The sequence below is a fragment of the Gymnoscopelus braueri genome (genome assembly GCF_963280865.1).
Source record: "Gymnoscopelus braueri genome assembly, chromosome: 13".
In the NCBI taxonomy this organism is placed as follows: Eukaryota; Metazoa; Chordata; class Actinopteri; order Myctophiformes; family Myctophidae; genus Gymnoscopelus; species Gymnoscopelus braueri.
The window spans coordinates 7,099,341-7,171,429 of record NC_137615.1 but is presented as its reverse complement, the minus strand read 5'-3'; the positions used below and the strand labels follow the sequence as shown (position 1 = coordinate 7,171,429).

At 42.6% G+C, this 72,089-nt stretch overlaps 1 protein-coding gene across 1 annotated transcript; it reads right to left on the bottom strand.

Annotated features, from left to right (window-relative positions):
- Positions 1–11,473: 11,473 nt before the first annotated feature.
- On the bottom strand, positions 11,474–71,153 carry nptx2a (neuronal pentraxin 2a; the record flags this gene model as incomplete). Its single annotated transcript, XM_080448117.1, has 5 exons — positions 11,474–11,701; positions 20,787–20,966; positions 45,899–46,143; positions 52,871–53,195; positions 70,623–71,153. The coding sequence occupies 5 exons, from the start codon at positions 71,151–71,153 to the stop codon at positions 11,474–11,476; spliced, it is 1,509 nt and encodes a 502-aa protein (XP_080304243.1).
- Positions 71,154–72,089: the final 936 nt, after the last annotated feature.

Here is a 72,089-nt window from a genome sequence, read left to right as displayed (position 1 = left end):
CAAGCTCATAGGATCCATAGGCTCGTGGATCGGCCACAGACTGCTTGGCTGATCGGTTACCGATTTTCCATTCCATTCCAGACCTATATTAGCTCCGCTGTCACACCACAGTGTGTCTACGTATGTGCAGTGGTGGAAAGTAACTAAGTACATGTACTCAAGTACTGTACTTAAGTAACATTTTGAGGTATTTGTACTTTACTTGAGTATTTCCAATTTTCTGTACTTTTACTTCTACTCCACTACATCTCAGAGGCAAATATTGTACTTTTACTCCACTACAATTATTTGAAAACTTTAGTTACTAGTTACTTTGCAGATATAAATTATTATATTATAAAACATACATTAACCACTTTAGCCCTATTTTATACACAGGCTATTTGAAAATAGCAGATCTAGAAGCTCACAACGCGTCGCATCGCGACGCGTTGTGAGCTTGTAGATCGGCTATTTTCAAATATTTAGTACTTTTACTTTTGGTACTTTAAGTACATTCTGATACCAATACTTTAGTACTTTTACTCAAGTACATTTTGAATTCCGTACTATTACTTGTAACGGAGTACTTCTACATTGCAGTATTGATACTTTTACTTAAGTAAAGAATTTGAGTACTTTTTCCACCACTGCGTATGTGGTGCACCTCCTTCCCCTCCTAGCTGTGGCTGTGGCTATATATGGTAGTGCACGGCGGATTTGTGGTGGGTGGGACGCCTCGCCCCGAAGGTCCCCTTTTGGGCGGGCGCCCGCACGGGGACTTCTTTCTTCTACATCAGAAGAGTTAGGACATCACATTCTAAAACAGTCCGAATACCCACTCTCAGCACCGGCCACATGGTGGCGCACCTCGCTAATCATTAAACTCCCAATCCACTACCACTGGGAGTCTAGGTTCCACTCCCGCTTGGGACGATACTTATTCAAACAACCGCAGACTACTTTTTTTCGCTGATAAAGTATAGTTTTGGACCAGACTGCGACGGAGGGGCGCAGTCTCAAGCGAACTTGAGCCACGAGAGGCACGCTAAAAGCACGAAGTTCGCTTTGAGCCTACTCAGCCCCGTCCGAGTTATGTACCGATAGGCACAGAATAGTAAATGACGTTGTGGGGACTGCGTTTGCCCCAACTGACACTCAAAGTGTCAGTTGGGGGCCAATCACACCGTGTCTTTCCCGGGATTTACACAACTCTCAACTTCCGCTACAAAATCCGCAGTGCATTCCCAAAGCTCGCGTGGCTGTGCCTTGGGTTTGCTCCCACAGTGTCAGTTTGCTCGCCATCAGTTCTGTGTTTTCACAGATTGTGATTCAATTTATTCAGAGGGACTGGTTAGGTATATACTGTACAGCTCAGAAGCTCCACTACAACAAAAACACTCAAAGTCTGTGCCACGGAGGCACTGAAAGCTTCGTCCTTAGAGTCACGTAGATGTACTGTAAATTGAATTTCTTGAAGCATATTTAGCTTGCCTTGCTGCTTAGTAACATTTGAAAAATATCTTATATTAAAATTGACTAATGGGAGGACGTCACTCTGACATAAACAAACCCGATACGCCCATATATAGGCAGGACCACAACCACGGCCACGTTACTCTGACTCAGACATAACCATGAACAAACCTGCATGTCATTATGACTCAGACATAACCATAAACAAACCCAATACGCCCATACTATATTGGCATGTCACTATGACTAAGACATGACCATAAACAAACCCGATTTGCCTGTAGGCATGTATAGGAGATCCGGTTGTCCAGAGCCACAGATCTGACAGCTCTATACGACAAAGTATGAAATAGGGCATTCGTTTATGAAACAAAACAAAAATAAATATGAAGATACAAGGTTTCTATCTGCCAGCGATGATATAACCCAAGGCAGCAGATTGCAGTAGAGTTGCATTACACACACATCCTTCCAGCATCTCACTGACAACGCTCGTGTGCGCGCACACACACACACACACACACACACACACACACACACACACACACACACACACACACACACACACACACACACACATGCTGTCTTTGGACTGTGCGCTGTGACTGTCTTTTAAACTCACCTGTACAACACTGTTGTGACACTTTAGGTCGGATGACACATTTATGAATGACATTCGGACAATTATTTTGTAAACCCTAAAGCTGACAAATAACAGATCTACAAGCTCACAACGTGTCACTGAGCTTGTACATTGGCTATTTTTCAGTTGCATGACAATGGCACGCAACTACATATAAATCACATTTTAACTCTAATTCCAACCCCTAAACAAAACTTCTAAATGTCTAATCCTTCCTGATCATAACCCCAACCTGAATATTTTACTAATTGTAAACGTATTCCTAAATGTTTTTTTTTAAACCATGGAACAACCATTATCCGTTTAAAACAGTGGTTTTCAACCTTTTTTGCGTCAAGGACCCCCAAATTGACAGACATTAGCCCAGGGACCCCCATTTGAAAAGATATGCCCGGGACCCCCAATAAGAGACGATTTTTACGGCTCTAGCAGTGATTCTCAACCATTTTAATTTCAAGGACCCCCAGTTTGACATGCATTTAAGCTACAGACCCCATTTAATGGCATTTCTATCTCTGGGACCCCAATTTATATTATAAAATCAATGTTAATGGTTCCATTTGTACACTCTCAGAGTTACAGTCCCATAAGGGTCCATTTGGTTCCTATCCATCATTTAGCTGGGGACCCCCTGGAACTCCCTCAAGGACCACTGGTGGTCCCCGGACCACTGGTTGAAAACCACTGGTTTATAACATTTATTTATTATTATTCTACTATACTTTGATCCTCACAAGTATACAAAATCTCTCTCTCGCTCGCTCGCTCTCACTCACACACACAGTTTGTGACCCAGCCCCAGCAGCACACACACAGAGAGCTTATACCGCAGCGCTGTGGCCTACATTAACGCAAGGCCCCTGTAATCCACAGCCAGGGCAACATTCTTTCATTTTCACCTGGAAGGGTGCCAGTGCACCGGATCTCTCTCTCTCTCTCTCTCTCTCTCTCTCTCTCTCTCTCTCTCTCTCTCTCTCTCTCTCTCTCTCTCTCTCTCTCTCTCTCTCTCTCTCTCTCTCTCTCTCTCTCTCTCTCTCTCTCTCTCTCTCTCTCTCTCTCTCTCTCTCTCTCTCTCTCTCTCTCTCTCTCTCTCTCTCTCTCTCTCTCTCTCTCTCTCTGCCCTGTGTGCTGACATTAACATGACATTACATTGCCTGGATTACGTTGGAGACAGCTCACATGGGAGGAAAACGTGGATATACTCTACGGAGAGCCTATCCCGTCCAGTGGGTCACTGACCCAAGGTCACAGAGAGAGATAAGAGGATGTGCAGAGAATGTTACATGGGCCAAGAAGGGGCTAAAAGGGCACTTTATGGCTGGAATTTTGCACGCTTGACATTTCCAACCCGAAAATAGCTGATCTATAAGCTCACAAGGCGTCGCAGCGTGACGCCTTGTGAGCTTATAGATCGGCTATTTTCCGTGCTCGTCACTAATAAGAATATAAGAATAAGCAAGCTATCACTGGAGATGCGGCGTATTGCATGGATTTATACACAGAGGGCAATTCTTTCAACATAAATGGTGCTTCTAAATGATGTGACGCTGATCACACACCCACTAGAGCAATTTTATTTGTTAAATAGCTCTATAATTGTGTTGAACCTTACTATAAAAGTGCTAAATGTTTTGACCAGTTCTTTGAGTGTTGAATGTTTAATGCAACACAATGGAAACAAGCCACTGGCTTTTTTTTGACGGCGTGTTTTTAACTTGTTTTACTGCTTGTATACCCTAAAAAGTATTCAATTTAAAAAAAGAACGCGATGCACCAGTGTTGATTTTGACAGCAAATTTTGATTTGGTTTTAGTCATAGTCTTTTGAATAAGCGCGACACATTTTGAGCTTGTAGATCGGCTATTTTCACCCGAGCGCAACCAAACATCAAATTCATTGTCTTTTAGTTCTACTGGATCTCTTCTCCACTATAGTCCCTCACTAACATTTTAGTCTAGTTTTTATTTGTTGATGAAATTGTTAATATATTTAGTCTTAGTTTTAGTCATTAGAGCTTTGTTTTTATTCATTTTTCGTCAGTGAAAAAAGGTCATAGCTTTAGTCGACAAACTCAACACTGCTATGCGTATTCACAGGAGGAATGCAGAGTGACCCTGCAGATCCAAGAAGGTACAGCTGGTGCAGAGTCACTCTCTGAGAAGATACAATACAATATTTATTATGTGTATTAATGTTTTATTGTGTACATAGCGTACTGTTTGGGGTTGGTCCTTATTTTCCTGCGGTTACTCTTTACTTAATTTCAGATGATATTTGTATACATTGTTGTGGACAGGTATTGCTATTTTGTATGGGGCATGGACACCTGATGTCTGTGTACAGTATTCTTCTCCTGACTTCTAGTTGCTGGATCGGGAACATTTGTGGCTTGCGCTGTATAATTGTTTCCCACTCTGACACCCAAAAAAAAGACATTAGATGTTTGCCCAGGACCCAAACAACTGAAAAAAAGCAGATCTACAAGCTCACACCGCTTTGCGCCGCGTTGTGAGGTTGTTGATCTGCTTTCACTACTTCTTGGACGTTTTTATATTTGTTTTATTCATGGAAATGATTCAATTGTTTTTCTCTTTATTCATGAAAAATGTTTGAATTGTTTTTCTTAATTGATGAAAAGTTGTGATTATTTTGTACGTAGGAAACAAAATAGAAAGGGATATCTACTCACAACCCATAATTTTTTTTCCGCGACCCAGACATGGTTCACGACTGGGAAACAGTGGTCTATCCAGAGGGATTCTTCCGGCACCACGAAAAACCAGGAAGTGGGCGGGAACTGCGATGCTCTATAGAATAACTACAGTCTTTCTCTTCTTGGAAAGTGAGCAGCATGCTGAAATGTAGAAGCCATTGTTCTTGCATTATTAACTCTTTCACTGCCAGAGTATATACATTAATAAACTCACCCACTGCCAGAGATTTTCGTGTTTTATAACCTTTCCAACTGGTCACAGAAAATGTAGATCCATAACGATCCATCGATTCACTGTGTGTCGGCTATTTTTTGCTATTTGATGCACGAGGAAGAAGTATACAGGGTTGAAACAGCTGCTCATTCTAATCCATTACTCACAATTAAGGAATTGGAATAGACTTTTAATTTGTACACTAATTTTAATGTGCCTTCTATTTGGTCTTTTATTGGGTGCAAAAGAACATTCGACAACATGGCATTTAAAGGTGCAAAACATAACAACAGGTGCATGAAGGTTCCTTTAAAACAGTGGTTCTCAACCAGTGGTCCGGGGACCACCAGTGGTCCTTGGCTGGGTACCAGGGGGTCCCCGGGGAAATGAGTTAACATGGTGTCACAATCGTTTTAACCACTTAGCTTTGGCTATTCAAAAATAGCAGATCTACAAGCTCATAGCGCGGCACCGAGTGCCGCGCTATGAGCTTGTAGCTCTGCTATTTTTGAAATATCTTGAAAATATGTGCATGTCTTTGAATATACATTTTTAAAGCGAACATTTTTAACTAAAATCTTTGCTTCTGGGGGTCCCTGGCACAAAACATTTTCAGATGGGGGTCCGCGGCCAAATTTATATCAATTTAGGGGTCCCTGGCATGAAAAAGGTTGAAACCCACTGCTTTAAAACACTGGTTCTCAACCCTTTTCTGGACCAAGGTGCGCTTGAAAATCACAAAAGCGTTCACAGCCAGTGGTGGAAAGCAACTAATTACATTTACTCAATTACTGTACTTAAAGGAGAGTTCCAGTCAGTTGACTTTTTTCATAGAAGCCCCTGTTGTCCATTGTGGAGACCCCTTCCACTGGCATAATGGAGAAATGTCATGGAGCTGGTTGCTTGTTTCTCTCACAGAATCTGGCAACACCGAGGACTAGCTTCACGTTGTTCTGCATGAACGGCAGCTCATAAGGGACATTCAGTGCATGTTTGAGTGTCAGTACACTGCATAATGAGTATTAGTGGGAAAAAAACGAACTTTGGAGCTGCTAAAATAGGCGATTTTTGTTTATCCGCATTACTCCATTATGCCAGTGGAAGGGGTCTCCACAATGGACAACAGGGGCTTCTATGAAAAAAGTCAACTGCCCCTGGTATGTTCGTGAGTGATTAGCGACACATCAAAGCAAATACCTAAAATGACTGTAACTCTCCTTTAAGTACAATTTGTACAGGTACATGTAAAAAAAAAAAACAGACGATCCGGGCACTAAAAAGGAGGAGGAACAGCCTCTATTTATGAAAAGGCAACTGTACTTTTTTCCACCACTGTATACTTGTCAGTTCTTGTTAGTTATACTTATACGTTTCTATTGATCAGAATAAACTCCACTAAGGTTTTAAAGAACAAATAGCATTACATCTTTTTATATTAATTCAAATCTTAAAGCTGCACTACGTAACTTTCCTCTTATACTCCGGATTTGAACCCGGTTTCCTTGCTTTAGTGCTGCAATTTTGACCCTTTGAGCCTAATAGAGCCTGCCTGCTTGCTCAGGGGATACAATGAATCTTGACCATCAGATCCTGTGTCTATAGGTGAGACACAATGACACAATCTAAATGTCTGAATAGAAAAGCAGGGAGACAACATACAACCACCCCAATTGTATAAGTTATATTCTATTAAAGGTTCTATGACATTAATTTTCACTTTTTTTTTATTTTTTATGTTTTTGGGGGGGTTTTATGACCTCAATTACATCCAAAAAACCTGAACTTTGAACATTCAGTGGATTTTCTGTGGTCTGGGGTTTTCTGAATAATTAGGCTGAAAAGTAATCTGAGATTGGCCCTTGGATAGTGAAGTCAGAGGCCATTAATCCCGCCCACTCTCCTCCTCGCCCCTCCCCTCCCCTATCCTTTCCTTACGGGGGGGCGGAGCAGAGGTGATGATTGACAGGCAAAATCCCTCAACAGCGACACCCGCAGGCAAAGATTTCTTTTTTCATTGCAGTTGAAAATACTTTAGAAATGTGAGAGAAAAACACCTGCAATGGCTCACTAGAGTGGAATTTTCAGTTATAACTTTGTATACACGTTTGAAGGACCATGAGAAAGACTTTTAATGTGTTGTAAAACTGAATGTCATGAAACCTTTAACATAGACCTCTACCATACAGATTGGAGAAAATTAAATTGTATTAATTTAAAAAAAAAGTTACATAGTGAGGCTTTAAGTGTTTGGGGGGCCCACCTGCAATACCCTTGCAGCCCACCAGCGGTCCCGCGGCCACATAGGGGTTGAGAACCAGCCGCTTTAAAAGCAAACGATAATAAACACATTATGCTCTTTTTGTATCTTCTTTCCTTCATGGTCTCTCTGTCTCATCTCTGTGGAGCAAACAGAATGATTTGATTCATCCATTAAAAACCTAAAAGCACATACTGTAATAATCTGGTGCTCATACAAGATTAAAAAAAAAAGGCCATTCACCATGATGATTAAAGCATTGCCTCTGGTTACATCCTTTCTCTTTATGCATTTCACTGCTAATTAGCAACAAAAAAAAAGAAAAGAAAGAAAGAAAGTAATCAAGAGAAAATACATTTTTTCCCCCCCTTCTCTTCTACAGGAAACAAAAGCGCTGGTTATGCGTTTCAAACGTTAACAAGGACACGCGGTTAAATGGAGCCTCCCTCCAATACCACATTTATTTTATACATTCTCTATTGGTCCAGTGACCAAGCTAGTGTATTATCCCACTAGAGCCCGACCCATGCAAGGGGTTTTTGGGTCCGATTTTGATGTGTCCCAGTCTGGGGATCGGGACCCCAAATTATGTTGGAGACTTGCACAATAAGCTATGATTAGCTTAATGTGCAACGTTGTTTTCTCGCTCAACAGTAAACAAACCAACATACAGTGTAAGTGTATTCAGGGTATCTGCACATTTCTAAATTGACAATGTAATGACTTTTAAGACCTTTCCAAATTGTCAAATATTACGTAAGAAAGAGGGCAATATTGTGAAAATGATCTACAAGCTCACAACGCCTCACACCGCGAGGTGTTGTGAGCTCGGCTATTTTCACAATGTTTATCTGTGGAACTGAGTCAAACTAAATGTAATGCCTACAATTCTGCTTGTCAGGGTGGGGGGGGGTTCAAATAAAATGCCAATGCACACCTAAAAGCTAGATGTGCTATGTGTACATGTATGCCCAAAAGAGAGACGCCGGGTTGAAAGTGCTTAACACATTGGGAAAAATGTCAAATAAAAAGTCAAAATAACATTGGTCACACCTATTTTCAATACATTTTTTTCTCTTCACCTTCATGGCTTTTGTACTGGTGTCTAAAACAGTGGTTCTCAAACATTTTCATGTCCGTTTCGTGCGGAGTCCCAGAAGAGAAGATAAAAAAAAAAAAAGAAAAAACGCTTGTATCTGCTATTTTTGATTAGCCAACCAAATATGGAGAAAGTGGTTAAAATGATTGTGATGCTACAGTATATGAACAAACTTCGCATGGGGGACCCCCTGGAACCCCCTCAGGGACCCCTGGTAGGTATGACACCTCTTTTCAATACGGACGCAAAACACATTGACGTCCAAACCAGGAGAATAAAAGTCACTTGGTGGAGTTGGCGTCCTAGATACGTCCTCAGCAGTGTTTTTTTTAATAAATCCAAACAGAGATTGAGAGGAAAACGGTTGCAGAACTGGATGCTAATTTAGTGTCAGTCCAAAGAGAATGCCGTCAAAGCATAACGTTCCGGAGAAGAGACACCAAACCTACAACATGACATTTTGTGAGGGGGGGGATTTTTAGGCAAAACTAAGTTCTTGGTGAAGTCTTTTTTTATTCCCTTTGATTGTTTTCTTTTTCTTCCCTTCTGACAGATCCGGTCCTAGATCAGTACTTCTCTTGTCAAAGTCACTCTCCGTCAGCAAACATTCATGATGTCCGGGAAAAACCTCACATTGATTCCAATGTTTCTCACAAGGTTGTGTCAATTATATTATGGTCGCTGTCGGGCAGAAACCTCTTATCTCCGAACTTTTTGTGTTTTTTTTTTGTAACTTGATTCGCATCTTGCAGCGTCACACAAAAGTATCAAACGTAGCAGATCTGCGAGCTCGAAACGCGACGCGAAGCGACGTGTTTTGAGCTTGTAAATCCTGAATCCTGAATCCTGAAAAGTAACTGTTTTGGACTGTTTCCACCCGACAGAGACGATAATATTTTCGCTGTCGGGTGGAAACCATACATTTTACGGAAATGTTCTAATGTAGTTATCATTTATTCACAAGCTATTGTTAATACAGTACTTTTCAATGGCTCAATATTAAAAAAAATAGCAGAAATAGACGTTCTACAAGCCCTACAACGCGTTGTGTCGCGGCGCGTTGTGAGCTTGTAGATCGACAATTCTCTTTTGCTACTTTTGCGTCACACATCACACGAAGTATAGGGCGTTCATTTGCGAACGTAAAAAAAAGTGTGAACTACAGAGATAGAAGGCTTTCTGCCCCTCGACAGCAACGATATATAAACACCAGGAAACATCACATATAGTCTCGAAGCCAATAAGAAGCCAATAAGGAGCGCCCGGGCCTTGCCCTCAGCTCACTCACATAAAACAGCAGATAATTAAACTCAGATGAAGGATTAGGGGATGTTGGTTGAAGGTCGGGCCCAGTCCCTCCCTCCCCACGTAGGGCACTGAGGCTGGGCAGACGCCCCATCAAGCGTCTTGTTTCGCTGCCAGGCTTCCAAAGCAGCTGGTCTGACTTTAACACATTAAGACTGGGACTTTTTGATTTTTTTGGCTATTCAAAAATAGCAGATACACGAGGGCCGTGCTACGAGCTTGTAGATCTGCTTTTTTTCCCGTAATAATTTGGGCAAATCTTTGAATTTATATATTTTTTTAAAGCAAACATTTTTCAACATTTCAAATCTTTGCTTCCTGGGGGTCCCTGGAACAACATATTTTGAGATGGGGGTCCGCAGCCAAATACATATAATTTTGGGGGTCCTTGGCAGTTTGAGAACCACTGATTATACTATAGCAACATACCTTTTTTTCAAAAAACTGTTTTAGAAAAACTGATTTAGAAGAGATTTGTGTAATCCCCAGAAGCAAAGATTTGTGTGACAAATGTTTGCTTTCAAAGATTTGCAAAAGAAATCATGATTTTTCACACAAAAAAAATACAGATCTACAAGCTCATAGTGCGGCACTCGGTGCCGCACTATGAGCTTGTATATCTGCTATTTTTGAATAGCCAAATAAATCTAAAAATGACACGGATGCGTTCCCGGTCTCGATGGGTTAACCTGAGCGGCGAGGAAAGCTGCTTGGGACGCACAGCAGCAGCAGAGCTCTGCTCCAAGGGAGAGATAGGTATTAAACCCAGACTTATAAGAAACAACAATTATCCTCCTCCTCCCTCGCGGGGTAGTCTGTGGAGGCGTTTCACACGAAGGAAAAAGAGTGCACACACAAACACAGACACACACACACACACACACACACACACACACACACCCACCCTTACATAACGTCATGTGCACGCGCAAACGCTCAAGTTTAAACACACACTGGTGCATGTGAATCTGACAAGACAGCATGCGCCGGCACTTTTTTTTTTTTTTTTAGGAATCGTCTCCTCTTGCAACTGGCGCTTGCAACATGCAGAGAAAAAGTTCTGATCCCTTCCGATTGATCGACTGACGAGTCTCTTTGTGCTCCAGCTACGGCGCTAATCAGCCGAGAAACCCTAAATATCCACCCTGTGCCTCGGATTTCAGCCTCTCCGTTGCGCTCTTCAAACGGAACATAAGCTCGCAGCGTGTAGCAAGCGCTCCGCCATGCAACTCAGGAACGGTGTTCTTTAGCACATCAAAAGCCTTTTTCTTTTTGAGCTGACATCCACTACAAATAGAAGTGCAGCATTGTGAGAACCCAACGGGCAGGGGGCGGGCTAGGGAGGGAGGAGGGGGGGATGCAACCGAAAAACCAGGATTCCAAAAGCGAGGAGGGGATTCCACGGAAACCAACAGCTATAGCGTATAACGGAACTAGCACAGAATGTCAGCGGAGCAGAAAGATTACAGTGGATTGGTGCAGTAGAGTTCACGAGATACAGGCCTCGCCTGAAGCCGAAAAGGCGAAATCTCTTGATCTGGTTTCTGTCTCAATGGAATGGACGTGAACTCTCGAACCTTTAGAGTGTGAGTCGTCTATTAAACATCAGGTGATGACCGTGATATGACCAACACCTCAATGTATCCTTAAGTCTGTAAACAAAGTTGATTCCCCCTGTGTGCACACAAAAAACCCTCCTTTCACGTGCACGGAGACACCAAAAAACGACTCCACTTTTAGACGCTGCTATATTATCCCAGAATCTGTCGGGAGTAAAAAAAATCCTTTTAGGAATCGAAGGCGCGGTCTTCGCAGATCTCCAGCGCAGATTTGGTGGCGCCGCCCAGCACCTCCACGTTGGCGTCCACCCAGGGGATGACGTTGCCCGGCATGTAGGCGGAGCAGTTGGCCATGCCGATGATGTCGGCGGGCCGCAGCACGCGGTCCCACATGTTGAACTGACTCATCTCGCCCACGAAGGCCTGGGTGGCGTCGAAGCGACCACCCACGATGTCCTGCACAGAGGAGAGAGAGAGAGAGGCGAGGTGTGAGGTCACAAGTCTGAGGTTTGCGTTTTAAGCATGTTGTAAATGCAATTAACCTGAATCCTATAGTGTTCCTACTCTGGGGAGAACTTTCGCATTATGAGTACCCCGATCAACTAAGTACAGGGCCATGGGAAGAGGACTTAATTTAGGGGTGCTGTAGTAGGAGGTACATCTTTCCTTTTTTGGGGGGAAGGGGCACTGCACTCCATAAATATATTACTGCACTCAGGCACCATTATCATCCCATAGTTATGGTCCAGTAGGTCCCTACTGGCCTACCAGGAGGCTCTGGTAGGCCGTTATCAGCCACTCCTTTGGGTGATTCAATGTTAACCAAGTTCCAGAGCCTACCAGAGCCTCCTGCTAGGCCAGGAGGGACCTACTAGGACCATAGCTATCGGATGATAAGGGTGATAACAGCCCCATTCAATGGGATGACTTCTAGGTATCGGGTGCAAAATCTATCAAAAGCACCAGAGACCACTGCTGCTGTCTGAGCTTCTTTAAAACTTTTACTCTTCATGTTGGCATGAAGCCAAGAGTGTTATGATAATAAAATAACACCACAACAAAGCCAAAGGATTTAGGCTACAATTTAATTTTTAAAATTATGCATAGCCTATAATATAGGCTATGCATATGATTTGTTATATGCATATGATATAGCATATATGATATGCTATATCATCTGACGTGTCACGTTTACTCATGGAGCATACCTCTGATGCAAAGTCAGGCTGCATAAACACATACGATTCACCCCACAGGTACCATAACTGATCCACAAAACAAAACACTGCAATTACTTTCACAAACGATCAAAACATGCAATTGCGCACAATGCAAAAGAATGCCATAACAAGGTTTAATCAAATCACATTTCAAGTTCTGGCTATTGCAACAAACAGCTCCATTGCGCACAATGATCCAAACAGACATGACCCATCATCTGAGCGGAGTTTTTCTGACTCGCGTCGCCTGAAAACCACTTCACTGACTCACGGTCAGCTGTCTCTGATGCACGTCCACTCCACAGTGACATGCTGAACTCATAGGACATACGTGACAATGAGCACTTTCATCCCCAGAGAGCAAGGCCATGCTTGGTTTATCATGATCAGTGGTGGAAAGTAACTAAGTACATGTACTCTAGTACTGTAGCCTACTTAAGTACACTTTTGAGGTATCTTTACTTTACTGGAGTATTTCCAATTTTCAGTACTTTTACTTCTACTCCACTACATCTCAGAGGCAAATATTGTACTTCTACTCCACTACAATTATTTGAAAACTTTAGTTACTAGTTACTTTTCAGATTATTACATTATAAAACACACATTAACCACTTTAGCCCTATTTTATACATAGGCTATTTGAAAATAGCGGATCTACAAGCTCACAACGCGTCGCGATGCGACGCGTTGTGAGCTTGTAGATCCGCTATTTTCAAAATGTACTTTTGGTACTTTAAGTACATGTTGATACCAATACTTTTGTACTTTTACTCAAGTAAATTTAGAATTCCGGACTTATACTTGTAACAGAGTACTTCTATATTACAGTATTGATACTTTTACTTAAGTAAAACATTTGAGTACTTTTTCCACCACTGATCATGATTGAACAACTCGCCGCGCAGCAGCTCAAGGTACAGTAAAGGTTAATGATGCTACCGCAGAGCAGATTAATATTCAGTCGTCTTAATCACACAGATTTTTTTTTACTGCATGTGACTTGTTACGTGTAGCTTCTACAGGAGTGCATGGTGTCGGTTTGCAACCAGGAGCCTTTGTGATAAGAGTCTGAGATTTGATTGTTATGAATCCAATCCATAATGGAATGGGATTTTTTCTTTTTTACTTCAGCCCAGCAGTGTTGAGTTCTAGGGCAAAAATACAACACAGGAGACTTGTGTGAGTGGTTCTGTTTAATATCCAGGTTGGGTTCACTGTTCTGCAGTTTATTGAAGCTTGTCTGCACAAAACTCCCACTGTCTTCCCTCTCATGTAGCCTCAGAGCCCATCAGACCTTATAAGATGGATCAACGGATCGGTGAAGGTTATGATTCATATCGTTGCTGTCGAGGGAGAAACCTCTTATCTCCATGTTCTAACCTTTTGTGTTTTTTTCGTAAATGAACGCCCTAATTGATCATACTACAGCGTCACACAAAAGCATCAAAAGATCTTGTAGATCTGCTACTTTTGCTGCTTTTGAATTTGAATCCTGAAAAGTAAGTGTTTTGGACATAATTATGAGGTTTCCACCCGACAGAGAGACGATATGCTACGCCGTCACGCTGCATTTACAGACGTGTTCATCATCGTCAGGTGTTTTCTACGGAGCCGTCCGGTACGGTAAGGACCGTCGCCCCCTGGAGGAGGGGAGGTGTCGGTTGTGTTTAGAAGCAGATTGATGAGCTAACAGGTTAAAGGGAAAGCATGGCGTGAGAAGACTGTCTGCCTGCTCTCCCCTGGTGCCTGCTGTAAACCACACACACACACACACACACACGCACACGCACACGCACACGCACACTCATCTCCAGTGATACACACACACACAAACCCCTCTCTCTCTCTCTCACACACACGTCTCTAGTGATACACACACACAAAAATCCCTCTCTCTCTCTTTCTCTCTCTCGCGCGCACACACACACACACACACACACACACACACACACACACACACACACACACACACACACACACACACACACACACACACACACACACACACACACACACACACACACACACACACACACACACACACACACACACACACCTCTCTCTCTCACTCTAGCACGAAGTTATTCATCAAATGCATATTAATGGTAATCTAGGATCATAGGTAAACCAAGAACCTCTCATCAGTCTAAACATTATAATATCAAAAACATAATAATCATCTCTCTCTCTAACTCACTCTGTCTCACACACACACACACAGGGTATAACATGTGTCAACAGCAAGATGATATCTGTGATAATTCAACCCTCTGTCTGTCTGTCTGTCTGTCTGCAGGACACATGTGTCTGTCTGTCTGTCTGTCTGTCTGTCTGTCTGTCTCCCTGCAGGACACATGTGTCTGTCTGTCTGTCTCTCTGTCTGTCTGTCTGTCTGTCTCTCTGCAGGACACATGTGTCTGTCTGTCTGTCTGTCTGTCTGTCTCTCTGTCTGTCTGTCAGTCAGAAACTTACTGAATGAATCACATGTCTGCAGGCATGTGATTCATTCAAGTTTCTGGATTTGACAGGGGTCAGGGGTCACTTCATCCAGGGACTGATGTCACATGGAAGCTGGCTCCGCCCACACGTCAACACTGGGCAGTAGATTGATATATAGTTTCCGTTCCGTACTTTCTTAGGTACAGTACTGGAGTATTTCCAATTTTCAGCACTTATACTTCTACTCCACTACATCTCAGAGGCAAATATTGTACCTTTTTCTCCACTACGATTATTTGAAAACTTTATTTACTAGTTACTTTGTAGATTTTAATTATTATTACAAAACATACATTAATCACTTCAGCCCTATTTCAACTTTGCGGATCTACAAGCTTGCAGATCTGCTATTTTCAAAAGATTTTAATAGTTTATGTTTATACATAATGATACCTTGTGAAACGTGACATTCTGCATAATGGGTACTTTTACTTTTGTTACTTTAAGTATATTTCGATGTCAATACTTTTGTACTTTACTCAAGTAAACTTCGATTACCAGACTTTTACTTTTAACAGGGTATTTCTACATTGTGGTATTGACACTTTTACTCAAGTAAAATGTTACACCATTGTGTAATGCCCTACTTCATCATACAAGAGTGTCAAGCTGTAGTAGTGAAAATAGCTGAGGAGACGCATTGTGAGCTTGTAGATCTGCTATATTTATACCTATATTACGAAAACGCCAGGTCGGCTGCCACGCCTATTTGTAGAATCACTTCCACGAATCAAAACAGAATAAAAACATACATGCATGCATGTACTGCTCCAAATAATTAAGGGAACACTTTGATCCCTTAGTTCTTTTGAGCAGTTTGTGTTAGCATTATGTACACAGTTCATGAAAACTCAAAATATAAGGAATCAAAGTGTTCCCTACACTTCTTTGAGCAGTATACATGTTACAGGGAAATTGGAAAACCAGGGAAATTGAAAAAAGGAGCGCTCGTTCCCCCCCCCCCCCCCCTCTGAGGCAATTCTATAGAACCAACACTAGAGGGCAATGCAAGCCACACTAGACTAGAGCCCCCCACCACACGCACGCACGCACGCACGCACGCACGCACGCACGCACGCACGCACGCACGCACGCACGCACGCACGCACGCACACACACACACACACACACACACACACACACACACACACACACACACACACACACACACACACACACACACACACACACACACACACACACACACACACACACACACACACACACACACACACACTTTCCCTGTGACATATATACAGTATAACACCCAGACCTACCCACCTGCCTACCTGTACACATAGAGTAGACCTTTTAATCTACTACCCTTAACCTCTGACATAGCAGCAGCCTCCAACAAACAAACAAACAAACTAACAAACAAACAAAAACAGCCAGATAGACATACAGCTAGATAGACCATGAATGAATGAACGAATGAATGACTGAATTGTTTTATCAAACAAATACAAAACACTAAATCAAACAAGTAAAAAAAAAAAAAAAAAAAACCAACATGTTTCTCCTGTTCCATTATCTGGTAATTGTTCGCCACCATTGTCGTCTGTTGGTTGCCATGGTTGCCAGTTCCCACTTGATGTTGTGTGGGAGTTCAGACTGCTTCACACCGTACTGAATAACTGCTAGCTTACATAACATCTTCAGAGTAGGACTCAAGTCTAAGACATAAAGGTCATCGTTGATATGTGTGATTTTGAATATTCCAACTTTCCATCTTTGGTGTCCTCCAAAGAAGACGACACGATCTCCCAGTACGCAACTGTACCTCCAAAACTTTAGACACGGTCCTTTCCCCTTGGGCGCAAGCTTCGTCCAGGAGAAGGTCTCTGGATTGTATTTACACAGATAATGCAAGGTCCGGTTACTGATGCTGCCAGCACGTACGTATAGCTCTCCATTGTAGGCAAAGGCTGAATGATCACAGCATTCTTCTGTAAGAAGCAGTGCTGCAGAGGGTGTGTTCAGCCAGCAGTTGGTCTCTGTGTCAAACACTCTAATGAAGCTATAGTAGTCCAAAACCCCATAGCCCCCAAATACAAACATATTTTTCCCGATGATGGTGGCAGAGTGATAATATGAACCAAGCGGTAGAGTTCCTCTGGGGTTAATTAAAGACCAGACCATTGTGCTGGTGTCCAACTTGTAGATATCATTAGTCAATCTAGTCCATCCAGTCAGCTGGGTCGACTGGCATCCTCCATGGATAAACATGACCTTCTCCAACACACAGGCTGAGGGGTAGTAGTACCTCCCCTCTGGAAGGGTCCCAGAAACCCTGGGTTTCAACCATCTGTGGGTGTCGACATCAAATGCATAAAGCACATTGCACTGCTCCTCTCCCCGGTTTCCTCCCCAGATGTAGACTGTATCTTCTACCAGCACAGCTGTGTATCCCTCGCGCATGGAAGGAGCTTCAAGGTGACGTTCTCCTCTTCCAGGTGTCGCTGACGTCAACTTACTCCAGCGTAAAGACACTGTGTTGAAGACATGCACATCAATCTGGACTATGTCCTTCTTGCTGTCCCCAAAAAAGGAGTACAGCTTATTTCCACTCACTACTACAGCAGCGTGTATACCTTTCTTTGGAGCTCCTTTCAGGTGCAGTGTCCACCGTAACATTTCAACAGTAAGACAGTGGATGTAAGAGTATTGGCTTCAGCACTGCTCTGTACAAGAATACAAAACTATTGGTGCGCGCTGTCACTTATAGTGTTACAGCGGCACAAATGTGGTGCAAAGCTTGGCCAATCCATGAGGCTTGCATGCTGTTTGGGTTGGCCAATCAGGTTAGCCGATGCCGCTCTCCTAATATGACGTCATGATCCCTATAGTGTGGAGGTTTATTTTTGGGGCGGGAATAAAACTTGAATGGGATCATTTTTGGAAAAATACTGTTTAAGGGTTCTTCTTTGGAAGAACTGTGTAGTTATAAACATTGACAAATGGGGGCGGAGGTGAGTAACTCCAATGAAGGACGAGGACACTCACCCGAGTCCAGTGACGCCACTCACAAGCGGCCGGGACAAGCAGGTCAAAAGTTGTGGACAAAAATAGAAACATGGTTTCTATTTTTTTTTCTAATATTCACCAATCAGAAACATACATTAAATCAACATCCTCATATTACTTTCTTTATTTTGTACATGTGATGCCCACTAAAGTGTCATCACATTAGTGTGATTGTTTTGTGTCACAGTGTTTTGAGAAGTGTTTGTATTTTTATTTTACCTTTCAAACCCAGGTTGTCATTATAATGTTTTCACCCAAAAACAACAATAACTTTGGTCAATAGGTGGCAGTGTAACACCATGGTATCAACCTGCTTTGCCACTGAGATTGTCATTGAGGTAGTCTAGTGCGCATGCGCTGCTGGCTCTTCTCATAACTGAGAGAAGACTTGGTGGAAACAAGACCATGTTTCACTGTCTCTAATTCTTCCAAACCATTTTAACCTGTTTTCCAGGTGGGTAATACTTCACAAAGCACACAGAAATGATTGTTGTTGTTTATGTAACGTCTGTAGTTTACTGTGTTTACTTTTGGGTCGAATTTAAGTGTAAAACGAGTGATTGGAAAGTGTCTCATTGTTTGAAATGTTTGTAATGGCGTCCACCACGTTGCTCCGTCGTGTGCCACGTTAATTGTGTGTGTCTGGGTATCACATCTCCATTCATTTTATTAGGTTTGTGATTTGATTTGTATACTGGCCGGCTCCATTTATTATTTAATGTGTATGTATATTTACAGTGTTTTGAACAAGTGATTCAATGGTTGGGAAATGGTTTCAAACTATGTAACTGTAACTGCAAAACATTCAGATGTAAATAGGTTCATTTGGTATTATTACTGTTACTGATTATGCAAGTCCTAATGGTGCTTAAAGCATCTTATAGTAAAAATGCACTTTAGATGCAAGTTAATTGACCAAACGATTTTGGGAAGTGTTAATGCAGATAAGAGAGACAGAGGTTACAGGATGTGTTGATTTGGAATGTATATTGAATTGAAAAGAATGTTTATTGTATTTTGTTGTATTTTGGATTTAATTCTGAAGGTACTATGAACAACAATGTGAATGTCTAGATAGACAGTAAAAAGTTCTGTATTGCTATGCTGAGTAAAAGGATACAGTATTAAATACTGGGTAAATATAAGTAAAAGGACAAATGCAAGCAGTAGACAGTTAGGGTTTATTTTGTGAATTGTGTTGATGTGAAATAAATCATAACTGAGAGAAGACTAGGTGGAAACAAGACCATGTTTCACTGTCTCTAATTCTTCCAAACCATTTAAACCTGTTTTCCAGGTATTATATATCTGCTACTAGGTGCCAGATCCTGGTACCTGTAACATACACATATGCACACGCACGCACGCACGCACGCACGCACGCACGCACGCACGCACGCACGCACGCACGCACGCACGCACGCACGCACGCACGCACGCACGCACGCACGCACGCACGCACGCACGCACGCACGCACGCACGCACGCACGCGCACACGCACACGCACACAACCTATTCAAACAAAACCTGACCTCATATATTTAGGGAAACATCAGCTATTTGAACAGTGAATCTACAAGCTCAAGTTGTCGGCTTGTAGATCTGCTGTTAAAAAAAAAGAAAAGGGAATCATTTTGAAGCATTTCAACAACACTAATCTCTTATGGGGGTCTCTGGTAAAAAAAAAAATTAAACTAGAAAAAGTGCTCCTCGGAGCACAGCTGTCTACGCCAGGTCAGGTATAGGTTATTGTGGCCTCCTGGTGGCGCTATAATAGGCCAATGTGAGTAGGGTGCCATCTCTTCTTAGGCCTTTCAATCGGACACTGCATTCATGATTTGAAGCATTTTGTTTGAAAAATGTGTTTAGCTAATTTAGACCTATTGGTGGCGCTATAACAGGCCAATGTGAAAAGGGTGGCATTTCTTCCTCTGCCTAGTGGGAATGTGTGCGGAAAATTTCACGGAAATCGCATGCTGCATTGATGATTTGAGGCATTTTGTTCAAAACAAACCAATCTTGCAAACTTTGGAAGCCAATCTTAGCCAATCAGGATGGAATATGGAAAATCGGACAGGTCCCTGTTGATCACATGACTATAGAGATACTGTGTACATATTTGCGTGAGGTTTGGACAAAATCTGTAGGAGTGATATCCAAAAATGTGTTTTGCACAAATCGGCCTCCTGGTGGCGCTATAACAGTTCAATCTGAAACATTTGGGGCAGGGGTTCGGCTTTGGCATTGAGGGAGTGTGTGTGCACAGTTTCGCAGCGGCCAGGCCAATAGACCATATTCACATGGCGGCCATGTTTCTATGAAGTCAATGAAAGTAGCCACCCCGGGTGGCGGCACTTTCAATGTTAAATTCCAATATGGCCGCCGTGTGAATATGGTCTATGGTGCCGGAGATTAGCTGTTCACAGACACACACACACACACACGGACGGACAGGGTGCAAAAAATACTCTCTCGCCATGCCTTTCGGCCTGGCGGAGACAATAAATAAAAATAAACAAATAAAAGTGCTGAATAACTGCTAGCTTACATAACATCTAAAGAGTAGGACTTAAGTCTAAAGATGAACAGGTCATCAGTGTGTCTATGTCCTTTGTATCCTGTAAGATAAGAAAAATGATATGATCTCCCACCATGCAACACACACACACACACACACACACACACACACGCGCACACGCACACGCACACGCACACACACACACACACACACACACACACACACACACACACACACACACACACACACACACACACACACACACACGCACACCTGCTCCTGTCCCAGGATGATGACTCCTCCAGGTTTGATGGGGTGCCAGGGTGCCAGGTTGTCTCCGGTGCCCAGCCTCTCCCCGTCCTGGTAGGCCTCCCAGAAGCCATCCCTGGTGGTCCAGGTAATGCAGATGTGGTGCCACCGCCCGTCACTCACCGACAGAGGCAGCTGGGCCACCTGGGGGGACAACAACAGAGTGACAGGATCAGGTGTGTGTATGTGTGTGTGTGTGTTTCAGGCCACGACCCTCAAAATAATCATATTTGAACTGTGGACCCCCCACCCTGACAAGCACTTGGAATTGTAGTCATTACATACTGTATAGTTTGACTCGGCTCCGCAGATAAACATTAAATAGAGGGAATAGAGGCCTAAGTAATTGATGTAGAGTGGACCAAGTACAGCTGCAACTCATGTCTGTTTTGCTAAGAATAAGACTAAGAATGAGTGCTTAATTGTCTCCGCCGAAGGTGGAGAATATGTTTTCGCTTTGTGTGAGCAAACATTGTTAGCCAAGCTAACATTGGGCAAGCTCCACGTGACACGTGTCAATTTGTTGACACCAATGCCTCTGATTGGCTAGAGGGACGCGTGACGAAATAAAATTCTATAAATAGGTGTGTCACTTCAAAAAGCCTCTACTTTTTGAAGTGAGGTAAAACAGGATCAATCAGACTTGATTGGAACAGTACCTTCAGTAAGTCCAAGTCACCCGTCTGTGCGTGTGTGTTTCCCTCTGAGAACACCTAACATTGGTCAAGCAAAGGCGCAGAAGGCCAAAGCTAAGAAAGCATACTCATCTACAATTGTAACGTAGAAGAGGACTAGAGTTGAAATGATCCCACAACAAAGCCGAACTCTTAATACGTGTCAATATGTTGACATCAATGCCTTTGATTGGCTAGAGGAATGCATGACGAAATACAATTCTATAAATAGGTGTGTCACTTCAAAAAACCGTTTACGTTTTTGAAGCGAGGTAAGACAGGATCAATCAGTCTTGATTGGAACAGTATCTTCTAGTCCAAATCACCCGTCCGTGCGTGTGTGTGTCCCTTTGAGAACACCTGACATTGGTCAAGCAAAGGCGCAGAAGGCCAAAGCTAAGAAAGCATACTCATCTACAACAGTAACACAGAAGAGGACTAGAGTTGAATTGATCCCACAACAAGACCGAAATCTTAATACGTATTAATATGTTGACACCAATGCCTTTGATTGGCTAGAGGAATGCATGACGAAATACAATTCTATAAATAGGTGTGTCACTTCAAAAAACCGTTTACGTTTTTGAAGCGAGGTAAGACAGGATCAATCAGTCTTGATTGGAACAGTATCTTCTAGTCCAAATCACCCGTCCGTGCGTGTGTGTGTCCTTCTGAGAACACCTAACATTGGTCAAACAAAGGCGCAGAAGGCCAAAGCTGATCAAACACACCAATCAACTGCTGAAACTGTTCAAGACAATGAAGACTAGAGGGACGCATGACGAAATACAATCCTATAATAAAAAGGTGTGTCACTTCAAAAAGCCGTTTACGTTTTTGAAGCGAGGTAAGACAGGATCAATCAGTCTTGATTGGAACAGTATCTTCTAGTCCAAATCACCCGTCCGTGCGTGTGTGTGTCCCTTTGAGAACACCTGACATTGGTCAAGCAAAGGCGCAGAAGGCCAAAGCTAAGAAAGCATACTCATCTACAACATGTATTACTCCTTCAGATTTTATCCAAACATCACGCAAATCGGTACACATGATCTCTATAGTCAACTGATCAAGACGGATCCGTCCGATCCGCCTGATTTTTCACATTCCAGCCTGATTGGCGAATTCCCAACATTGCTGCCCCACACTATCCTACCTGACCTGGCGGAGACCTGTGCTCCGAGGAGCACTTTTTCTAGTTAATAATGAATTAATATAATAATTAATTAATTACAGTCATTAACACATAGACTGCCGTGGACGTAATATTACATCATCTCAAATCCAACGCTTGACTGCCGATGACGTAATAATACGTCATTGTCATCTGGTGTTTTTAGTGAATACACTAGAGGGCGCTCTTCGCCACCTATGAATGCTGCTTTGACCTCCAGAAAAGGATAGACCCGGAAATGAGGTCATTTTTTTATTTTTAATCCTCCGGTCCACTGCAGATTTATATAAATAAGTTTATCTCGGATTTCTTTTCCTAGATTGCATTTTTGGTGAAAACAACCTATATTCAACTGGCGATAACTAAGGAACGGACGGTCGTGGTTACAATGTTGTTGTTTTTTGCGGTGGAAAGGAGATATGCTCGATTTTCCACCGAGACATTGTTTGTTTACATCCGCGTTGAAAAATATAATTATGTGGATCGTCAAAAAGACTCAAATTAAGGTAAAACCGCTGGCAGTGGTGGATGAATGAATGAATTAATGAATACCTGGCAGAATGTGTTAACAGTGGTGGAAAGTAAGTGCGTGCATTTATACAAGTATTGTAATTAACTACAATTTTAATCATTGCTTCGTACTGGCGGAGTGGAAGAGTACTTAATCCAGTACTTCCATCACTGGTGGTTGGTTAGACACATAACGAACTGAGGTGACGATTAGACAGGCTCCACAGGGACCGGCGCTCTGCAGAGGTTTTCACCGGAAGAAGCGGTTGGTGACACATTAGATTACCCAGGTGACATGGTGACATCAATGCATGGAACAGCCTTCAAAGCCCCGCGGGGAGCAACAGTTCACCGCTCTCTCTCTCTCTCTCTCTCTCTCTCTCTCTCTCACACGCTCCTGTGCTTTGTTCCGCAGATCAAAAGGAAAAACAGCTGCGTATACTCCAGTCCCACCGATGACATCAGCATCCACAGAGGACGCAGTGCATGCATGCATGCAGCACAATAGGGAACGCGTGTGTAGGACTCGTTTTTATTTTTAATCTACACCAGGGGTCTTCAACGTTTTTCAGGCCAAGGACCCCTTATAATAATAATAATACACTTTATCTATATAGCACCTTTCATGACATGCAGGTCAAAGTGCTTTACAGGGTGAAAGACATCAAATAATATAAAGCGAAAGTGCTTTACAGAAAAAGCAACACAACAAAAAAGATTTGAGTTAAAAATGTTCGCTTTAAAAATATATATATTCAAAGATTTGCACACATTTTCACGATTTTTCAAAAATAGCAGATCTACAAGCTCTTAGCGCGGCACTCGGTGCCGCGCTATGAGCTTGTATATCTGCTATTTTTGAATAGCCAAACTGTAAAATAATGCTTTTTAGCTCAAATCTAAAAATGACACAGTTCCAGGTCTTAATGGGTTAAAGCTATCTAAAGAGGGGGCCTGTCTTAGGTATACTGGGAGTTTATTCCAAGCAGTCGGCCTATAGAAGCAGAATGCTGCTGCTTCACCGTGTTTTTTATACGACATTTCAGGCACTGAAGCAGGGACCCCCCCCCCCCCCCCCACTATATATTACATAGAATTGTGTTGCAGATTAAGGTCCCGGACCCCCCTGTTGAAGGGGTTGATTTACACCGTTACATCGTCGCTGTCGGGCAGAAACCTTGTACGTATGACCATATTTTAACTTCTTTATGTGAATTAATGCCCTACTTTCTTATTAGCAGAAATAGCTGATATACAAGCCAGTTTTAGACACACAAGGTTTTCACCCGACAGCAACAATATTATAGCATATCGTTACCGTCGGGCAGAAACCTCTTATCTCCATATTCAGACTTTTTGTATTTTCTTTTCGTAAGTTGACGCCCTATTTGATCAACTACTACAGCGTCACACAAAAGCATCAAAAGTAGCAGATCTGCTACTTGGATTTGAATCGTGACAAGTAACAGTTTTGGACATAATGAGGTTTTCCACCCAACAGAGACAATATTTGAATCTACATCATTATTACTACATGCTGTCCTTTGCTATAGAGCTGAAGAAAACGCGATCCGGTGAAAGGAGTCGGGGGGGGAAGCATCATACGAGATGAAAGGGAAAAGCTCAAGACAAACACGGGAGTTATTATCCCATTCAATCCAGGAAAGCATAGTCATTTTAAGATTTCTCTGGTTATTCAAAAATAGCAGATCTACAAGCTCATAGCACGGCACCGAGTGCCGCGCTATGAGCTTGTAGATCTGCTATTTTTGAAAGATCTTGAAAATTCGTGCAAATCAATGAAGATATATATTTTTAAAGCGAACATTTTGTAACTCAAATCTTTGCTTCCGCAAGGGGGTCCCCGGAACAAAACATTTTGAGATGGGGACCGCGGCCAAATACATAATCTGAAAATGTTTTCTAAATCCTAACAGTATGTTGCTATATGCAATGGTGCTCCAACTTCTTCATGTCAAGGACCCCAAAAACTATAATGTATTTGGCCGCGGACCCCCCATCTCAGAATATGTTGTTCCAGGGACCCCCCCAGAAGCACAGATCGGAGTAATTTTTTTTTGCTTTAAATATATATATTAAAAGATTTGCACACATTTTCCCCCCCAAAAAAAATCAAAAACATAGCAGATCTACAAGCTCTGAGCTTGCAGATCTGCTATTTTCGAATAGCCAAAGGAATCTTCAAATGACACAGATGCGTTCCCGGTCTTAATGGATTAAGAGCCTCCTATAACCAGGGCCTGCTGGTGGCATCTGGAAGATGCTGAGTCTGGATGAACCAAGGAGGCCCCTGTATACTCTCCTGTCTGTATGATGCCTCACAGCGCTGAACCACCATCAGTGACTAACGGCTGCTGCGGCAGAGACTTCAAAAGAAAGTCTCTGTTCCGTTTTTTTTTTTGTCCCCTCCAGCTTGCCGAAAGAAACCGAATAAGTTCTCTAGCACTAGCAGACGGAATGGTTTGATCCTGGATGCGGAGCCTCGTCTTACCTCACTCATACATGATACACTGTTTGTCTATGAGACTACAGAAGTAATTTCTTCGTCTGTACTCGACACGTATGTCTGCGCTTTAAACGGCACTACTATGGATGAGGAGAACGACATATACAGACGTACACGTATCCCAGTGGTGTAAAGTAACTAAGTACTTTTACCCAAGTACTGTACTCAAGTACAGTTTTGAGGTATTTTTACTTTACTAGAGCATTTCCAATTCTCTGTACTTTTACTTCTACTCTACTACATCTCAGAGGTAAATATAGCACTTTTTTACTACACTATAATTATTTGAAAACTTTAGTTTCTATAGTTACTTTGTAGATTTTGACTATTATTACACAACATACAGTTTAACCACTTCAGTCCTACATACATTTCGGGCTTTTGAAAATAGCCGATCTACATGCTCACAATGCGTCGCATCGCGACACATTGTGAGCTTGTAGATCTGCTATTTTCAAAATATTTGTTTGAAAACCTGGAAAACCTTGGGTCAATATGCATAACGAGTACTTTTACTTTTGGTACTTTAAGTACATTTTGATACCAATACTTTTGTACTTTGATTCAAGTAAAGTTTGAATTCCGGAATTTAGCTTGTAACAGAGTATTTCTACATTGCAGTATTGATACTTTTTACTTTTAAAACATGTGGGTACTTTTTCCACCACTGCAAGTATCCCCCTTTTCTATATGACATGGAATGCATACTAATGGTTCATGCTCAACTTGTCTCTGCAGAGAGAAGAGACTATAGAGTTAGTATAGCCTGAATACAACAGCCCTGCAGCATGTGTGAGTGCACACAAGTGCATAGCTCCCTGTTCCATTTGGGTTCCGACTTCAAATTATAATTAATTTCACCGGTGCCTGATCAATGAACTACTAAAAAGACATATACCTGAACATGGAGCATATACCCAGATCAGCCCTCCATTTGGACATTCACAAAGGAATTAAACGATCACTAGCCTGGATACAGTGTCCTAATAAAGTGACACATGTCTACAAATCATTCAATCAATGCCGCAAGTTCATATTAAGCATGAATAGATCAAATATAGGTCAGTCTACAGCTGTAGCTATGGCTATAAATCAACAAATATGCCCGCAAAGTCAGTCAAACTTAATCAATGGACACTTCAAATGTGTTCACGTATCAATGTGTTCACACTTTGTAGACCTAACAGTGTGACAACAAAGCCCTGATACGTGATTGGCATAATCCTGCACCACAATACAATGAAAACAGCGCCTCCAAACATTGCAATTTGAGAACAGTGAGGCAGACTCAAGACCTCACATCAAAGCCGCCCTCATCCCACCCTTGTCCTGTTCAAAGCCTCCCTCAAAACCCACCTTTTCAGACTCGCTTTCCTGCCTATACGGTAATTCAATTCCCCCTTTCTGCCTTCCTTTTAATGTTCATGTTTTTCTTTGCTTAGTTTTTAGACTTTTAACTAGTTATTCTCTGAATAAAGTTTTTATTTTATTTTATCTGTTGTGTAAAGCGACTTTGAGTAGGCTATCAAGAAAAGCTCTATATAAATTGCAGTGGTGTAAATTAACTAAGTACATTTACTCAAGTACTGTACTTAAGTACAATTTTGATTTTATTTTTTTTACTTTACTGGAGTATTTCCAATGTTCTACTCCACTCCACATCTCAGAGGCAAATACAGTTATTTGAAAACTTTAGTTACTAGTTTCTTTGCAGATATAAATTATTATATTATAAAACGTATACATTAACCACTTTAGCCCTATTTTATACCTAGGCTATTTGAAAATAGCCGATCTACAAGCTCACAACGCATCGCATCGCGACACGTTGTGAGCTTGTAGATCTGCTATTTTCAAACATTTTAGTACTTTCACTTTTGGTACTTTAAGTATTTTGATGCCAATACCTTTGTACTTTTACTCAAGTAACATTTTGAACGCAGGCCTTTCACTTGTAACAGAGTATTTTTATATTGTGGTATTGCTACTTTTACTTAAGTAAAATATCTGAATATACTTCTTCCACCACTGATAAATTGTATATAGGCCTATTATTATTATTTAAGTCCCAACATGCTTGCAATAAGGCGGCACAAAGAGACGCTCCCTTCCATCCCGGAAGATTTGTCTACAAGTGCATATAGCTGGCGGCATTCTGGAAAGGAAAGGAGTGGAAGTGGGCCAGGCGCCCTCGTGTATATCCACCGCTACCTCTGGGAACCAGGTGATTGCATCATGGGAGAAGATCTACCACGCTGGGAATGGGCCCTGCTGACTAGGGGTGGGACGATATGGGTACCTCACGATACGATATATATCACGATATTAGGCCCACGATAACAATATATATCACGATATTCGACGATGTTCGATATATTGCGATATCACGATATTCGATATATATTGCAAGAAATTTCACCAACGATAGATATATCACGATATCTGAAAATATCGATATTTTGCGATATCACGATATATTGCATGAAAATTCACCAACGATATATCACGATAGTCCTTGTATTCAATTCATAAACACATAAAATAGCACCAAACAGTTCAAAATCATCATTACACAAATACAGAGTAGGAAGAACAACGTATCACAAACTTAAAAAAAAAAAAAAAAAAAAACTTTTCTTTTTTTTTCTTTTTTTAATATCGATATTTTTTGGCAGCATATCGATTATTTATCGCGTGAGAAAGTATCGCGATATATCGATATATCGATATATCCCAGCGTGGTAGATCTTCTCCCATGATGCAATCACCTGGTTCCCAGAGGTAGCGGTGGATATACACGAGGGCGCCTGGCCCACTTCCACTCCTTTCCTTTCCAGAATGCCGCCAGCTATATGCACTTGTAGACAAATCTTCCCACCCCTACTGCTGACCCGCCTGCGGTCTGGGGTCTGGGTTCGGCTGCTTCACATCGACCATGAAGAAGAAGTGGGGCCTGGCAGACAGACAGCGCAGCATGCCAATGTGTTGAGCCTGAGCAGACTGGCAAACACATCATCACCACCTGTATACCCTGTATACAGACCACCTTCACAACCAGTGGTGGAAAGTAACTAAGTACATTTACTCAAGTACTGTAGGCCTACTTACGTACGCTTTTGAGGTATTTGTACTTTACTTGAGTATTTCCAATTTCCAATACGTTTACTTGTAGCCTACTCCACTACATCTCAGAGGCAAATATTGTACTTTTACTTCACTACAATTATTTGAAAACTTTAGTTACTACTTTGTAGATTTTGATTATTATTACAAAACATACATTAACCACTTCAACCCTGTATACATTTTGGCCATTTGAAAATAGCAGATCTACAAGCTCACAATAGCAGATCCACAATAGTAGATCCACAAGCTCGTAGCTTGTAGATCTGCTATTTTCAAAAGATCGTAAAACATTTGAAATCTTGTGAAATGGGACATTCTGCATAACGAGTACTTTCTACTTTTGGTACTTTATGTACATGTGAACATGCCAATACTTTTGTACTTTTACTCAAGTAAATTTTTTAATCCAGACTTGTACTTGTAACTGAGTATTTCTGCATTGCAGTATTGATACTTTTACTTAAGTGCCCAGGGGTGTGGCTGCACGACACTGACTTGGACATTTTAGGAAATAAGTATAACAACTATAAAAGCATTTGAAAGAGTGAGAGTGAGAGAGAGAGAGAGAGAGAGAGAGAGAGAGAGAGAGAGAGAGAGAGAGAGAGAGAGAGAGAGAGAGAGAGAGAGGGAGGGGGGGGGGGGGGGGGACTTGCATCAGCCCACTAGATAAAACGTGACACTTGCTTGTAGACAAAGCACGCTGCCTTTATTCCCTCTGGACAAAAGATGTAACTTTGTTGTCAAAGTCCTCTTTGTTAAGTTTAGAATGTAACTATAATCTCAGCTATAATAACAACACATCACGTACACGGCGACAAGAAGAGTGCAACGGTCACACAATCAATCACGGCCATGGAAAGAAACAATTACGTCCAGCACACAGGCCACCTGAGAGCTGAATGTTGTGCAGGTTAGACTCGACATTGAATGGATGTTTTTTTTGTTCTGTTCTTATTTCTACAGCGGCAATATTATCCACAAGAACCATCCAGACATCCTCCTCCGACCTAAAGGTTAAAAGTGGTGGAAAAAGTCCATTTTTTCCCCATTTTAATAAGTAAAAGTATCAATACTGCAATGTAGAAATACTCTGTTACAAGTAAATGTCCAGAATTCAAATCGCACTTGAGTAAAAGTGCAACAGTATTGGTATCAAAATGCACCAAAAGTAGAAAGTACTCATTACGCAGAATGTCCCATTTCGCAAAGTTTTCTAAGGTACAAAATGCATAATAATCTTTTGAAAATAGCAGATCTTTTGAAAATAGCAGATCTACAAGCTGACAATGCGTCGCGATGCGACGCATTGTGATAGGTAGGTAGGTAGGTAGATGTCTGTCTGTCTGTCTGTTTGTCTCTATCCAGTATAGTTGAAAGAGTATTGGCTCATGACTCGTTCCAAATCAGCTATACAGTAACTAAAATGAAACTCAGCCAACAATGATTGATTATTTTCAACACACAGTGTAGATTTATTTATAAATCACGGTTACACTCATACAGTAGCTGCAGGCAGGCAGGCAGGCAGGCGCTGCGAACTCTGCAAACACATGGGGCTCTTCTTCAAAGCACACGCATGCCTGAGAGAGGTCAATACCAGAGAGAAAAAAAATAAAACCCTGCTTGAAATCAATAGTCAGAGATGTGTTGTATATTACGTATGCATAGAAGTTGTGAAATATATTGATAAAAATAATCCCTGCATCAATCCAGCTAAGACATGGGGCTTTCACGCGCAGCGGAGCCATCTCTATGCGAGAAAAACAGCAACCGAATGCATTTCAAACGCACTAATCCTGAGAGATTTCAGCTTGTCATCTTTCTGGAAAATCTACATCTGGGAGATTTACTAAAGATTTATGCGTCAGACATGCTTGTTGCCAAAAGAACAAACAAAAGAGTCAATGCAAAGACTTTCCATCAGTGTTGGAAGAAGTACTCTAAAAGAGTCTTGTATTGAATATTGTACTTACTACTTAAAAGTACCGAAGTATTGGCATCATCAAATATAATTGAAGTACCAAAAGTAAAAGCACTCACTATGCAGAACGCATAATGCAATTATGCAACATCTTTCAAAAATAGCACATCTTCTGCATGTTGCCACAAGGGAAAAGGAAAATCCATCCAACGCATTAGCGCCGTTTCCTGATAAATGAATGAGCTCGTCTCTGTCAACGGACACTTGCACGGATGTTACATGAAAATCGGTGACCGATGCCTTGCGGTCTGTGGTGATTGCGTAATCATTCCATTCAATGGGTCACCACTTTTGGTGTGACACTCGGCTGACCGTATCTTAATTGTCTTGTTTTTATTACATTAATTTGTCGCACCTGTGTGACATCATGGCAGAGATTGAAAGAAGACAGAGAGGTTGGCCTTTAGTACGGTCGTGTATGTATTCACATTATTTTTGGATTTGTTGGTGAAAAAAAGTAGGAGAATGTCAATGTAAATTAGCCTTGGTGAATTCTGAGACAGCTCCACAACACTCCGGTAGGCTGCAATCTTTTTATGTTCATACCAATCTTCCTCGCAGAGCGCGGTTTTAATCGTCGGTAATGCAAAAATAATAAGAAGTTACTTTTCTCAGAAGGTAATCCTGTAACATAACGGAATACTTTTTAATGGCCGTAGCAACATAACAATTTACTTGTAAAAGTACCAACACTTGTAATGGCGTACATTACATTATTAGTATAAAGTATTGATACTCAAGTATAGTAACTTAGATACTTTTCACTACTGCCTTCCATGAGAGCAGAGCCCCTTCCAGCACTAAATCCCTGACAATGCCAACGTCAACAAGGAAAGTTTGTCTGAAGCGGAACTTGAACGTACTTTATGGGGGAAACAGGGGAGTTGTGAGCAGGGACGTGCACAGATAGACTCTAGGTGGTGCTAGAGCACCTGCCCTTTGCCCTCTTGACCAGAAGTGCCCCGTTTACAGCAGGGGTCTTCAACAGGGGGTCCGGGACCCCTAGGGGGTCCTCAGAGTTACTACAGGGGGTCCGCCAAATCTTTATGTGATATGATTTTTCTTTTTACCATAACCACTCGAAACCTAGCATCCCTTTTCTGAGGAGAACTTTAGCCAAAAATAGCAGATCTACAAGCTCTGCGAGGCGTTGTGGGCTTGTAGATGGGCTATTTTTGGCAAAGAGGTATAGGTGTAGAGGGAAAAAAGAGCAGACCAAGTAAACAAAAAAAAGTATAATTTACTTGAGCACCTGCCCCTCAAAATGTCTGTGCACGCCACTGGTTGTGAGACTCCAACACAAACCAAATGATCTGAAAAGACAAACAGTGAGAGTCTTTGTCTTGTTTGGGATTCGAGGACGAAGCTTTTCTGCTCCTTGGTGTGGATGATCATTCATAATCCCTCTCTGCGTAGTAAAGCTTCAATATACAATATTATACAATACACCCTGTTGGTATAGAAAACACTATGAAATTCTCTCTTTCTGGCCCTCTCTCTTGTCTCTTTCTTTTTCACCCTATCTCCCCTCTCTCTTATCTATTTCTCTCTCTTATCTCTCTCTCTCTCTGCCTCTCTATCTCTTGTCACTTTCTTTTAATGTAATTTAAGTTCTAAATCTTTATCGGCATGATAAAACATGTTTTACATTGCCAAAGCATACATATAATAACAAGTCATAACATTACGTATACAGAGACAACAAGTGAATAACAATCATCCTAACAATAATGAATAACAAGCAATATAGTGATAATGATCCTTTTCTCTCTCTCCACCCTCTCCTATCTCTTCCCCCCTCCCCCCCATCTCTCGCTCTCTCCCTCTTATATATTTATTATTTCCTCTCTCCCCTCTCTCTTATCCCTCAACCCCTCTCCCCCTCTCTCTCATTTCTTCCCCATCCCTCTCTCTCTCTCTCTCTCTCTCAACATGCAGAGCCATATTACCAACATGAACAATGAAGGCCCCAGTGTGGCTCGTTACTGCGTGCCTGTGAGCACATGATTATACACATGCATGTGTGCTACATACATATCATAATCACTTTCTCTCTCTCTCTCCCTCTCCCTCTCCCTCTCTCTCTCGTGTGTCTTTCTTTCTTCCCCATCATCATCATCATCCCTGACACTGTAACACTTCCTCTCTTCTTCTCTCTTTCTCTCTCTCCGATGCACTCATTCACCTCCTTTCCTTGGATTTCCCTCAGCCCTGTTCCCCTGTACCTCCTCATCAGTGGTGGAAAGTAACTAAGTACATTTACTCAAGTACTGTACTTAAGTAACATTTTGAGGTATTTGTACTTTACTTGAGTATTTCCAATTTTCTGTACTTTTACTTCTACTCCACTACATCTCAGAGGCAAATATTGTACTTTTACTCCACTACAATTATTTGAAAACTTTAGTTGTAGTTACTTTGCAGATATAAATGATTATATTATAAAACATACATTAACCACTTTAGCCTTATTTTATACATAGGCTATTTGAAAATAGCAGATCTACAAGCTCACAACGCGTCGCATCGCGACGCGTTGTGAGCTTGTAGATCGGCTATTTTCAAATATTTAGTACTTTTACTTTTGGTACTTTAAGTACATTCTGATACCAATACTTTAGTACTTTTACTCAAGTACATTTTGAATTCCGTACTATTACTTGTAACAGAGTACTTCTACATTGCAGTATTGATACTTTTACTTAAGTAGAGAATTTGAGTACTTTTTCCACCACTGCAGCAGTGTGACATACTGTTAGGCGTGCGTGATGTTTGCCCCGGAAAAAGGGACTCTTTCCTTGCATTCTGGTCATTGAGAACTGCCACTCTACCTGAGAGGCAGAGACAGGGAGCGATAAGATGATTCTTTTTTTTACACTTGTGTTTATTGAGCACCATGTTTGTACGGCCGCACCAACCGACACATCCCCACACACCACCAGACCGTGTGGTCTAGTGACGCGTAGAACGGCCGGTCTGATGCCACGGGCCCACGCACCCCACAGCCCCACAGGAGGAGACCCACGGGAGACCCAACTTTAGTGGAGGTCATCACCTCCCCTGATCCACCGTTTAAAGGACGGCGGGGCTTTATCGCTTTCCAATTTACAAGAATCGATAAGATGATTCTAATGAGGTGGAACAGCTTGCTGTAAGCGCTTCCTCCATGCACCTTGACCTGCAGCGGGAGGAAAGTTTGGAACTTGGTGGTGACGCACGTACTATGTCAGCCTTTGCTCTAAACTATTCCACCTTCTGTCTCAGCCGGCGAAGGCAAGATGATCAATAATGGTCCATCTATATCTACACTGCCATGTTGATATGACCCGTTGTTCTGCTTTCTTTCTGTCTTTCTCTATCTCTGCCCACATTTCTTTGAAAGTGCAGTGATGGAGCTTTTACCACACACAAACCAACACTTGTTTTTTTATACACCTGTAAATAAAGCGGAGTTGCCTTATCGATTTAAGAGGCCATTGGCCGGCCGCATGCTCTCCTGTCCTCCGCCTTGCAGGGTGAGCATGATGGGGGAGCCAAAACACAAAGACTGCTTCCTCCAAGGAAAAACAGTGTGAAGCATCAAATCACATTAAGTGACACTGAGTTGACAAAGTGACGTTGACACTGTTTTCATTTTGATGGATGACTTCATAAAAAAAGACTTGCCTGGTTCTATTCCCCGGCCAACCGTGTCATCTGTATACTAATCTCTCTGTCAGCACCACTGCCTTAGCGTTGTTGTTGGTAGGAATAACATGTAACTAACAAAGATGTCCTGCAAAAGATCAGCACAAGCCATCGGCCCACACAAAGCGAAAAACCGAGGTGGTCAAGCTAGGCCACATCACCATCCTCAGGCCTGGTGAAGACCGTTCTGCAAGGCACCGTTCATGGTGGCAGGAGACAAAAGAAAAAGACGGGAAGATAACATGGCAGAATGGACTAACTTGAAACTCAGTGAGGCAATGAGAGCTGCCGAGGACAGAGAGGGATGGAGAGAGTCATGGCATGGCAGTGGTTCTCAATCGTTTCAGTCCGCGACCCCCCAAAATAATCATTTTTGAACTGGGGACCCCCACCCTGACAAGCAGTTCCACAGATAAATATTGTGAAAGAAATCAGATCTACAAGCTCAGTGAGCTTGTAGATCTGCTATTTTCGCCTCATATTATTTGACAATTTGGTAAATTTGGTATAGTTATTTATATTTTTTAGGTATTAAACATGTCTTAAAAGTCCTTAAATTGTCATTTCACCGTCATCTGAGTTCCTGTTTTACACAAAAAAAAGGAGGCGGTGCCCCCAGAAGCACTTTTTTATTTTTTTTAAACAAATGGGTTCCCAGATTGTCTGTACACAAACGCAACCTCTTACCATCGCAAAACGCTCTTCCTTTGAAGATAAAAAGCAAGGCCCCTGCTGTGTTTCCGCTTCACTTGAATCGCCCCGCAGATACAGTACTGTATGTAACGCCTGCGTGACTCGTTGTGTACAGGAAAAAAAAACAAGACGTCAGACGCTGCTATCTCTAAGCTGTATTATTGTTATTGTTAGATGTGTTTGGAATTTGGGTCAGTGACGTTAAATGTTTATGAGCTGCACAATTAATATTGAAAAGAACTGACACTCATGCAGTGAATCTCTCCCCTGCATTCTCTTTAATGTAAATAACTACAAGTTCCTACACAATGCAGAATTATAAAAAAATCCATATATTAATGCCATTGCTATAGATTTGCTAATCTATATTTTAAATATCTCTGTTCTACCACCATAATAACCATTGGACATGAAAGTCAAATGACTAATAATTACAAGGTTTTAACTAAAATATATTAAAAAAGAGAAACGATTTCCCTTCTGTAAACGAAATGTTCTCTTTGCTTTTGAGCAAAGAGTGAGCTTGGTGCTTTTGAGCAAGGTGTCTGGCCTTTTGCTTCCTTCCTTTTCCTTCCGTCGAACTTTTCTTCTTGAGGAACCCCCCCACCACAATCATTTTAACCACTTTAGCCATTAATATGTTGGCTATTCAAAAATAGCAGATGTGCAAGCTCACAGCTCACAGCACTTCGTGCCACGAGCTTGTACATCTGCTATTTTTGAAAATATTCGCCTCTGCTGCCAAATACATATCAATTTGGGGATCCTTGACTTGTTTGTCTTTTCATGTTCTGAAATCTAACACGTTTTCAAGGTCCCTCAGTAGCAGTGGCGTAAAGTAACTAAGTACATTCACTCAAGTACTGTATTTAAGTACAATTTTGAGGTACTTTTACTTTACTGGAGTATCTCCAATTGTCAGTACTTTGACTTCCACTCCACCACATCTCAGAGGCAAATATTGTACTTTAACTCCACAAAAAATATTTTAAAACTTTAGTTACTAGTTACATTGCAGATATGAATTATTATGTTATAAACCATACATTAACCACTTTAGCCAAATTGTATACACAGGTTATTTGAAAATAGCCGCTATTTTCAAACATTTTAGTACTTTTACTTCTGATACTTTAAGTATATTTTGATGCCAATACCTTTGTACTTTTACTCAAGTAACATTTTGAACACAGGCCTTTTACTTGTAACAGAGTATTTTCATATCGTGGTATCGATACTTTTACTTAAGTAAAATATCCGAGTCGACTTCTTCCACCACTGTTCAGTAGTTTCGTATACACGGTCGGTCGGTCGGTCGGTCGCTGTACCAGATCATGAATACCAATTGCGACTAAATAAGACGTGCGTGCCTGTTCGTGTTGATTTGCATGGAGGTACAATGGAGCTGTCGGCAACATAACAGGCTTTCAAGACTTACAGGTCACATGCAAATCAGCCACGGCTGAGAAGCTTTTCAAGCATTTGGAAATAGACGTTTTTTTGTTGTTGTCGTCGTTGTGCACCTCTGCAGAAAGAGAAATGCAATTTTCAAATCTAATTTAGCCCATTAAGACCTGAGAAGATTCTAGAAATGTCTTCTAAATCCTAAAAAAAAATTGAAAAAAAAACCCAATTTTTTTTTTCCTCGATTTTTCAAAAATAGCAGATCTACAAGTTCATAGCGCGGCACTCGGTGCCGCGCTATGAGCTTGTATATCTGCTATTTTTGAATAGCCTAAATAAATCTAAAGTGACACAGATGCGTTCCAGGTATCAATGGGTTAGCAAAGTCACTATACGGGAGCTATGAACACGAACACGAATAAAGGGACTGTCTGTCATTTTATCAATCATGATGGCGTATATACCGTAGACTGGAACACAATGAGTGTGTTCGTGAAGCGACTGCAAGTGCTGCTCGCACGCCCTCTCTCGCACGTCCTCTCTCTCTCTCTCTCTCTCCTGGGCGTGTGCTATTCAAACCGACATGCAATTACTGATGACAATAATTGTTTTGGGATTGCTTGCGATTTATGAAAAGGCTTGGCGGCTGAAGGGGGGGGGGGGGGGTTATAATAGAGGATTCTAAAACGAAAAAAAAGTTGAAATTACTTCAAATTCACTTGGGAATTAGGAAGGTTGCGGTATATGCTGCCATCTTTAATCGCACCACTGTGCTTGTAAATAATTATTCCGGCCTCGCAAACGCCCCCAAACAGGCTGGCACTATCGTCTCTGTTGGGTGGAAACCTCCAAAATGTCTAAAAACTATTACTTTTCAGGATTCAAATTCAAATGCATCAAACGTAGAAGATCTACAAGCTCAAAACGTGTCTCGCTTCGAGCTTGCGGATCTGCTACTTTTGATGCTTTTGTGTGACGCTGTAGTATGATCAAGTAGGGCGTTCATTTACGAAGAAAACACAAAAAGTTCTGTCCGACAGCATCGATCTGAATGTATACCTCACACCCCAAACAGAGCTTTTTTCTTTTCCACGAAAAAAAAACTAAAAACAAAACCGAGGTGACGGCTCCAGGCTCTGGAACAGCTTGCCCCTATACACATGAACGATTCCCAGCATATGGACCGGGGCCCACTAGTGGTGAGTGAGGATATTGCAAGCAAGAGGATGGCACTCACACAGCACTCCCTACTGGAGCTCGCTGAGAGGGTGCGTTGTTTGACTCTCTGGGGGCAAGTTAGTAGGGGATACAAAAGTCCAATGATAATTTGAGGACAGCCATGTTTTTAGTAACCTGACACCGTCAAATGGAAGAAGCTTGCGACACACATTTGTTTCACAGCCTACTTCCCATCTGAGACTCCGGTCGCAGAATCGATGACAGACAGTTTTTCTTTTTTTCAAGCTACAAGGCAGGTGATTGGATGATCCCGCCCCTAGCAGCCGCTGATTGGTTCGAACGCGCAGTGTTCGGGCATCTCTACTCCCTGCGCAATCCCAGACCTCCCTGAAATCAAATGCAAATGAGATTTCCGGAGGGAGGGGGTTTACCAGGCTATGTTTTTAGGGCCAGTTTTCAAAGTGACCGTTGCTCGGGGTATAGTAGAGTGCATCCCCCCCCCCCCCCCACCATGTTTGTGCCGAAACTAGTGGGAACACGCTCAGAGGAGTTCCCTCTGTTGAAAACGTTGTTTACATTGTGATACAGGTTAATACAAGCGTAAAGTATGCCACGTTTAGTTCCATTGATCCAAGCTGGAGCACAATCGGTTAAATTAAACATGCTCTGACAATGCGCGGCTGTCGTGTTTAGTGGTCAGATGGGTGGGCCGCGGACCCTTTGGAGACGGTGGGCCCTGATCCAGAAAAGGTCGGGAACCACTGATTTACACAATTTGTTCTGCCCACCCACTCACTATAGAGGTTTTAATATCCCTATTAACCCTTTAAGACCGGGAACGCACGATTCATTTGGCTATTCAAAAATAGCAGATATACAAGCTCATAGCGCGGCACCGAGTGCCGCGCTATGAGCTTGTAGATCTGCTATTTATTGAAAAACCATGAACATTTGTGCAAATCTTTGAATATCTATTTTTTTAAGCGAACATTTGTAACTCAAATCTTTGCTTCTGGGGATTCTACAAATGTCTTCTAAATCCTAACAACACAAAAAAACCTATGTTGCTATAATGTCAGTGGTTCCAAATGTTTTCATGTCAAGGACCCCCAAAATTATATGTAATTGGCCGCGGACCCCCATCTCAAAATATTTAGTTCCAGGGACCCCCAGAAGCAAATATTTAGGTTACCCAAAATATAAAATATTATATAATATTCAAAGATTTGAATATTTTCACGATTAGAAAAAATTTTGCAGATCTACAAGCTCGTAGCGCGGCACTCGGTGCCGTGCTACGAGCTTGTAGATCTGCTATTTTTATATAGCCAAAGAAATCTTAAAATGACACAGATGCGTTCCCGGTCTTAAAGGGTTAAAGACTCACCTTTTCTCCCTGGCTTTCAATGCTACAGTGTTGTGTAAACCCTGGCCTTTACTGTGTAGCATAATGCTGAATTGCACTTTTTTTTAGACCTCTTTCTGTATTCCATTTGTGTAATGCCCTGTTCATTTGTTCTTTTGTATCTGTTCTCGGCTGCTAATTTATTCCCTCGTTCTTGTTTTGTTTGTTTTTGAGCTTGTACAGCACTATAAATATTTTTTTTGTTGAGTTTGAGATATCTGGCGAACGTGAATGAAATACTCTCACTGTAAGAAGACGTCTGTTATTTAGGATAGCCTATCCCATAGCCTGGAGGGACTCTGGCAATTGGCTAGCTTGTTGTTAGGCCAACTGGCCGACCAATGGTGTAACTTCATCAGCCAGTCAAAAGCAACACATTCCAACTCCCAGTGGTGCAAAGTAACTAAGTACATTTACTCAAGTAATGTACTAGCCAGTCCAGCTTAGAACGCAACCCTAGTTTTTGTTCAATAAACATAATTGTGGTTTGTACCAGTTTGTGTTTTTGTGCCAGACCATTGCCAGACATTGTCGGCCTATTTACTCCGCTAGCCTATTTCTCTCCGCCAAGTTAAACTGTTTACTATTCAACAAGCAACAGTACCGCTGCTGCCTGCGGCACAGTGGCCAACAGACCCACCGAAACAAATGTCTCTATTAACCCATTAAGACCTGAGGTTTTTTGAAAGTTTAGACATTTTGAAACATTTTGAAAAAAAAAATCTAAAACATTTTCTTTCAAGATTTTTTTTTCAAGATTTTTTTCAAAAATAGCAGATCTACAAGCTCATAGCGCGGCACTCGGTGCCGCGCTATGAGCTTGTATATCTGCTATTTTTGAATAGCCAAAGACATCTAAAGTGACACAGATGCGTTCCAGGTATCAATGGGTTAAAAGACTAACCCAAACTGGAGATGACAATCAACAAGCCATATAGCCGCAGAAATGAGCAGCTGAAATGAGAGTGCAGCAGCTGCACTCCAAACGCCAAGGTTTATCAACTCTGAGACAACCGAAGACTTCTTTACAAAGGGACAGGTGCAAAAGTGTCCAACTTGGGGATTCTACAAAATAGAGAAGGGACACAAAAGAAACTATTAGAAAACGAGGTAGCACATCAACTTATGGGTTTTCTCTGCTCTGATGAAGGCTCATAGCCAAAACGCATAAGCATTTGTTTATTGGTGTGTGCCAATTAAAAAAAAGTGGAAATGTGAGTACTTTGTCCTCTATTGATTTGAATATGTGTTACCTTTTGGGGATTTTTTTTTACAATCCTGCTTTTGATATGGACACAAAAGAAACGTTGCCCGATTCACTTAACAATATGAAGAAGCAAAATGAAGCGAGCTTCAATTCATCGTATAAGGCAAGGGTTCCCCAAATTTTCAGGCCACGACCCCCCAAAATAATCATATTTGAACTGGGGGGGGGGGCATATTTGAACTGGGGACCCCCACCCTGACAAGCAGCCCTTGCTCACAACGCTGAACAGGATCTGCTATTTTCACAACGTTTGCCTCGTTCTTGCGTAATATTTGACAATTTAGCCTATTCGGGATTAAAAAGGTCTCAAAAGTAATTAAATTGTAACTTTAGAAATGTGCAGATACCCTGTACACTCTTATACTGTATGTAATGTTGCACATGAAACTAATCATCTGGTAGTCTCGCGTGGCCAGACTGTTGCCTCCCACAATTTTCAAATGTTTCCGGTCACACAGTCTAGGACTCGGAAGCTCTGATCATGATTAAAATACACACCGGATGTTTTTTTCCTTTCTCTCTTGTCAAGCTGGTCACATGTCTGTAGTAGTGTTGCCATGTATGATTATTAGAAGCGACTTTGGTGTTGTTCTTCTGTAAAGTCGCTTGCAAAAATTGCATTTTCATTTTGGGCTTGTTTTTAAAAACAAAACATAAGAACAATTGACTAAGATATATCTGCATAGTAACCTAGCATCAATCGAACAAAGGTGACAAGAAGGGAGGGATGAGTGCTAGGGGGGTGAGGTGGAGTCTGAAGAGGTGAGTGCTAGGGGGGTGAGGTGGAGTCTGAAGAGGTGAGTGCTACGGGGGGTGAGGTGGAGTCTGAAGAGGTGAGTGCTAGGGGGGGTGAGGTGGAGTCTGAAGAGGTGAGTGCTAGGGGGTGAGGTGGAGTCTGAAGAGGTGAGTGCTAGGGGGGGTGAGGTGGAGTCTGAAGAGGTGAGTGCTAGGGGGTGAGGTGGAGTCTGAAGAGGTGAGTGCTAGGGGGGGTGAGGTGGAGTCTGAAGAGGTGAGTGCTAGGGGGGTGAGGTGGAGTCTGAAGAGGTGAGTGCTAGGGGGTGAGGTGGAGTCTGAAGAGGTGAGTGCTAGGGGGGGTGAGGTGGAGTCTGAAGAGGTGAGTGCTAGGGGGGGTGAGGTGGAGTCTGAAGAGGTGAGTGCTAGGGGGGGTGAGGTGGAGTCTGAAGAGGTGAGTGCTAGGGGGGGTGAGGTGGAGTCTGAAGAGGTGAGTGCTAGGGGGGGTGAGGTGGAGTCTGAAGAGGTGAGTGCTAGGGGGTGAGGTGGAGTCTGAAGAGGTGAGTGCTAGGGGGTGAGGTGGAGTCTGAAGAGGTGAGTGCTAGGGGGGGTGAGGTGGAGTCTGAAGAGGTGAGTGCTAGGGGGGGTGAGGTGGAGTCTGAAGAGGTGAGTGCTAGGGGGTGAGGTGGAGTCTGAAGAGGTGAGTGCTAGGGGGTGAGGTGGAGTCTGAAGAGGTGAGTGCTAGGGGGTGAGGTGGAGTCTGAAGAGGTGAGTCTCCAGAGTAGACTATCATGTACAATTGGGAGTGAGTGTGCAGTTCTGACTGCAATACGGAGTTTATTCCACAGTTTGGGAGCCTGGAGGGAGAATAGCGTAGGACGTGTGGAGGTCAAGTCCCCAGAACAAGACCTTTCCAACAGTGCAGTTGGTTGAGTTAATTTTCTCATTTCATGGATATTTCATGCCCAGGCATAGCTTCACAGAACCTTTAATATAACCTCTACTCTGAAAACAGGTTACATTAAAAGCAATTTTACCTGAGTAATAGAATTACTTACTTAACCCTGATGCCCCTATTTTGGGCATGTCGTTATGGGCCAAAATGTTTTGTATTCAGCATTTTGTGAAAGAGCTTTTAACCTATTAAACTTCAAATCATAATCTTATACATGATGATGCATCGTTATTATTTGATGTCTAGACCTGCTCCCAACATCTACATTATGAAAGTGCTGCTCGTACATAATAGAAACCCAACAGTCATGTGGCAGCACATGCCTGGGGCATGGAGTTCACATGTTCTATAGAAGCCTCTGGCATGGAGTTCACATGTTCTATAGAAGCCTCTGGCATGGAGTTCACATGTTGTAAGAGTTCTATAGAAGCCTGATGGAGGGGGGGAGAGAGAGAGAGAGAGAGAGAGAGAGAGACTGACAGACAGACAGACAGACAGACAGACAGACAGACAGACAGACAGACAGACAGACAGACAGACAGACAGACAGACAGACCAGCAGTGGTGGTAAGTAACTAAGTACATCGACGCGTTGTGAGCTTGTAGATCTGCTATTTTCTAATATTTAGTACTTTTACTTTTGGTACTTTAAGTACATTTTGATGCCAATACTTTTGTACTTTTACTCAAGTAAAATTTGAATTCTGGACTTTTACTTGTAACAGAGTATTTTTATATTGCAGTATTGGTGCTTTTACTTAAGTAAAACATTTGAGTACTTTTTCCACCACTGCAGACCAGTAGAGAGGCAAACAAGTAGACAGCTGCACTGTAGACCGGTTGATAGAGCGATTATTCCTAATGATTCAGCTTGTTATTGTTGCTGCAATGCTGAGAAACCAAAACCAAAGTATATTGCACTAGTTGTGTACTCGACTCGTGTATATGAGATGTAACAAGTAATAAACGCTGAATCTTGACTCATGCCTTCGACACTGACAGCGAGAACGTCAGAAAGTCAGAGCAGAAATTCCAAAAGAAATGATTTGACCTAAAAAACTAGAACTGTATACGAATCGTACATCATCTGGAGCAGAACAGTGTTATTAGCCCTCAGGTGGAGGGCGAGACACCGTGGAGCTGTCAGATATGGATAAAAGATTGGTGCAATAGTTGGAGACACTGCACTGTCAGGGGGGGGGGGGAGGGGCAGTAATATAATGGGATGGTAGAAGAATACATCTCAGATTGTACAAAATATGATTTGGGGACTATAAAGGGGAATGTTTGTGTACTATGTCTTTTTTATGTACGATTGACTTTGTCAGGTGGGTGTACACAGCAGTGATGGAAGAAGTACTGACATGTTTTACTTAAGTAAAAGTATCAATAACCTATTGTAGAAATACTCTGTTAGAAGTACAAGTCCAGTATTCAAAATGTACTTGAGTAAAAGTACAAAAGTATTGGCATCAAAATATACTTAAAGTACAAAGGTGCACATTATGCAGGTCCCGTTTCCAAATAGATAATAATAATAATAAATAATAATAATTTATAATAATAATATAATAATAAATGTACAAAAATCCTTTGAAATTAGCAGATCTACAAGCTCACAATGCGTCGCAAAGCGACGCATTGTGAGCTTGTAGATCGGCTATTTTCAAATTGGCAAAGCATATATAGGTCTGAAGTGGTTTCGTAATACTTTTCGTAAAAAGCAACTAGTAACTAAAGTATAATGGAGTAAAAGTACAATATTTGTATAATATATAAGTAAAATGATTAAGGAAATGCCACTGGGATTGGTATAAGATAGTCAAACAGAGTGCCCTCAGTGCCCTCAATACCCTCATACCTGTAGAACTACTTCTTCAAAGTGAGTGACACCCACAGCACTAGAGGGAGAGACCATGATCTGGTACCACCCAAATATAGAACAAACATGGGGGAGTTCTCATTCTACTGCTCTGCCACTAAAATGTGGACTGCCCTGACACCATCTGATTTAGTAAAAAGTTACAGGTTGCTCAGAATAAAGCGGCTCGTCTGGCACTAGGATGTTCATTCAGGACAAGTATTAGCTATATGCATGAACATCTGGCATGGCTAATGGTTGAACAGAAATTATCGGTGAGTCTTCTAATGCTACTGCAGAACATTACCAGCACCAATAAGCCGTCTAGCTTGGCTCACCAGTTACAAATGACGTCTGAACATGGGTATAACACCAGAGGAGCAGCTTCTGGTAACATAAGAACAAAAACAGCACCAAAAACACATTTTCTAAAACTCACTGAGTGGTATATATAGGTCAATAGAACTCTGGAATTCTCTGCCCAAAAACATCTTATCTACAATCCATAACCAAATGACTTTCAAAAATTACATCAAGAGATATCTTGCCAAGCAACTTGTCAAGTATGTAAATGTTATTTGTGTATTTGTTTAATTTGACTGGACTGTTTGATTTGATGTTTATAATGTTAATTTGACTTTTTGTAGTCTTTTAATTATGTATTTTTACTCGTATTTGTATTTTTAGTTGTACATTTGTATTGTATTTGCTTTGTTCAGTTCCCCAGGAAGACTAGAGGCTCATGCATGTGTCTCTAATGGGGATACTTTAATAAACATAAACCACAATGGAAAGAAACACATCAACAACCTCTTGCACTTTCTCCCCAAAACTGTGCCGCTCAGCTTCTGGCTCCTACAAGGTCAGTGGAGGTCAACCTTCAGCCTCCACTGGCTCTCCATTAACGTCACACTCCTGGTTCCTTCACGTGGTTCCAAGCCTCCACGTCACCACCAGTCAGTCTACTGATCTGTCAGACCTCGTCAATCTACTGTACAACACGCTGCAATGCAACCCTCAGCCTCCCGGCTGGAACCAGCGCTATACAGGCTGCTGGCCACGGGAGGTCAGGACTTCATTTAAGCTGCTCCGCAGCTTTGGAACACAATCCCAGACTTTAGCCGACTCTCCTTTATTTTGTATTTATTTCCTTATTGCAAACTCCATGTCTAGGTTGACGTTTATATTCAGTTCAACTCGAGGTCTCTAGCCTTTTAAAATAACACTCTTTTTATTCTGCTTGCACACCTGCAATAAGCCGACATGACTTGTTGGGGAAAAAGTAGCCAAACGCATTTCAGCACCACAGGGAATGGACAGCGAAGGTCTCTCTCTCTCTCTCTCTCTCTCTCTCTCTCTCTCTCTCTCTCTCTCTCTCTCTCTCTCTCTCTCTCTCTCTCTCTCTCTCTCTCTCCTCTCTCTCTCCTCTCTCTCTCTCTCTCTCTCTCTCTCTCACTCTCTCTCTCTCTCTCTCTCTCTCTCTCTCTCTCTCTGATCTACAAGCTCACAACGTGTCGCAGTGGCAACGCGTTGTGAGCTTGTAGATCGGCTATTTTCAGAGCGCAATACCCGAGTGCAACCAAAACATAAAATGACTTGTCTTTTGGTTCTACTAGATCTCTTCTCCACTCGTCCCTCCCTAACATTTCAGTCTAGTTTTTATTTGTTGACGGAATTGTCAATATATTTAGTCTTAGTTTTAGTCATCATAGTCGAATAAGAGGTCTGGCCTTGGACGAATAGTTTTCGTCAGTAACAAAAGGTAGTCGACGAACATTTTTCGTCATAGTTTTAGTCAATGAATCAACACTGGCTGGCAGGAAGCAAAGGCCCAGGCCCAGAAGAGAGTGAGATGCCCCTCAACGGGGTAAAAAGAGGATTAAGTACAAAGTAAGTGACCCTACCTTATCGTTGACCAGCAGCTCGATGGGGTTGTTGCCCCACTCGATGAGGACGATCTCGTTGGCTTGGCCCGGCACGCCGTAGGAGAATGGCGTTCCTATGCCCGGACTGGCGCTGGACTTGAGCCACATGCACACGGTGAAGGCGTACATCTCCGGCAAGCTCTTCTTGATGCGTCCGTACAGGTAGTTGGTGCGCAGAGACAGAGACACCTTGAAGTCCTCGGGGGACTTGAATGCGTTGTTACCTGTTTTGACGACAAAAACATGACAAGTTAATGTTGTCACCTTGCTAAAACTATGAACTATGTCATTTCTTTCAGAAAACATAAGAATTGCTGTGTTCACACTGGCAGACGCAAAGCTACAGGCAACCATTCACTTTCAATGGAAGCGAGCCACATGAAGATACAAAGCTACAGGCAACCATTCATTTTCAATGGAAGCGAGCCACATGAAAATTACAAAGCTACACCCAACGTTTTATAGCTGCTACAAAATCTTCAAAGCTACACTCCAAGCAGAGCTGGATTCAACTGCAGCTACAAAGGTACAAAACCAACCAAGTGTTGTTTAACCATTTCCACCCAACTTCTCTCTTCACGCAATGTCTGCTTGTACCCTAGTTTCATTAACCCCAGGCTTTACATGTTCCTTAATATTTTTCCTCGTTCGTCTGACGCATTATATCTTTTGAAGCTGCCGGTGTGAACGTAGCATATCGTTGTTGTCGGGCAGAGACCTCTTATCTCCACATTTTAACGTATTGATTTTTTCCCGTAAATTATTGCCCTACTTGATCGTACTACAGCGTCACACAAAAGTATTTATTTCGATCTGCTATTCGATCTGCTATTTCTTTTGGACATATGAGGTTTCTACCCGACAGAGATATAAGCCCTATTTTGTACTTAATTATTAAATTATCAGAAATAGCTGCAATAACAAATTTAAGCAAGCAAAACAGTATTAACAAGAGGCTTGTTGTGACTAAGCAACAACTACACTGGATTTAACGGAACAGAGGTTGTTTCCCCCCCTGAAAGTGGAGCGTTTTGGACATACAAGGTTTTCCACCTGATTTGCAGCATCTTGCGTCCAAGGCCAGACCTCACATATTCTTATTATTTCATTATTGTAAACCTGCTGCTAAGAGGCATACAGTAATATGCAGCCAGTTGTTACTGTGGCTGTATAACCATGGCAACAGGAGTACTCGTGTTTGTGTGCGTGCTATTGTGTGTGTGTGAGTGAAGTGTGTGTGTGTGCGTGTGCGTGTGTGTGTGTGTGTGTTTTGTTTGGAAATGGTTTTATGCATAACAACTGATTTCCTTTTCAGTAACGCTTTTAGGAATTAGGAAAAGATTCAGGTTGTGTTTAGGTTATCGCGTTAGGCATGTAGGGGGTTGGCCGGGGGTTTGGAATTATTCCTGATTCATACTTAGTTGCAGGCCAACTTCTAGGGCTGGGTCACGATTACAAATGTAAGTAGACGATTAATTGTCACTCAAATAATTGCGATCAACGATTGAATTGTGTGTCGTCGGCCATTGTGTGATTTAATATGTGGCAGATATGACAAATAACTGAAATATAAAAAAAAAAAATATATATTATATATATATATATATATAGACATATTTAATAATTTAAACGAAGTGACGCGTTGTAAGCTTGAAGAAGTGTGAACATGTATTCGACATAGAAACGATTATGCAAAAATAATTGCGATTAGACGATCATGTCATAATTGTGACAGGCCTACCAACGTTGTCCTCTGAAAGCAGCCGATAGATCTTGTAGATCTGCTATTTTCAGCGGACGACACTGGCGCTATATACAACTACAACTCATGCTTTAGGATGAAGGTTAAAAAGAAATCGGTTAAAAATGGCATTTATAAAAAAACGCAATCCTAAAAAATCCTAATGTCCTCACAAGTATAGCAACACAAATGTGTGCGTATACGTGCGTGCGTGTTTGTTCTCTTTTCCGACTGGGTCTCCAGAGATGGTCCCCCCCCACACCCCCCCCTCCCCCTTCCCCCTCCAGATCTAACATTATTATTCTGTTTCTTGTAGATCTGCCTTCCATGTCTCTGTGGTGTCTCTCTCTCTCTCTCTCTGCTCTCATGATCTGCCTTTAGCCCATTCAATCCGGAGAAATCATCTGTGTCATTTTTAGATGTCTTTGGCCATTCAAAAATAGCAGATATACAAGCTCATAGCGCAGCACCGAGTGCCGCACTTTGAGCTTGTAGATCTGCATTTTTTTTTCTTTTCGTGAAAATGTGTGCAAATCCTTGAATATATATATTTTACTCAACTCAAATCTTTGCTTCTGGGGGGTCCCTGCAACAACATATTTTGAGATGGCGTCCACAGCCAAATAGCCTACAGTACATGTCATTTTGGGGGTCCTTGAAAAAGGTTTGATAACCACTGATATAGCATACTTTTTTTTAAGACATTTGTAGAATCCCCAGAAGCAAATAATTGAGTTAAAAAAAAGATTTGCACAGATTTTCACGATTTATCAAAAACAGCAGATCTACAAGCTCGTAGATGAGCTTGTAGATCTGCAAATCTTTGAATAGCCAAAGAAATCTAAAATGACTCGGACGCAGTTCCCGGTCTTAATGGGTTAAAAAAAAGAGAGACAAAAATCCACTAGTTTTTTTCCTCTCTGCCTCTCTCGCTTCTTACTGATGTCAGAAACAAACCTCCACACTGCCCTACTTTATCACCCCCCGTTTCATTCCCTTTTTTATATCTTCATTTAGCCTTTATTTAATCAGGAGATTAAATATCTCTTTTTTTACAAGTGAGTTCTCCGGAACAAGACAAGACGAGCAAATCAGCACATTAAAGCATTGATTGGAAGCAAAACTAGTTTAGGAGATTAAAAGTTAAAAAGCATTTCTTTTTTTTACAAACAAACCATTAAAAAACTATATCAATCAGGGGAATCATTAAAAAGGAGCTAAAAACAAAAGTCAGTATAAAACAGATTAACTGGGGAAACAGACGGGCTGATTTGTCTGCCTCCCAAAAACATCTAACGATGCATGGTTCTGTAGGATTTTAATCACTTTGCACTTTGTTCTAAGCCAGTGCTTCTCAAAGTGGGGTCCAGGGGTCCTTGTGGGCGGGGGTCCACTTAACCATAATATACACAGGCTATTTGAAAATAGCAGATCTACAAGCAGAACATATTTTAACAGCACAAATCTTGGGGTGGGACAGGGTGGGACGGGGGTCCCTGGCACAGAGCAATTTTAGATGGGGGTCCGCAGTCAAATATGCATATTAATTTGGGCGTCCTTCACACGAAAACGTTTGAGAACCACTCTTCTAAGCTGTGGGAGCAGGGTGATCTACAAGCTCACAGCTATCAATGCATGGAATCTCTGCGCGCGTGCATTCAGAGCGGGCGCATGTGTCCGTGTATCTCGAGAACCTTCTACCGGTCGGCTTCAAAACTCCCGCTGGGAGTGTGCAGGCTGAGGACCCGAGGGAGTGCCGGACCCGAGGGAGCGCCGCGCCCGCTGTGAAGCGGTTCAGCTGATCTCCAGAAAATATCTATAAATCCACTGATCCCCGTATATGGAGATCCCTGATGTCATCAAGATGACATCATAGCACTGACGTCATACAGTAGATGTGTGCTTCTGGATCCCACCGCAGTGCTAGGAAGACCCACTGTGATTGGCCCAGTAGTCGCTGTGATCGACAGTTGTTCCTATACCGAGCGTTTTTGCAACTATGGCTAAACCTAACCTTAAGCCTAACCCTAACCTCAGTAAAACTATACCTAAACCTAACCTTAAGCCTAACCCTAACCTCAGTAAAACTATACCTAGACCTAACCTTAAGCCTAACCCTAACCTCAGTGAAACTATACCTAAACCTAACCTTAAGCCTAACCCTAACCTCAGTAAAACTATACCTAAACCTAACCTTAAGCCTAACCCTAACCTCAGTAAAACTATACCTAAACCTAACCTTAAGCCTAACCCTAACCTCAGTCAAACTATACCTAAACTTAAGCCTAACCCTAACCTCAGTCAAACTATACCTAAACCTAACCTTAATCCTAACCCTAACCTCAGTAAAACTATAGCTAAACCTAACCTTAATCCTAACCTCAGTAAAACTATGCCTGCCAGGAAGCCAATCAGACACAGGTAGGGCGGGTCTATGGGTGGGTCTTCCTATAACCTTGGTGGATTCCATAAATTTGCGTCATAGACTGGCCTCCTGCACTAAGTACTCCGACGTCTTCATTTTTACAGAGTGACTTTACAGTAAGCAAGGTAAACACATACATCTTAATGCATAGAGACAGTGTAATGTCTCAGTAATCTAGGATCACAGGTAAACCAAGAACCAAGCAGTCAGTCTAAAACAATATCAAAATATCAAAACATTATAATTTGTTCAATATATATATATAGAAACTATAGGATGCCAGGTAAACAAATTAACCTAGCATCTGTCTAATATGCTATCTAAACTACATTTATTATACTCTACCATAGAGATTGGACAAAATTACATTGTATTCATTATAAAAAGATTACATATAGTGAGGCTTTAACCAAGTGGTTAAAGCTGGTCACTTTCAAAATGTTTTGTAATGTTGAAATGAAAATAGCAGACATGTCAAGCTCACATCGTGACACGTTCGCAGCTTGTAGATCAGCTATTTGATTCATTTTGAAAGTTAAAGTGGTTTAGCCTGCGGATAACTATGGAACCAATGAAAAGTATTAACAAAGAGCTTCTGACTTATAACTACAGTACAATTCATTGGAACACAGGGTCTTTTTTAAAAGGTGTTTGGAAATAGTTTTCCACCCAGCAACATTCTTCTTTCTTATTTTAATAACAACAAAACATGCTGCATAATATTTGAAGTCTAGTCCTTGGCCCCCAGACGCTGCCTGCAAAATGAATCGTTTCCCTGGTCTTGTGCTGCAGAATTAGACAACTTGACAACAACCAAACAAGTTTCCTTCGGAACGCTACAGATGTTCTGCGTCTATCACAGCGCTGCTGGGACCAGGGTTTGTTTATGAGGGACCTGTCAAGACGCCTTTGATTCAAAGCGAGACAGAAAGATCAGAAATAATGCATGAAGGCAGCAAGGCTACAGGAGATAAAATGATATTCATAAGTGGTCCCATGTGTTAATGTTGTCTGAATGGCTGTTAACATCTGCTAAAGTGGGTTATGTTATATGTATCAAGAGAGCGGCCGATATGGCGTGGGACAATACATCATCTAAAAAAGAAATACGATTCCCAAGTCTCCTCCTGGCTTTGTGTCCTTGAGCAAGACACTGAACCCCGAATATATATATATATATATATATACTTATATATACATAATTATTCTTTTACGTTTGGGTGCACCATTTGTACACACTATATGTCATTACATCTAGTGTTGTCGATACCAACAGGGTATATTGTATATTGAAGCTATACAACTCAGAAAGGGATCATGAATTATCCTCCACACCAAGGAGCAGAAAAGCTTAGTCCTTGAATCCCAAACAAAGACTCTCACTGTTTGTCTTTTCAGATCATTTGGTTTGTGTTGGAGTCTCACAACTCCCCTGTTTCCCCAATAAAGTGTGTTCCGCTTCAGACCAACTTTCCTTGTTGACGTTGCATTGTCAGGGATTTAGTGCTGGAACGGGCTCTGCTGCTCTCATGGGCAGTAATGGAAAGTAACTACCGTAAGTAACTTTTGGTTTTGTGGTTGGTTGGTGTGTGTGTGTGTGTGTGTGTGTGTGTGTGTGTGTGTGTGTGTGTGTGTGTGTGTGTGTGTGTGTGTGTGTGTGTGTGTGTGTGTGTGTGTGTGTGGGGTAATATGTAACAATGTTCTGCCGTCTAGTAACTGTTGTTACTAAACAGCAGTTTTCCTATTGTCAAACTGCATTGGCAGTGTTTATGTCCTTTGTACAACACACACACACACACACACACACACACACACACACACACACACACACACACACACACACACACACACACACACACACACACACACACACACACACACACACACACACACACACACACACACACACACACACACGGCTGTGATCTCAGTCCTTACTCCTCTCTAGTTCAGTAATCCTCTCTAGCAGTGAGTTGAGTGTTCACTCTATAAGTACAGTACTGGAGTACATACTTACTTTAACTTTAACTTTACTTACTCCTCTCCAGTCCATACATTTTCTGAGCCACAGCACTCACTCCCCTCCACTCCATTAATGTACTAAGTTACAGACAGTACTCACTCCTCTCCACTCCATTAATGTACTAAGTTACAGTACTCACTCCTCTCCAGTCCATTAATGTACTAAGTTACAGTACTCACTCCTCTCCAGTCCATTAATGTACTAAGTTACAGTACTCACTCCTCTCCAGTCCATTAATGCACTAAGTTACAGTACTCACTCCTCTCCAGTCCATTAATGTACTAAGTTACAGTACTCACTCCTCTCCAGTCCATTAATGCACTAAGTTACAGTACTCACTCCTCTCCAGTCCATTAATGTACTAAGTTACAGTACTCACTCCTCTCCAGTCCATTAATGCACTAAGTCAGTGGTTCTCAAACTTTTTCGTGCCAAGGACCCCAAAATGTATATGTATGTGGCCGCGGACCCCCACTTGAGAATATATTTTGTCAGAGACCCCCAGAAGCAAAGATTTGTGTTAAAAATGTTTGCCTTAAAAAAAAAAAACTGCACACATTTTCAAGATTTTTCAAAAATAGCAGATCTACAAGCTCATAGCGCGGCACTCGGTGCCGCGCTATGAGCTTGTAGATCTGCAATTTTTGAATAGCCAAAGTATAAAATATTGATAAAGGGGTTAAAATGATTGTGACACAATGATTGTGACACCCCCGGGGGACCCCACTTTGAGAACCAATGTATTAAGTGACGGATACTCACTCCTCTCCAGCTCAGTGATCCTCTCCAGCAGGGAGGTCAGGGTCTGCTCGGTGCGGTGGCGGTGCGCCGCCGTCTCGTTGTACAGCTGGCTCTTCTCCTCCTCCAGGTCGGCCACCTTGCGGAGGAGCTGGCTCTCTAGCGCCCCCAGGCGCTGGCGCAGCAGCTCGCGCAGCTCCGCCGGCAGCGGGGACAGAGCTGATGACGCGCCTCCTCCTACTCCTCCTCCTCCTCCTCCTCCTCCTCCACCTGCTCCTACTCCTCCTCCTGCTCCTCCGCCCAGCGACGATGAGGCGTTGGCACCGCCGGGCAGACGCAACAACTGTTGCTGCTGGCAAGGGGAGACAACGATAACGGAAAGACAGTCAGTTTTGTGTGTGCGTTAACTAGGGCTGGGACTTTAACTCTTTGACTGCCAGAGTATTTTCATAAAGTACTCCCCCAGTGCCAGCAATTTTCGTGTTTTTTTATTTTTATATTTTGAATTTTTCTCATGAAAATAATTTAAGGGGACATAATGTAAAGACCCAGCACAAATACGCCACTAGAGAGCAGCACATGACTGCTTGATCAGGTCGTTGGGTCTCTCTCACCCTTCTTGATAGATTAGACAGGGAAAAACATGAAAACGGAAGTGACGTCGTCCCAGATTGTTTTGATCGCCAAAATTACGATGTGATACACGACGGCGATGACTGATCGTCACCCAGACCATAGATTATAGAAGAGAAACTGTCCGTTTGTCCGTCATACCGTGTGAAAGACCGTTTATTTACCTATTTTGGACGAAAATGACTGGGGAAAAGAATCAAAAACCGGAAACGGAATCCAGGTCATGAAACCGGATGCAGATGTCCGTGAAGTAAGTCTAACTCGAGAATAACATTGAATATTAAGCAGCATAGCGCAATCAGAGATTAAACAATGAACGCGCGTCCAGCGCGTCGAACGCGTCGACGGCCAACTGGACAAAGTAGCACTTGACGCGTTATCGCGTCGTCCGCAGTCAAAGAGTTAACTGATTCATTTTTCATTAATTCATTACAGAAAATTAACGCGATTAAAAGAAATTACGCATTTTAATCGCGCTTAGTTTTTGCACCACGGAACCTTTCTCACTGGACGAGTTTTCAGGCGTACCGAACATACCGGTGCACCAAGTCCGGTGGTCTGTTTATTATTTTGGCGAAGGATATTGAGGGAGAGTTGGACTGAAGGGGTCTATCTTATTTGTATTTTTTAAATAAATATGGACTAATTAAATTGTTGGTAGTGTTATGGCAACGGAGAGTTTTGTTTTTGTTAGTCTGGTTTGTTCATACAGGATATTGGACAATAAGGACAATCAAGACATCTTTATTTGTATTTCTCCTAATGGTCAGGGTTTCCACTGTTCTGGAATGTACTTGAAAGTATTGTATTGTGTTTTACTTGTGCTTGAGTTTACAGAAGGTCCTTGAATTTATATAGGCTACCTGAATCAGTGAATATATTACTAAAATTGCTGCACTTTATGGTAAAACTTAAAACACGTTTAGTGCCACCTTGATTAAAAAAAACGACTATATTTTGTTCATTCATGGATTCACTCATATACCAAAATCTGTTTTAACTGAAAATAAATTGCTTCTTAGGTGAAATATTGATATGCGATAAAACATGCGATTAATTTCGATTAATTAATTACAAAGCCTCTAATGATTTTTTTTTTTTTATTAATCGAGTCCCAGCCCTAGAGTAAACGTATCTCTCGCCAAACAGACTACAACAGATTACTATAGACTGGCAGTTTAATGAAGTCGGGAGATCAGTCGGTTGGAAGGTGTGAAAAAAAGTTTCTGAATGCACCTGATAGCCGACACCGACATATGGATACTATGGTGCTAAAATAGCTTATGGCTCAAGCCCACAGAACCGAGAGGTTGCATTAAAGCGCATTGGACATGTTGGCCAAACATAAGTACTGCAGCTTATTACGGCCGGGGCCCGACACATGAACGAGCAAAAACGGTTTCGACCAATGGGCTCGACTCACGAGCTTGCGCACAGGGTTGCGTGTCACAGAGGCCCCAAATAGGCCCCAAATAGGCCCCGCCCGTCACATTTTCCAACCCGGAAGAAGGGGTGAAAAGTGAGTAGGTGAGCAACTCAATGCTAGTTGATGGGCGGCGTTGGGTTCCGGTGCCCTGTCTATTATTTTTAACTCTATGTTATGGCTTGATGTCTTTTTCAACAACAAGCCTTCGCATCCGACTGTCAAAAGCGACATGATTTATGTCTTCAATTGAAAAGCCAAATTCATCTAAAATAAATTGAATAACGTGAAAAGATGTATGTGCGTTTAAGAAATAGGACACAAATTAATCCAAGATATATATATATATATATATATATATATATATATATATATATATATTTTAAAATGCATACTACAGTATTAATGTGATTATTGCGATTCAAGGAATACATTCATTACAGGTAGACTTTTGAGATATTTTGAGATACGGCAAATTTGATTTTCATGAGCTTTATATGCCGTAATCATCAACATTAAAACCAAAAAGGGCTTAAAATATTTCACTTCATGGGTCATGAATCTGGAATATAATGAAAGTTTCCCTTTGTGAATTATATTACAGAAGAAAATGACCTTTCCACGATAATACAATTTGTTTTAGATGCGCCTTCTCTCCAGAAAGGGCCTCGCCAAGTGTATTTCCTGGTAGAATTCAGAAATAGACATTGTTGAGGACAATTGTCGGGGAGTTAAGCTTACAATTAGGAAAAGATTCACTTTGGGGTTAAAGGTTAGGGGTCAGGTTTATGGGTTAGGGTTTGAGTTATGCCTAATTTATAGTTACTTGCACACCGGTGTCTCACACGTAAAATAGCAGATCTACAATGCAACGTGTTGTGAGCTTGTAGAGCAGTTATGTTTTGGTTTCAGGGTTAGGGTTAAAAATGGCACGCAAAATAATATTAAAAATGGATTGGTAAAATCCTAAAATGTTGATGTCCTCTCAAACATAGCAATACAAACTAATATATCAGTGTGTGTCTGAGAGAGAGCGAGAGCGAGAGCGAGAGCGAGAGCGAGAGCGAGAAAGAGAAAGAGAAAGAGAGAGAGAGCGAGAGCGAGAGCGAGAGCGAGAGCGAGAGAGAGAGAGAGAGAGAGAGAGAGAGAGAGAGCGAGAGCGAGAGCGAGAGCGAGAGCGAGAGCGAGAAAGAGAAAGAGAAAGAGAGAGAGAGAGAGAGAGAGAGAGAGAGAGAGAGAGAGAGAGAGAAGTGGAGGTAGACTCAGTATAAAAGCAGGGATTTCAGAGTGCAGACGGAGGAGTAATGACACAGACATTTAATCCTGTTAATCCTGTATTCTCCAACAAAGCGTTCAGTTCGACACAAAGCTCTGGAGATGTGCAGCAAACCTGTCTCCTCCCTTAAGGTCACGCATCCGTTTAGCACACCTTGTTACTTGACGCAGCAATAAAAAAAAAAACAGCGTTGCCATGTCTGCTTATTAGAAACAACTATGGGCGTGTTTTTTTCTGTAAAGTTGCTTGTAAATCATTGGTGGTTGCGGTAGTAGCTCACAACACGTCGCATTGCGGCTCGTTGCGAGCTTGTAGAGCTTGTAGAGCTTGTAGAGCTTGTAGAGCTTGCAGAGCTTGCAGAGCTTGTAGAGCTTGTAGAGCTTATAGATAGCCGATCAAATATCCGATGCATAGAGGTTTGAAGTGCTCATGTAGCCTACAGTCGCTTCCAGTGTTGATTTCGTCAACTAAAACTCTGTCGACTACCTTTTTTCAATTACGAAAACGAAATGAAAACAAAATAAAAACTAAGCTATGATGACTAAAACTATGACTAAATAAACTGACAATTTCGTCAACAAATAAAAACTATAGTAAAATGTTAGGGAGGGACTAGTGGAGAAGAGATCCAGTAGAACTAAGACAAGTCATCATGGGTGTGCGCAGGTGTCACAAACCGAAAATAGCCGATCTACAAGCTCACAACAAGTCGCAGCGAGCTTGTATATCGGCTATTTTCGGCATGCAGCTAAGTGAAAATCATTTCGTTGCCATCACCCAAAATTACATTTTAGTCGACTCAATCATCTGTAGATTTAGTCAACTACAACTAGACTAAAAGTAAAGCATTTCAGGCAACTAAAATGTGACTAAAACTAAACAGAAATGTATTCAAAAGACTAAAGACTAAAACTAGATAAAAATGTGCTTTCAAAATCAACACTGCATGGTCGCTTCTTTTGGGCTTGTTTTCCTAGACCTGGTTGCTTGTTTCTCTCGCAAAATCTGCCAACACAGATCAAAAACCAATACAGCGCACCCGCTCCCACCACCGGACGGTGCAGTGTGATTGGCTGCCCTCGTAGCTCAACGCCCACCCAGAGGATGAGGAGGAGAGGCTTGGTGGGGAATTAAGAGCCAGATGTCACCCTGTGACTGTGGTGACGTCAACCTGTGGAGTTCATGCCAGGTGGACTGGGATCAACATGCAGTAGTTTCTGGAGTGGATGTGTGCTCTCCCCGTTTATCACAGTTTATTGAACTGTTTTGTAATTGTACATTCAGAAGAGAGCTAAAAATGTAATGAATAGAAACCATTACAAATATTGTGATTCAGCTGTGATTCAAGCCAATACTGGAGATGCAATTATTTCAGCATAAAATGCTGCATTTCAGGAGAGTTTGGAAAAGGCAATTCCCTTGAATGCTGTGTTCAGGTATGGCATGGAAAGGGGGCCTTTTCATTTCTTTCATAGTAGTAAGTGCTACATTCATGGTCTGGAGAGGGCACTTTTACAGACAGGAAACAAAAGGGCAGGGGCTCAAGCCCCCTTTGATGTCTATGTGTGCACGTGCATGTCTCCACCACAGACTAACAGGGTACAGCTATACGTGGCTTAGTGTCATCATGACTTCACTGCTCCACAACAAGACTGCGATCAACTAGTTTTGTGGTTTTCTGATCCGGTCTAGAGTGGAATTCGCTGCTGTCGGGCAGAAACCTCTTATCTCCATATTTAAACTTTTGGTGTTTTTTCGTAAAATAACGGCCTACTTGATCACACTAGAGTGTCACACAAAAGCATCAAAAAAAATTTGTATATAATTTGTATTTTTCCATGCTTCCCCCCCCCCTTTTTTTTTGTACATAGTGGTATTTTTTCTGTATTATCTGTATTTTCATGTTGATTTTTGAACTGTTTGGTTGCTACTATATATGTCTATGAAATTAATTCAAGGACCCCAACGGAAACAAGTCTGCAAGGACTTTTTTGGCCGGACCTTTTAGACAAAAGCATTATAAATGTAACTGTGTTGTTTTACATTCTTTTGCCTAATACAAATTTCAATCAATCAATCAATCAAAAGTAGCAGATCTACAAGCTCAAAACGTGGCGCGAAGCGACGGGTTTTGAGCTTGTGGATCTGCAACTTTTGCTGTTTGTTCTTCCTTAAAAGTAGCAGTTTTAACAGTTTTAAAAGTAACAGTTTTGGACTCAGGTTTCCACCTGACAGAGACGATATGGATATACTGTAGCCTGTGCATCCTCCAAAATGATTCCCCTTGGCCTCCAGTAATTTCATGAATCCAACAAATTTCTTCAAGTACTTCTTGGAATACTTTTTCCATGTTGTCCGTGTTTTGTTCTAACTCATAGTGACTGGCGTAGTGACTAACAGTGGTGTAAAGTAACTAAGTACATTTACTCAAGTACTGTACTTAAGTCAAATTGTTTGGTATTTATACTTTACTGGAGTATTTCCAATTTTCAGTACTTTTACTACTAACACTTTAGTAACTAGTTACTTTGTAGATTTAGATAATTATTACAAAACCCACATTAACAACTTCAGCCCTATATATATTTCGGCCATTTGAAAATAGCCGATCTACAAGCTCACAATGCGTCGTGATGCAACGCATTGTGAGCTTGTAGATCGGCTATTTTCAAAAGATTTTTATACGTTTGAAAACATTCTGCATAAGGAGTACTCTTATTTTTGGTGCTTGTAAGTACATTTTGATGCCAATACTTTTGTACTTTTACTCAAGTACATTTTGAATTCCGGAATTTTACTTGTAACAGAGTATGTCTATATCGCAGTATTGCAATATAGACGACACATCCAGCTTTGACCAGATCACACTGGTCAGTTTGGAACGACAACCAGCTGGACAGCCCGGTGACGTAAGGTTATACATGCCAGGCGTCAGTCGTCCTCACACAGCTGGTGGTAAAAAAAAAACAAGGGCACCGGGCCTCAGGCTTTTTATTCCTGGCAGACATTCTGTTTTGTTCCACCAAGAGTCCTTCTTCTTCGTGTGGAGGCTGTCACTGTGTGACACTTATCTGTCCTTGATTCATCTGTCCTGACATAATGAAGCCCACTGAATAGTCCACTGAATAGACCACTGAATACACCACTAAATATACCACTGAATAGACCACTGAATAGACCACTGAATAGACCACTGAATAGACCACTAAATAAACCACTGAATAGACCACTGAATAGACCACTGAATAGACCACTGAATAGACCACTGAATAGACCACTGAATAGTCCACTGAATAGACCTCCCGACCCTTATCTTCCCACCTCTCCACGTCGCCTCTCTACACTGTACGAACGAACAGTCTCGGGTGAAAACATGGATAATATTAATAACTGGTCGTTAAACACAATTGACAAAATTTTCTCAACACGGCAATCTGGACCGGAGGACCAAAGCTGCCCCGATGGGACTTATTCAGCCGGATACATGGGGGACTCCGACTACAAGTGGAGAGTTCTGTGTTTGGAAATTCTCTCGGTGGAGGACATAGAAGATGTCTTTATTTTCGTTCTTATGATAACAGGTTTCTTGCTGATTGGAGCGGGCATTTCACTTGTGTATCGGAAAATTGGCAAGACAGCTGCCCTGGACGGAGCGGAGTTGGGCAGAGCGCTGACTACTCAGACAGGTGTGACCACTGAACTGAAACCCGACACGAATAACATCAGCGAGAAGGTCCTCAAACTGGACGATAAGTTGGGCACCATCACTGAACTGAAGCACGACATGGATAACATCAACGAGAGAGTCCACGGGCTGGACACCAAGCTGGACACCATCCTGGCACGTGTGGCGGATGAAGCCAGAGGCAACACACTTGAGATCATCACTGAGCGAGTCATCGCTGAGCGAGTCACCGCTCTGCGCGGCGATATGCGATATGACCGCTCTGCGGGGCGATTTGATCGTGATTAGAAACAGGCTGGATGGGCCAGGTTGAAAGTAGACAAATTGTCTGCTTCGGATGATTATTATTAGGATCGACTTGGACTCCCCCCCACCAAAACCTGGACTTTTTCCTCCAGTGACTACAATGTGGAGAAGGCCCCCAAAAGTACCCCCAAACCGCCCCCCCCCCCCCCCCCCCCCCCCCACCCACCCAAGTCCCCCCACCCACCCAAGTCCCCCCACCACCACCCCTCATGGACACCTGGTGTTATGACTTTGGGTCGGAATCCAATCAAGGACGTCTCCCACAGCCTCACAACTGGCTGTGTTATCGCTTACACCAGCGACCGCTCTGACATCAGCGAAAGAGATTACTAGACTGGGTGAAACACCAAGGTCAAATCCCAGGCCTCCATACACACACACACACACACACATGGTAACATAACCCGCACACACACGCCTTCGCGTCCCTGCTCCTCTCCCCCCCCCCCCCCCCCCTACACTGAATAGACCGCTGAATAGACCACTGAATAGACCGCTGAATAGACCACTGAATAGACCACTGAATAGACCACTGAATAGACCACTGAATAGACCACTGAATAGACCACTGAATAGACCACTAAATAAACCACTGAATAGACCGCTGAATAGACCACTGAATAGACCGCTGAATAGACCACTGAATAGACCGCTGAATAGACCACTGAATAAACCACTGAATAGACCACTGAATAGACCACTGAATAGACCACTGAATAGACCACTGAATAGACCACTGAATAAACCACTGAATAGACCACTGAATAGACCACTGAATAGACCACTGAATAAACCACTGAATAGACCACTGAATAGACCACTGAATTGACCACTGAATAGACCACTGAATAAACCACTGAATAGACCACTGAATAGACCACTGAATAGACCACTGAATAGACCACTGAATAGACCACTGAATAGACCACTGAATAGACCACTGAATAGACCACTAAATAAACCACTGAATAGACCACTGAATAGACCACTGAATAGACCACTGAATACACCACTGAATAGACCACTGAATAGACCACTGAATAGACCACTGAATAGACCACTGAATACACCACTGAATAGACCACTGAATAGACCACTGAATAGACCACTGAATACACCACTGAATAGACCACTGAATAGACCACTGAATAGACCACTGAATAGACCACTGAATAGACCACTAAATAAACCACTGAATAGACCACTGAATAGACCACTGAATAGACCACTGAATAGACCACTGAATAGACCACTGAATAGACCACTAAATAAACCACTGAATAGACCACTGAATAGACCACTAGATAAACCACTGAATAGACCACCGAATACACCACCGAATAGACCACTAATTAAACCACTGAATAGTCCATTGAATTGTCCACTGAATAAACCACTGAATAGACCACTGAATAGACCACTGAATAAACCACTAAATAAACCACTGAATAGACCACTGAATAGACCACTGAATAGACCACTAAATAAACCACTGAATAGACCATTGAATAGACCACTGAATAGACCACTGAATAGACCACTGAATAGACCACTAAATAAACCACTGAATAGACCACTGAATAGACCACTGAATAGACCACTGAATAGACCACTGAATAGACCACTGAATAGACCACTGAATAGACCACTGAATAGACCACTGAATAGACCACTGAATAGACCACTGAATAGACCACTGAATAAACCACTGAATAGACCACTGAATAGACCACTGAATAGACCACTGAACAGACCACTAAATAAACCACTGAATAGACCACTGAATAGACCACTGAATAGACCACTGAATAGACCACTGAATAGACCACTGAATAGACCACTGAATAGTCCAAGGTGCACATGCCTAGACACAGTCATTCCTCTCAGAGATGGTTTAAATTAAACCCATCGGTTTCATTTATAGTTAAAGCAGCACTAAGTAACATTTATTTTATGAATAAAGTGAAATTTCGTCCAATATGTACGGTAGAGTATGTTAATACAATATAACTTATACAATCTGTATGGTAGAGTATGTTAATACAATAGTTTATATAATTGGGGTGGTTGTATTTTGTCTCCCTGTTCTTCTATTGAGACATTTAGATGGTGTCAAAGGTCACGTCTCACTTAGACACAGGATCTGACAGAACTTTGTACCTGTTGGTCAAGATTCAATTTATCCCCTGAGCAAGCAGGCAGGCTCTTTTAGCTCAATGGTAATAATTTCAGCACTTGCGCATGGAAACCAGGTTCAAATCCAGGTAGAAGAGGAAAGCTACATAGCATAAATACAAAATAAAAGTTATTTCTCCACCACTGTTTTCCACCAGTGTACACATGAACCCAGTGGACCCTGTGGGTTAAATTAACAGTGAGGATTTGACAGTGTAATGTGCCTCTCTAGGATTATTTGGCCCAGACTAAAGCAAAGCAAGCATTTTAAAGGTCTGGACTTCTTATTCTACCAAAGTTCTTCTGATTGTGCGGCTTCATGTTGTATTCAGACGGTGCTGCTTTGAATAATGAGAGAGATCCTCCTACCCTCCCCAGGGGAAGGAAAAAACTATCCTATCAGAACCATTGATCCTCTAATAATCGCTATGGTAAGAAGCACAGAATACGATCAATGGATATGTGATTAGAAAGAAAAAAAGGGGGAAGATACGTCATGAAAATGACTATCTCTGTCACGACTGCAGCAATATATCCTTGACTCCATTGATGTATGAATGCTTTCAATCAACATGAATGGGAGAGAGAGAGAGAGAGAGAGAGAGAGAGAGAGAGAGAGAGAGAGAGAGAGAGAGAGAGAGAGAGAGAGAGAGAGAGACAGCAGTACATACAGTTTGTACATAGTTCTATATTCCATATAGTGTTGTCAATACCAACAGGGTATTGTATATTGAAGCTATACTACACAGAAAGGGATTAGGAATTATCTATAAGAAATAGGTGAACTGAATCATGACAGATGAACTGAATCATGACTAATGAACTGATTTATAAGAGATGAACTGAATCATGACAGATGAACTGAACTGAATTATGACAGATGAATTGAATCATGATAGATTATGGGTGGATAGATGGGAAGAAAGAGATATGGGTGGAATGAGATAGATAGATAGATAGATAGATAGATAGATAGATAGATAGATAGATAGATAGATAGATAGATAGATAGATAGATAGATAGATAGATAGATAGATAGATAGATAGATAGATAGATAGATAGATGGATGTATGTCCTGGCTAGTGTTGTGACACAGGAGAAAACATAAATCCATAACTTCGATGCCAGAGATCTTCATCCTCTCACTATAGATGACCTCAATATCAGCTGAATATGCAATACTGTGTTATTACTGTGGCTGCTGAAGGTGAGGGCTTATGGGACTGACAATATGTTCATAAATCTATGTACAATATATAGGCCAGTACTTCTCAGAGTATATTGAAGCTATACTATGCAGAGAGGGATTAATTAGATTAATTGTACAATGATTGCAATGGTGTTTAGTTAGAATATGAAGTACTTATTTATTGTATTTGTCTTTCTAAAGAGGTATGGATGGATGGATGGGAAGAGAGAGAGAGAGAGAGAGAGAGAGAGAGAGAGAGAGAGAGAGAGAGAGAGAGAGAGAGAGAGAGAGATGGATAGATGGATGGGTGTATGTCCTGGCTAGTGTTGTGACACAGGAGAAAACATAAATCCATAAGTTCGATGCCAGAGATCTTTATCCTCTCTCTATAGATGACCTCAATATCAGCTGAATATGCAATAATGTGTTTTAATGTGGCTGCTGAAGGTGAGGGCTTATGGGACTGACAATATGTTCATAAATCTATGTACAATATATAGGCTAGTACTTCTCAAAGTTTTTCGTGCCAAGGATCCCCGAATTGATGTATTTGGCCACGCCCCCCCCCCCCCCCGCCCCATCTGAAAAAGTATTGTGCCAGGGACCACTAGAAGAGAAGATTTGTGTTGAAAATTGTGTTTTTTTGTGGTTTACTGTTGAGTGAGAAAACAATGTTGCACATTAAGCTAATCATCATGGGACCCCCAAAATAATTTGGGGACCCCTGGTAACCACTGTCTTAGGGCAGTGGTTCTCAAACGTCTTTGCGTCAAGGACCCCCAAATTGACAAATATTAGCCCACGGAATGAATGTACAAATGGGCCCTTACGGGTCAATTTGGTTCCATAAGTACACTCTCAGAGTTAAAGACACATAAGGGACCATTTGTTTCCTAACTATTAATTTGGCTGGGGACCCCCTGGAACCCCCTCAAGGACCCCTGTGGGTCCCGGACCCGGACCCCACTTTGAGAACCACTGTATAGGGTGTATGAGTGCACTTTAGCTATACTGACGTGTGAGGGGGGGATACAATGCGTGCTTTGTCGTCATCCGCTATGAATAATCACGTGCACGTGACTGACTCACAAGTATTTCAATTAATCCCGCCGCGACTCGCGTGCTGACACTTTTGACACCAATTTTTGTTGCTCATTAGTTATGCGTGGCTTTGGCGCGCTGGCACTGCCAGGCTTTGATTATTGGATGATAAATAGTGTGATTTTGACGCGCTTATTAGCAGAGGCTTTGATCTCCTATTCTCCCGTGAGCAGCCCTGTAGGGAAGCATATCATCTGTGTTTTATAATCATTTTATGCATGGATGGTGCCAGTGGTGGGAAAAAAGTACTCAAATGTTTTACTTAAGTAAAAGTATCAATACTGTAAAAGTGAGCTTGTAGATTGGCTATTTCAAATGGCCGAAATGTATTATTGTAATGTATCCATCCATCCATCCATCTTCAACCGCTTATCCGGAGTCGGGTCGCGGGGGCAACAGTTCCAGCAGAGAGCTCCAGACCTTCCTCTCCTGAGCAACATTAGCAACTTCCTCCTGGGGGATCCCGAGGCGTTCCCAGGCCAGTGTGGAGATGTAATCCGCCCATCTGGTCCTTGGTCTGCCCCGGGGTCTCCTCCCAGTGGGACGTGCAGCGAGGACCTCCCTAGGGAGACGCTCGGGAGGCATCCGTACTAGATGCCCGAACCACCTAAGCTGGCTCCTTTCCAAGCGAAGGAGCAGCGACTCTACTCCGAGTCTCTCCCGGGTGACCGAACTTCTCACCCTATCTCTAAGGGAGATGCCAGCCACCCGTCTGAGAAAACTCATTTCGGCCGCTTGTACCCGCGACCTTATTCTTTCGGTCATGACCCACACTTCATGACCATAGGTGAGAGTAGGAACGAAGATTGCTCGGAAGACCGAGAGCTTTGCCTTCTGGCTCAGCTCTCTTTTCGTCACCACAGTGCGGTACAGCGACTGCAATACCGCTCCTGCTGCTCCGATTCTCCGGCTGATCTCCTGCTCCGTCCTCCCCTCACTCGTGAACAAGACCCCGAGATACTTAAACTCCTTCACCTGGGGCAAAGCCTCATTCCCTACCCGGACTGCACAATCCACCGGTTTCCTGCTGAGAACCATGGCCTCAGATTTGGAGATGCTGATTTTCATCCCAGCCGACGCACACTCGACTGCGAACCGATCCAGTGAGAGCTGAAGGTCCCGGACCGATGGTGCCATCAGGACCACATCATCCGCAAAAAGCAGTGACGCAACCCTTAGCTCACCGAACCGTATACCCTCTCCGCCACGACTTCGCCTCGAGATCCTGTCCATGAAAATCACAAACAGGATAGGTGACAAGGCGCAGCCCTGTCTGAGACCAACCCCCACTGGAAAATAATCCGACTTACTGCCGAGCACACGGACACAGCTCTCGCTTTGGGCGTACAGAGATTGGATGGCCCTCAACAAGGTCCCCCTCACCCCATATTCCCGCAGCACCTCCCACAGAAACTCCCGGGGGACCCGGTCATATGCCTTCTCCAAATCCACAAAACACATGTAGACCGGATATGCATACTCCCAGGCCCTCTCCAGGATCCCTGCCAGAGTAAAGAGTTGGTCAGTTGTTCCACGACCAGGACGGAAACCACATTGCTCCTCTTGAATCTGAGGTTCGACTATCGGCCGGACCCTCCTTTCCAGTACCTTGGCATAAACTTTCCCAGGGAGGCTGAGTAATGTGATACCTCTGTAATTGGCACACAACCTCTGGTCCCCCTTTTTGAAAAGTGGGACCACCACCCCAGTCTGCCACTCCCTCGGTACTGTCCCAGACTTCCACGCGATGTTGCAAAGACGTATCAACCAAGACAGCCCCTCAACACCCAGAGCCTTCAGCATTTCTGGACGAATCTCATCAACCCCCGGAGCTTTGCCACTGTGGAGTTGTTTAACTACCTCAGTGACTTCCTTCCGGGAGATTGACGCCGATCCCCCATCATCCTCAGGCTCTGCTCCTGTCAGGGAGGGTGGGTCTGATGTCATTGGGTTTAGGAGTTCCTCAAAGTGTTCCTTCCACCTCCCTACGACTTCCTCACTTGAAGTCAGCAGAGCCCCATCCTTGCTGTATACAGCTTGGATGGTTCCCCGCTTTCCCCTCCTGAGGTGCCGTATGGTCGTCCAGAACAACTTTGGTGCCGCCCGAAAGTCCTTCTCCATGGATTCCCCGAACTCCTCCCACACCCGCTGCTTAGCCTCCGTCACAGCTGTGGCTGCCGCCCTTCGGGCCTGTCGGTACCTTGCAACTGCCTCTGGAGTCCCCTGGGATATCATACCCCGATAGGCCTCCTTCTTCAGTCGGACGGCTTCCCTGACCACCGCTGTCCACCAGGGTGTTCGAGGGTTACCGCCCCTTGAGGCACCTAAGACCTTCTGACCACAGCTCACAGCCGCAGCTTTAGCAATAGAGGCTTTGAACATTGCCCATTCCTGTTCAATGCCCCCAACCTCCACAGGGATGCCAGAGAAGTCCCGCCGGAGGTGGGAGTTAAATTCCTTCCGAACAGAGGTCTCCTCCAAACGTTCCCAGTTCACCCGCACTACACGCTTGGGTTTGCCAGGTCTGTCCAGAGGCTTCCCCTGCCATCTGAACCAACTCACCACCAGATGGTGATCAGTTGACAGTTCCGCCCCTCTCTTCACCCGAGTGTCCAGAACATGCGGCCTCAGATCAGCTGATACGATTACAAAATCGATCATTGATCTTTGGCCTAGGGTACTCTGGTACCAAGTACACTTATGAGCATCCTTATGTTTGAACATGGTGTTTGTTATTGTCAGTCCATGACTAGCACAGAAATCCAATAACAAGCCACCACTCAGGTTCAGATCAGGGAGACCGTTCCTCCCAATCACGCCAGTCCAAGTATCCCCGTCATTGCCCACGTGTGCGTTGAAGTCCCCCAGCAAGACTATGGAATCCCCCACCGGAGCCCCATGCAGGACCCCATGCAGGGTATCCAAAAAGGCCGAATACTCTGAACTCTTGTTTGGCGCGTACGCACAGACAACAGTCAGAGTTTTCCCCCCATGAACCCTTAGGCGCAGGGAGGCGACTCTCTTGTCCACCGGGGTGAACCCCAACGTGATGGCACTCAACCGGGGGCTTGTGAGTATCCCCACACCCGCCTGAGACCTCACACCCTGAGCAACTCCAGAATAAAACAAGGTCCACCCCTTGTCCAGGAGTTTGGTTCCAGAGTCCTTGCTATGTGTGGAGGCAAGCCCCACCAGGTCTAACCGGTAGCGCTCTGCCTCCCGCACCAACTCAGGCTCCTTCCCCACCAGCGTAGTTACGTTCCACGTCCCAAAAGTCAGCCTCTGCTGCCCCTGATTGGTCCGTCTGGAACCTCTGCTGTCACTGCCACCCATCTGACAGTGCACCCGACCCCACTGGTTCCGATCGCGGGTGGTGGGCCCACGTGGCGGCGAAGATCTGCCCACGTTCCTTCTTCGGGCTGTGCCCGGCCGGGCTCCGTGGTTAGCCCGGCCACCAGGCGCTCGCTGACGAGCCCTTCCTCCGGGCCTGGCTCCAGAGGAGGGCCCCGGGCTTCCTCCGGGCCGGGTCGCATCACTTCGTCTTGAATTGTCCATGAAGTGTTTGGTGAACCATTCTTAGTCTGGCCCCTCCCCCGAGACCACTTTGCCATGGGAGACCCTACCAGGAGCACTAGGCTCCCGACAACACAGCTCCCAGGTTCATTGGGGCACACAAACCTCTCCACCACGGTAAGGTGATGATTCATTGGAGAGGCTATTGTAATGTATATATTATCAAATTATTGTAGTGGAGTAGCCTATAATATTTGCAGGTGTAGTGGAGTAAAAGTAAACGTACTGAAAATTGGAAATACCACAGTAAAGTAATAATACCTCAAAATTGTACTTAAGTGCAGTAGTACTTGAGTACATGTACTTAGTTACTTTACACCACTGGGACTGTATTGTATATCATTTTATGCATGGCTGATGGTGCTCTCTGGCTCTGCCGTTGAAACAACATGTACAACATCGCTAAGACGGTTTGATATAAAAGAGAAATATTAACCTGCTTGTTTAGACCTGCTTGCCAACATAAAAAATGCATTGATTCTTTGAAACTAGCAGATCTACAAGCTCACAACACAACACCATGCGACACATTGTGAGCTTGTAGATCTGCCATTTCCATTTTTTTTAAACCATTGCCTATTCCTTATTAATCGATTATTTTATTAATTATTGAATGTTTTAATAATCCATTACTTTGAAAAAACAGTGATATATACTATAATATAATAACGGCAATATATAAATCATAGTTGTTTATTAGGCCTATCTATACTGCATGCTAATAACAACATACTTTTGGTGGCATTGAGTATAACTTTTTTCCGTTTCATAGCTATTGGTAAACATTTGATCTCTGAGTCCCTGTATATCACAGGGGGGAGGGAGAGAGAGAGAGAGAGAGAGAGAGAGAGAGAGAGAGAGAGATGAGAGAGAGAGAGAGAGAGAGAGAGAGAGACGCTGTCCATTCCCCATGGTGCTGAAATGCTTTGGCTACTTAAAGGTAGGGTAAGTGATATTTTTTGGTTAAACAAAAAGTATTTTGTTAAAGGTTAAAATACTATATTCTGATAGTAATCATTGCTATAGAGTGTTTGTTCAGTAACAGATGTCTCCCTGTCTCTCCAGCTCTTTAATAAACAGAAAATACATTTTTCGGTAGGTGTCAAAATCTCAGCCAATCAGGAGAAAAGTACCCATTTTTAAGCTTAATTTGTATAGTGTTCCAGTTAAAATTTTGTCTGCTCATTTCTTTAGTGTCATCACTTCCAATTTCACTTGTTTAATCTATATCCTGATTGAGTTCTCTGTCTGGTTGGATAAAATTGGAAATGAAACTAAAAAAAAAAAAAAAAAACTACAAAATACATTTTCTGTTTTATAAAGAGCTGGAGAGACATGGAGACTCTTTATATGGACAGGACACTCTATAGTAACGAGCTCTATCAGAACATAGACCCATTTTGCAATTATTTGAATAATTGCAAATCACTTACCCTACCTTTAAGTAAAGGTATCAATACTGCCTAGAACACAACACTGGCAACAAGTAAATCGGTGCCTGTGCTCTTTACAATAGTGGTTCTACAGTGGGGTCCGGGGTACCCTGGGGGTCCTTGAAGCGGTCCCAAGGGGTCCCCATCAAATTGAGGAACAGTTAAAAACACTTATAAGCACTATTTTACGGGCTATTTGAATTAACCGATCTACAATTAGCTTGCAGAGCAGTTATTTTACAACTGTGTTGACAAATCGTGAAACATGTGTTAATATAGCATGACAATCGTTTTAACCCCTTCAATCATTGGCTATTCAAAAGAAGAATAGCAGATCTACAAGCTCACAGCACGTCACTTCGTGCAAGAGCTTGTACATCTGCATTTTTATTTTTATATTTTTGAAAAATCTTGAAAGTATTTTGAAAAAAATAAATTTGAATTTGTTTTAATACAAATCTGGGGGGGGGGGGGGGGGGTCCTCGACTTGAAAATGTTTAAGAAACACTGCTTTAAAAGAAATACCCCCTAAATCCTGAGAGAGAGAGATGAAGCAGGGACCCCCCCTATAACACTGCATACAATATACATTGTATTGCAGATTACTTCATTAAGTATCATCAGTGTAAATTAATGTTTATTGTTAATTTCAGACATTTAACATCTTAAACCTTCAATAATTTCCCCCTTTACCCCATCACCTCTATGCCGAAAATAGCAGATCTACAAGCTCACAACGCCTTGCAACATGAGGCGTTGTTGAGCGTGTATAGATCTGCTATTTTTGGCTAAAGCATGTCTTCAGAATAGGAACGCTATAGGGTTCAAGTGGTTAATGCAAAACAATATCACAGAAAGATTTGGTGCCCCCCCCCCTGTAACTCTGTGGACCCCCTATAGGGAGTCACGGACCCCCTGTTGAAGACCCCCTGTATACGTTTGGACTCATGCGGTGCCATATGCGTCATCATCGATCTCACCTCCAAGCTCTCCAGCCGGCCCTTCAGGGTCTGCATGGTCTTCCCCAGCTGGTCCACGGTCTCTCCGGGGTCCCGGGGCAGGTCTCCCATGGTGTTCTTGCCGTACTCCTTCCTCCTGGAGGAGCCCTGACCCCCGCCCCGACCCCTGCTCCCCCCACCACCACCACCACCACCTCCCCCCGTCTCCTCCGCGGCCGCCTCGCAGCGCGCCAGCTTGGAGTTGAGCTCCTTGATGGTCCCCTGTTGGCTGACGATGGTCTCCTTCTGCTGGAGGATGGTCTCTCGGAGCTGGAGCACGGTGTTGCGGAGCTCGTCCTCCACGGGGCCGGTGCTCTGCAGCCGGTTGTTGCCCCCCAGGCCGGCGTCGTAGGACCCGCCGCAGCCCGGCAGCTCCGCGCCGGGCGGGATGGCGTTGCACACGAAGCGGCTCCCCGTGGCGGCTCTGTTGTCCTCCGGCCTGGCGGAGAGGGCGAGCACCGTGCGCTCAGATGCTCCCAGCAGGGAGAAAACCCAGAGGAATAGAGCCAGCATTCTGACTGGGAAAACAATGCACCAAAAGATTCCACTTATTAGGCTATGAAAGGTGGACTTATTTTTAAAGATTTGTCTGTCAGTCTGTCTCGATTTGTAAACTGAAAGAAAAAAAAAACTATAAATACACAAATATCGGCCAAATTAAAACAATTTAGCCTATGACTTTAATCAGGTGGTTGAGGGACATCTTTCTGGACTCGACGCGAGAGGAGTCGCATTTATTTAACAAAGTTGAACAAAAAAAAGTGTCAGAAAAGAAACGTTATAAATCCCGACGTTCAGCCACAACAACGACCCAAAAATCATCATGGGAAATCATCACCGTGTCAGTCAGCTCAACAACACTCCAATAGGTTGGAAACATCAGCAACAACAAAAGTCCGTTATAATAATGATAATAATAATAATAATAATAATAATACACTCCGAATGGGAAAGTCACAACTGCCCGAGTTTGTACGTCTGAACTCCTTTATTGTCAGTTGGGGGAAAAGAAGAAAAAAGAAAGTTCCCAGCGGTTCAACTGTTGTCAAGAAGAGATAATTAAAAACAAACAATACAAATATATATCCTCCGTGTTAAATCCTCTGTGCTGTCAGCGCTGGAAAGACAGCGATGATGCAGGAGCAGATTAATATAGTGGAGTAGAGCGCGCGCTGCGCGCACACATATCATCATCATCATCATCATCATCATCATCACCACCAGTATCTGTCTGTGCGCTCGGGTATTTCCACGTCATCTGCGGGTTGAATGGAATGGTACGACATGCTGTGACTGCTGTTTTCATTCTGTTTGTAATTAAGTGTACAGGATAGCTGGGCAATAAATATATGATGTGAACACGCACGGTCCATCTTTATTATCAGACTTAATTCATAGAATTTTATCCTTCAACTTCTTGTTTATGCCCCAAAAATGACTGGATATACA